At 37.5% G+C, this 65341-nt stretch overlaps 2 non-coding genes across 2 annotated transcripts; one reads left to right on the forward strand and one right to left on the reverse strand.

Annotated features, from left to right (window-relative positions):
- Window positions 1-23687: 23687 nt before the first annotated feature.
- LOC141681250 (small nucleolar RNA R71) lies at window positions 23688-23794 on the reverse strand. Its single transcript, XR_012558691.1, has one exon. It is a non-coding gene; the product is annotated as a small nucleolar RNA R71 (small nucleolar RNA).
- A 12234-nt stretch (window positions 23795-36028) lies between these two features.
- On the forward strand, window positions 36029-36135 carry LOC141682309 (small nucleolar RNA R71). Its single transcript, XR_012559711.1, has one exon. It is a non-coding gene; the product is annotated as a small nucleolar RNA R71 (small nucleolar RNA).
- The last annotated feature ends 29206 nt before the right edge of the window (window positions 36136-65341 follow it).

Genomic DNA, 65341 nt, shown 5'->3' on the forward strand with positions numbered 1-65341 from the left:
GATCATTTTCCGCTTCCATTCATCGATCAAATACTTGATAGGTTGGCTGGTCATGAGTATAATTTCCTTATGGATGGGTACTCAGGTTATAATCAGATTTGTATCGCCCCATAAGATCAGGAGAAGACCACTTTTACTTGTCCTTTTGGCACTTTCGCTTTCCGCCGAGTTTCTTTCGGGATTTATTGGAGAAGGATGTTCCTTTCTAATTTGATGAAGAATGTTTAACTGCTTTCATGATTTTGAAAAAGAAGTTTACTACAACACCTGTTATTACTGCACCCAATTGGGGTGAGCCTTTTGAGATGATGTGTGATGCTAGCGACTTTGCAGTTGGAGTTGTTCTCGGTCTAGAAAGGAGAATATTTTTCATGTGGTTTACTACGCTAGTAAAACCCTTAATGATGCTCAACTGAATTATAATACTACGGAGAAGGAGCTTTTCGCAGTAGTTGACGGGTTCGAGAAATTCAGATCTTACTTGCTTGGGACAAAAGTGACGGTTTACACTGATCATGTAGCTATTAAATATTTGGTCTCGAAGAAAGATTCAAAACCTCGATTGATTCGATGGATTCTCTTGCTTCAGGAATTCGTGTTGGAAATCAAAGACAGGAAAGATACGGTGAACCGTGAGGCGGTGATCGCCGTTCTTGCTATGACTTAATTTTAGAATTTTCACATCAAGCTAAAGACGGAAAACAAGTGCTTCTTGGGAGGAAACCTAAGCGTTTCTGTAGTATTGTTGCTTATAAAAAAGAAGAAGAATTTTTTTGCAGTAGCTCAACGCGCCCGCGCCTGTCTAACAGAAGCTCAGCGCGCCCGCACCCTCTTCCTGCGCCCGCGCCTACCCGCTCTTCAGAAAAAAACAGAAAAAAATAAAACAATTTCTACACAGGCTCTAGGTAGTAATTTTCGAGCCACTGGTGTCGAGGTTGATTGGCCAGTTTTTAGAGCTAATATAGTGTATCCGCCGCCTGATTCTCCATCTGAAGAGGGTGATCCTGCCGACAATTAGGTATGTTCTTGCTATCCTTATTATTGCCTTCAATGGGGTCATTGAATATTTTAAGTTTGGGGGTGGTAATTTAAGGATTAGTAGTAAAGTTGTGTTCATATAGGATTTATATTGCATGTGTAGTGGTAGTTCATTCATAATCTTGCATTGCTATTCATATAGACCATAATTGTTTGCATAATTTTTTATGTTTATTATGTAAATCCATTTAGTTGCATTTGCATAGCATATAGCATGATCCCGTAGGATGAGCTATTTCTGGTTGGTAGGTCGATGTTGATTTGAGTGTAGTGATGATGAATAGAGGGATGATTAAGTTCTTATGAATTGACTTGCATGTCTAGAAGCAAAACCTATTCACAAGTCTCATCGGTTGCTTTTGGGCTAGATCAGGCCATACTGGTTTGGTTGTTGAAATTTAATCACTTGTTTACATTTGAATATTTGCTATTCCCGTGATGACGAAGGAGCACTAAAATATAAATTGGGGAAAACCATGGATTTCATTGCTAGTTGTTAATAAAAGTTATGCGTCAAAAGGCTAGTAGCCGCTCATATTTATGAGTAGTCTAAGGATAAATGAGATGGAGCGAAACGCACTCATTCCAGAAAAGAAAAAAAGAAGAAAAAAAAGAGAAAAAAAATAAGAGAAAATAAAAAAAAAGAATTTTTTTTGTGTTAGTATCTGATTATGCAGAATTAACCACAGGTGAGCTCTTTAATACTCGAGCAATTAAGTTCTAGGGGACTTTGTGCCTAGTGACCTAAGGCTTGTTCAGTATGGGATCCGCTAACCTAACGCTCGCTACATGGGTATTATTGCATAAGTCTTTCGGGACCTCATCCATTGCACGGTCAAATAAGCATTTGTGTTGATGTGTTCAGTGTTGTAGCATGAATCCTTGTCTAACTCCAGTGACGATGGAGGTGTTTTGGAGTCATGATGTGTTTAGCCTTCATTCCACTTATAAGCTTGTGATTGTTTTGGCGAAAAATAGGATATGGTTTTGATCTAGTGTTGGGAGTATATCTGATAAGCAAAGCAAACACTCACGCTTCTGTTCTTGTAAGTTAGTACATGGGATTTAGTCGAGCTCTGTTTAGAGTTATTGCATTCTTAGAGATATTGGATTATTGATTTGATTATGGTTATTCCGAGGGGATCTTTGCATTGTCATTAAGTTACATTCATACATTTAGTTGCATTCATTCATGTATTGTCAAGTCTGTTTATGTTTGAGGACAAACATCGATTTAAGTTTGAGAGTGTGATAAGTGGATTTTATATCCATTTAGAACACTTCATATCGGCTTGAGTTGATGACTTGATCTCAAGTTTGTGGTGTTTTTGATGCATTTTTGTTGAGTCTTTACAGAGCTATAACTAGAGGCAGGAATGGACTTTTCTATGCTTCTATGATGGAATAAGATCAAGAAATGAAGGGAAAAAGCTTGCCATAGGAGCATAGCAAGAAACAAAGAAAACTGATTATTTTTGGCAGAAGGTAAGCACGGCCGCCCTCTACCTTGGCGCGCCCGCGCTACTTGAACAGAAGGCTAGCGCGCCCGCACTGTGTCTTGGTGCGCCCGCTCTAGGTCGTGCAGAAAAAAATCTTGTTTTGATTATGATTTGAAGTTTCGTGCGGTCAATGTAATCTGGAAGTATAAATACCAGAAGATATCAATCAGAAGGCAAAAAACGGAAGGGAGAACAACAAGTGGAGAGCACAAGATGACTAAGAAGAAGAAGATCCAGTTCTACATCTTATTTGTGTATTCTTCTAATTAGGCGATACTTTGGATGCTCTTTTCGAATTTATTTTCTAAACCTTAATACTTTAATATTCTCTTGTAGTATTCAAAACCTTTTTACTATCATATTTTCATCGGAACCCATGATGACGAGCTATTTGATTATGATCTAACCGTTATCATAAGATTCTAATGGATTTATTTATGGAGTTTAAGAGTTGATCGCCTTAAAGTTTTCAGTGTATGATGAATTATTGATTTCCTCATATGGTTGTGCTTAATCTTCTTAAATGCGTAGCTAACATCTAAGTTGTGTTGTTAATCTCTATTGAATGCGAAAGTGGATATAGGGGTTTAGAACTTGCCATGCTAGCATAGGTTTATGGATGTTTTAACATGCATGATTCATAGTGTAATTTTAACCATCTTAAGCTGCCCTATGTGATCTCAATGGATAACTTGCTCTTAAACCGTTATGTTTTCAAATCTTAAAGACATATAGGGTCTAAACATAATTTGTGTCTGCCAGCTTCTATCAAATTTATGGATGCTGAGTTATAGGGTATACGTATATTGAAAGATAGCGTACTATGATGAAAGGCATAAACTCTAAATGATGTATTTAATAAAGTTGGAATCCCATGTTTTATTTCATATAAGTAACTTGATTTTAATCTCTTAGTTAATTCATTCTAGCATAATTACTTTTAGATAATCAAACTCAATTTGATACTTGTCTTAGCAGTGAATAATAATCATACATTGTTGCATAAGTGCACATTCTGAATTTAATCAATCTATATGGGAACGAACTAAACTTAATCTTATACTACTTGTGACCATGAACGCTTGCGTGTTTCTGTGCGAACATGTTGTGAACCCCAAACTTCTGACCCGGGTTTGGAGGGCATCACAAGGTTGGTATCAGATCTACATGTTATAAGTCACCAACGCAAGTCTAGATTGTCGGGAATGGTTAATGAGATTAGGATTAGAAATGAGAAATAGAAAGATAGAACGTCGAGATATTAAGGGCGACCATATGATAGATGTTAGTATGATTCACATTGTGATTCGAGATTCTTATCTTGCTATGTGATTTTCAGATAGCAGAGATGGCATACCCCATCATTCCAGTACCATCTGATAATTCTGATCCTTCAGTCGGAGGACTGTCTTCTGATCCACGTCCTTCTCTTCCACCGGTTTTAGCTATACTACCTCCTGTTGCGGCGGCTGCACCACTGTGAGCTATTCCAACCCCTGGTTTGAGACCACCTATTCGAGGACCCCAACCTGCTGATTCTGACTCTACTGGGCATTCAGTTGCGGGTTCATCTTTCCAGTTTACTCCGTGCCCTGTTTTATATTATCAGTATGAGGCTCTTCTTTTGGAGAGAGAGGCCCTGTTGGCACAGATTCAGGAGCTACAACACATCGTGATGACTATAGATGTTGACAAGATAGCGAGGGAGCTTCAGGAGGAGATTTATGTGACCCGAAGGATACTTGAGGCTAGATTATGTTAGGACGAAAACACGCGCTAATATTCACGCAAGTATATGCGTTCACAAGTAATATAGAATTCTTTCTAGTTCGTTCTCATAGAGACTGGTTTAGGTTAATTTCAATTAATGTACTTATGCAACAATGAAATGTTTATTATTCAATGCTAAGATGATAACAAGTTGAGATTATTTATAACTAAGAATTAACTAACATGCAATTAACTAAGAGAATTGAGGTTAATTTACTTACATGACACAAATATGGGATGCTAACTTCATTACTACTTCATTCAATAGTTTTTGTTCTTAACCTTAGCATGCAATGGTGATGAAACTAATCAGATAACACGAAACTTGTAAACGCCAACTTTTGTTGTACGAATACCCTACTACCAGACATTCACAAAAGAGATAGAAGCTGAATAGACACCAATTATGTTGAGACCCTATATGTCTATAGAATTTGACAACATAACAGTTTAAAGCACAAGTTATCTATCATGATTACATAGGGCAAGTAAGATGGTTAAAATTACCTGTGAATCATGCATAATAATTACATGAACCTATGCTAGCATGGCGAGTTTCTAAACCCCTTTGTTCACTTTCACTTTAATAGAGATTAACACACTATCTTATAAGTTCGCGACACTCATAAGACGAATAAGCACAACCAATACTAGGATATCATACAATCACCACACACTAAGATATCGAAATAAATTAACTAATGAAATCCATAAGTAAATCCGCTAGAACCCCACGATAACGATTAGTTCATAACCAAACTCATCATCACCATGGGTTCCGATGAAAGCATGGTATTATAAACTAAGTCTTCATAAAATTGAATAAAAATCAAAGTATGTAGTCAAGGGTAATAGGTTCAACAAACAAGAAAACTAGCATCCAAGATTACAACTTAAACAAAGAATCACATGATTAAACTGAAAGGAATATGTCCTAAGTCCAATCATGTATTAGGATTTAGGAATAACTTTTATGTAATCTATTTTGATTTCATTGATATTAATAAAAGACTTGTTTTGTTTTTATTACGGGCTCTATCTATTTAAGTGTTTAAATAAGATATACCATAGTTTAGAGTAAAGCTTTTTATGGATTATGATGAGATCATAATAGTGAGACCTAAAAAGATGATAACTCTAAACTTAAATAGTTCATGGTCATAGGATTACTAATTGGTAATTAATAATCCGCAAAGATCGGTACATACTATGCTTGCTTCATTATGAAGGATGTCTGTTCTCATAGACATTTGTGTGGTGACACTATAGCTAGTATGTAGGTGCTTATTATGGAATAAGTTCACTGAACATGACTCGCACAGCTGAACAACTGATGGAGTTCACTCACGTGTCAGCAGTTGTTCACATAGTGATAATTGTACAAGTATCCTTAGACTTGAGGTCATCATAGTCATCTTGTGTACACTGAACTATGCTTTGGTTTAGTTCTTAGTCTCCAGGGACAATTATTAGGGCTCTTCTGGGTATAGGAATTTGTACACGAAGATAGTGTATGATCAATAAAGGATCTACCCCTTCCAGTGAAGGAAGCGAATGTTCAAGGCTGATCCACTTATGCTAGTTCAGGAATCTCTGGCCAGAGTAAATGAAATTAGAAAGGAGTTTCTAATTTGCATAGAACTACACATAGTAAATGGTAAGCAAAGTGATTGAATTAGATAGTCGCGATATGTTGAGAAGCATCACTCACGATGTAGAATAAATGTGATTAATTAATTAATCATATTTAATAAATTAGAGAATTTATATAAATAATGATAAAATAGTTTTATTATTATTTATTTCTACTACCGGCTTAATATTGAACCTACAGGGTCACACCATAAAAAGAGAATGATTTATTGGTGGAGGAATTAATTAATAATGGCTAATAATTATTTATTTATGAAATAAATAATTAATTGGCAAATTTAATAATTGATTAAATGAGATTTAATTGATTATAAATTAATTAAGAAAAGTTCTTAATATTATTAATTAAGGATTTAATTTTTGGAAATTAAATCAAGAGAGAGAATTATTTCTAAAGTGTTTAGAAAAAGGATTAATAATTAAAAGGTGTTTTAATTATTAATGAGAATAATAAATGGGATAATAATAATAATATTTATGGGAAAATTTCAGCTGAAAATTTTGCCTATAAATACACTATTATAGACCCTAATTTTATTCGAACCCACATCAAACCCGAAAACCCAAAAAGTTTGGAAAACCCAATTCTCTCCACCTCCTTCCTCCTCCTTAACATCGTTTTCTTGATGGATACCGGTGGAGTGCTTCACACTTGAGGAGCAACTGCTAAGGATCTCTGATCGTTGTCTCCGAATTATTTTAAAAGGTTAGATTCGATCCCTCGAATTTTTATTCACGATTTATATGCTTTTATTTGGATTTTGTATGTGTAAAAGTGTTTTGCCATGACCCTGCTGCGTTAAAAATCCAACAATGGTATCAGAGCATAGGTTGTATGCATATAGATCTGTGGTAAAAATTTCAGAATTTTATGTGCTTGTATGAATTAATTATGATTTTTACAAGTTATATTATGGATTAATTTTGTCTGATGAGAAATCGTTTCTCATAATAATTTTGAATGTTGATCTGGGTTCTACAAGTGTTGTAGATCGTCTGGGTATTTTTTTCATAATTTTATGATGTATAGATTTTTTATTATGAATTTTTGAAGTTGTTGCAATTAAAATTCGTAATTAAATAATCATATATATATATATATAAATTGTAAGTTTGTATATGTATATGGCTGCAAATATATCTGTATAGTCTGCTTTGTTTGTGTTGAATGCACCGGTAAAGTACATAAACAGTCAGGTACGGCTGTTGCACGGAGTTCGAGAAAGAAAGAAAACGGCGGCTGCTGAAAAACAAAAAAAAAGAAAAAGAAAATAGGGGTGTAACGCATTCCGGGAATGCGTTACACACCTGTGGCGCATTCACGGAATGCGTTACACCCTTTAATGGCTTAAAAGGAATGTAACGCATCACCGGAATGCGTTACAGGGCTTGTAACGCGTTCCTGTAATGCTTTACAGCCTGTCTGTTGATTTTAAAATTGATTTTCTGGGAGTTTCGTAACTCCGTTTTAGGCGTGCAATATACCGTTGGATTCGTTTTTTCGAGACGGATCTAATGGAGTGATCAATTTTAGTTTATATAAAAGTTTTGAACTGTTTATATTTCCATGAAGTGTTTTAAAGCTATTTTTGATCGTTTGAATTGATTTTAAATGCTTCATGTGATACATAGAGATGTATAATGCTTAGAATAATGTGCTAGATGATATAACATGCCTACCTTGATGTTTATTCATGTTGATATATGTGATATATGCTTAGTTTATCATGCGATGATAGATTTAGGTGAACTTAAATAAACATAAGGCGTTTGTTAGACAACCTAGTATAGTGAAATTATTTCATAACTTTAAGAACAATATTATGAATACAATCATGAGATTCTTGTGTTTGTGAAACACGTAATTGAATATGAATTTTCGATATGAGAGAAAGGATGATTCTGTCAACAACAGATTTCTATCTGTAAGAAAGGGTTATTAAGTGACGCCTCTTGACAATGCTCCACCCGATCTGGGAATCGTCTGATTATTGATTATTGATTTGAAATATTTAATTTAAAAGGAAGAATCTCTTTATAATATGATTATGATTGTAACGTAATATAATCCCTCTAAAATTAAATAATATCAAGTAGTAATTGGCCAATGATACAACGGGCTTGTGTCGGTCATAGCCTTCTAACATGGTAGAAAGTAGTTCTTATTTTTGAATCATTGTCGGTTCGTGCTACAGCCGAGGGCTTTGATTTCGAAATAAGAAATACTTGTCTATTACATAGAGATGTGTACATTGAATAAAAATCTAAAGGTCGGTACGTGCTACAGCCGTGGGCCTTTGGGGACTGATTCAACTGTACGGAATGTTGGGTTAGACTTGACTTAGAATATTGAGTTTGTCGTGCTACAGCCGAGACTCAATCCTTCAAGAGGCTAAAGTTTGATTAGGGAATAACATGAGATATAATTGACAAGAGTTGTCTGCCTATTGAACATTACATGGCGGTTCGTGCTACAGCCGGGGTCGTGTAATGGAATGTAGGATCCCTATTCCCACTAACATTATGAATGCTTAATTTTTCACGTAGGGGGTTGAATAAATTAGGAAAACTAGTGGGAGCCACTTATGAATGAAGACCCGATTCATATAGTATTTTGAAATGAAATCGAATATTTGCTAAGTGTTGTTATGTGTTTATCATTTACAGATTTACTTTGTACGTTATGTCTTATGCACTATCACTCAGGAGCATACTAGATGCTCACAAATTGACTGGTCCTAATTATGCTGACTGGCTTCGAAACTTGAGAATTGTTCTCAGGATTGAGAAGCTGGAATACGTGATTGACTCACCTAAGCCTACTGAACCTGCTAGTGATGCACATAATGATGAACATGTTGTATATCGTAAGTGGATAGATGATGCAAATGTTGCTCAATGCATCATGCTAGCTTCTATGAACATTGAGCTACAGAAGCAACATGAGCATATGGATGCTCACACTATCCTCATGCATCTACAAGAGTTGTATGATGTGGCAGGGAGGACAGCTCGATATGAGATATCGAAGGAGCTGTTCGGTTGTAGGATGTCTGAGGGATCATCTGTGAATGACCATGTACTTAAGATGATCAATTTGATTGAACGTCTTGGACAACTTGGTTTTGCCATGGATGGGGAGCTGAGCCAAGACTTGGTCTTGAAATCGCTTCCGAGTTCGTTCTAGCAGTTTGTTGTGAACTTTCACATGAATAAGTTGGATGTCAGCCTGCCTGAACTCCACAACATGTTGAAGACTGCGGAATCGAATTTCCCCCCTAAGAAGAGTTCTGTTCTTCTAATTGGTGAAGGTTCCAATCCTAAGAAAAGGAAGAGGAACTCTTCCAAGAAGAAGAAAGTAGGTGAGAAAACGCCGGTTCCACCAAAAGCTGAAGACCCCAAGAGCAAAGTTGTTTGCTTTCACTGTAAAAGGGTGGGGCACTGGAAGAGGAACTGCAAGGTTTACCTTGCAGAATTGAAGAAGAAGAAGGGTAGTGAGACTACCGCTTCTGATTCAGGTATGTTCATGATAGAAGTGAATATGTCATTTCTACTTGGGTATTAGATACCGCCTGTGGTTCTCATATCTACAATTTGTTGCAGGGACCAAGGAGAAGTATGACTCTTGAGGAAGAGGAGGTGATTCTACTGATGGAAATGGAGCAAGAGTTGCTGCTGAAGATGTAGAATCATTTCATTTACATAGGCCTACGGGCAAGACTATTGTTTGAAATAATTATTATTTTGTTCCCTCTATTATGAGGAATATTATTCCCATGTTAGACTTGGGTGGATTTTTCATTTATTATTGAGAATAATGAATGTTCTATTCTTAGAGATAATATTCTTTATGGACGTGGTACTTTAAATAATGGTTTGTATGTATGTGACATAATTTATTTTAGATTGAACAAACTAATAAAAGAAAAAGGATGATGAAAATCTCACTTTATATTGGCACTGCAGTCTCCATTTAGTGGACATGGAGAGAGGGCTGCAGATTTGCTAGGAATGGTACACACAGTTGTATGTGGACCAATGTCTACGCAAGCCATGGGTGGATTTTCATACTTCATTACTTTCATAGATGATAGATCTAGATTCAGATATGTGTTTGATGAAACACAAGTCTGAAGCCTTTGAAAAGTTCAAAGAGTATAAGTATGAAGTGGAGAAATAACCAAACATAGTATTATAACTCTTCGATCAGATCGAGGTGGTGAATACTTTAATGGAGTGTTTCTAGATTATCTCAAAGTAAATGGTATAGTCTCCCAGTGGACTCCTCCAGATTAGTATCTGAAAGGAGAAATCGAACTTTGTTAGACATAGTTCGGTCCATGATGAGCTATGCAAATCTTCCAGTATTCCTATGGGGTTATGCATTGGAAACCTCAGCATATTTACTGAATATGGTGCCTTCCAAAATCTGTTCCTCAAACTCCGTATGAGATATGGAAAGAAAGGAAACCGAGTCTTAAACACGTTAAGGTTTGGGGATGTCCAGCTTATGTCAAGAAAGTTGACCCAGATAAGCTGGAATATCGATCCGTAAAATGTAGTTTTGTGGGATATCCTAAAGAGACTATAGGGTATTACTTTTACACCGATCATCGGGTGTTTGTCTCCAGACATGCTACCTTCTTGGAAAAGGAGTTTATCCTTGAAGGAAACAGTGGGAACAAAATTGGACTTGATGAAGTTCAAGAAGCACAAACTACTACGGATCAAGTGGAAACACCTGTTCTGACTGAACAACCTTTTGTGGAACAGCCCATTCATAGATCAGGGAGAGTGTCTCGCCAACCTGAGAGGTATTATGGCCTTGTCATTGAGAATTACAATGAGTTGTCGATCATTGATGATGACGACCCTGTGACCTATAATGAGGCTATGAGTAGTGTTGACTCAGAGAAATGACATAGTGCCATGAAATCCGGAATGGAATCTATGTATACGGTATACAAAAGATAGATTATAGCAGATGGCCAGGTGGAGACCTTTAAGGCTAGGCTTTTGGCAAAAGGATTCAAACAAAGGCAATGGATTGACTTTGATGAAACTTTTTACCTATAGCCCTGTTAAAATCAGTTCGGATTTTGCTTGCGATTGCTGCTTACTACGACTATGAGATCTGGAAAATAGCCAGATGGTTTTCTTTCGAAGAGAAATGAAAACCTAGTGTGTAAGCTGCTGCGAACCATATGTGGTTTAAAGCAAGCTTCTCGAAAGATGGAACATTCATTTTGATGAGATAATCAAAGAGTTTGATTTTATCAAAAACGAAGATGAACCATGCGTCTACAAAAGGGTTAGTGGGAGCGCGGTAACATTTCTTGTATTGTATTGAATTAGAGTTGACACACATAACAACATAGAAGACCCACTCACAAAGCTACTTTATGAAAGTCACTTTGATCATCATAATGACAGGATGGGTATTAGATACCAGAGTGATTGGCTTTAGTACAAGTGGGAGATTGAAAGGAATATGTCCTAAGTCCAATCATGTATTAGGATTTAGGAATAACTTTTATGTAATCTGTTTTGATTTCATTGATATTAATAAAAGACTTGTTTTGTTTTTATTACGGGCTCTATCTATTTAAGTGTTTAAATAAGATATACCATAGTTTAGAGTAAAGCTTTTTATGGATTATGATGAGATCATAATAGTGAGACCTAAAAAGATGATAACTCTAAACTTAAATAGTTCCTGGTTATAGGATTACTAATTAGTAATTAATAATCCGCAAAGATCGGTACATACTATGCTTGCTTCATTATGAAGGATGTCTATTCTCATAGACATTTGTGTGGTGACACTATAGCTAGTATGTAGGTGCTTATTATGGAATAAGTTCACTGAACATGACTCGCACAGCTGAACAACTGATGGAGTTCACTCACGTGTCAGCAGTTGTTTACATAATGATAGTTGTACAAGTATCCTTAGACTTGAGGTCATCATAGTCATCTTGTGTACACTGAACTATGCTTTGGTTTAGTTCTTAGTCTCTAGGGACAATTATTAGGGCTCTTCTGGGTATAGGAATTTGTACGCGAAGATAGTGTATGATCAATAAAGGATCTACCCCTTCCAGTGAAGGAAGCGAATGTTCAAGGCTGATCCACTTATGCTAGTTCAGGAATCTCTGGCCAGAGTAAATGAAATTAGAAAGGAGTTTCTAATTTGCATAGAACTACGCATAGTAAATGGTAAGCAAAGTGATTGAATTAGATAGGCTTGACACGAGATCCATGCCTTGTATTTAATCGGGACATTGTAGGGTAGAAGAAGTTTATTGTACGGTAACTATTCACTGACAGGTTCTTGGTATTCTAAGTAGTGAATTCATATTATCCAGATAGTCGCGATATGTTGAGAAGCATCACTCACGATGTAGAATAAATGTGATTAATTAATTAATCATATTTAATAAATTAGAGAATTTATATAAATAATGATAAAATAGTTTTATTATTATTTATTTCTATTACCGGCTTAATATTGAACCTACAGGGTCACACCATAAAAAGAGAATGATTTATTGGTGGAGGAATTAATTAATAATGGCTAATAATTATTTATTTATGAAATAAATAATTAATTGGCAAATTTAATAATTGATTAAATGAGATTTAATTGATTATAAATTAATTAAGAAAAGTTCTTAATATTATTAATTAAGGATTTAATTTTTGGAAATTAAATCAAGAGAGAGAATTATTTCTAAAGTGTTTAGAAAAAGGATTAATAATTAAAAGGTGTTTTAATTATTAATGAGAATAATAAATGGGATAATAATAATAATATTTATGGAAAAATTTCAGCTGAAAATTTTGCCTATAAATACACTATTATAGACCCTAATTTTATTCGAACCCACATCAAACCCGAAAACCCAAAAAGTTTGGAAAACCCAATTCTCTCCACCTCCTTAACATCGTTTTCTTGGTGGATACCGGTGGAGTGCTTCACACTTGAGGAGCAACTGCTAAGGATCTCTGATCGTTGTCTCCGAATTATTTTAAAAGGTTAGATTCGATCCCTCGAATTTTTATTCACGATTTATATGCTTTTATTTGGATTTTGTATGTGTAAAAGTGTTTTGCCATGACCCCGCTGCGTTAAAAATCCAACATAAACTAGATCCTCTTCGCCTTCATTGTATTTGTGCTCCGAGGTCTTCTCACCATCTTCTCCTTAGTCTCTGTTATAAAAAACGTCTTTAGATAGTCTTTATATAGCATCCCAATCAGAATAGAAGTCCAGAAATCCATCTTCTAATCAATTCAGGATTCTAGGAATTCGACCCGGCGTGGCCGCATGCTATCCCAGCGCGGGCCTGCTGCATCTCTGACAAACCGGCACAGGCGTGCGCTATCACAGCGTGGGCGCGCTGACCTTCTGGAAAAACTATTGAATTCTGTTTTATTTGCTGGTTTTTGATGGCGATTAATAGATGAACATCCGAGGCACCTTCCCAACACCAATTTAGCACCAAAATAATGCTAAATCTCCTCATTCCTTTATCTATGACTGAAATACAAAACACTACAAAACACAAACAACTCGAGTATAAAACCCCAATTTGAAGCTTTACGAATCGTTATTAGTGGATATAAATGCCACTTAACACACCCCCAAACTTGAACCGATGCTTGTCCTCAAGCATAAACAGACTCAAAGAACAAGAAATAAAAAAATGCATGAATGCAAACTACATGAATGTAACGATCCCCTCAGAATAACTAAACCCACCAACGAGCAACATCTCAACAAATGCAATTATTCGCAAAAGATCAATCAAATCCCACAATTCAACTTACAAGCCGGAAACATGCGTGTGTGTAAATGCTTAACATATACACTATCGCAACTAGATTAATAATCATGAGTCACTACTCATCAAGACAATCACAAGGTTATAAATAGAATATACGCTAAACTCAAAATAACTGACAACACTTCAATTTTATTGGAGCTATACAAGGATTCATGATTTTATTGATAACACATATAGCAACACAAATATGCTTATTTGATCGTACAATGAGTGGGGTCCGCAAAAGACTTATACAATAATACCCATGTAGCGAGCGTTAGGTTAGCGGTTCCCAGACTATAAAAGCCTTAGGTTACTATGCACAAAGTCCCCTAACAACTTAATAACTCGAGTATTAAAGAGCCCACTCATGATCAATTATGCATCACACATATTTTTTTTTCTCTTTTTTCTCTTTTTTTTTAATTATTTTTTTCAATTTCTGAATGAGTGTGTTTCGCTCCATCTCATTCAAACCTAGACTACTCATAAATTATGAGCCGGCTACTAGCCATTTGACACCTAGCCACAACTAGCATTGAAATCCAATGTTTTCTCCAATTTTCAAAAATCCATGTAATTTTTCCACTAAGAGAATATCCTAAATTCAAACATAAACAAGTGATTAAACCTCAACAAACAAACAAACCATGATCATGATCTAGCACGCAAGCAACCAATTAGACTTAGTGAAATTTTCTTGCTTCTAGCATGCAAATCAACTCATTAAGACTTAACTTCCCTCTATACGACATCACTACACTCACATCAATATCACAAATTAATCGGAAAAGCAAACTTAAGGGATCATGATAAAATACACAAACTATATGCAACATATTAATATGCAAAATAAAAAAAAACTACATGACAAATATGCAACTATATGAACTAAAATATCATGAATATGCAACTATATGGACACACACAAACATATTCCTTAACTACCACTCCCAAACTTAAAATTTTCACTGTCCTCAATGAAGGTAATAGTAAGGAATCAGGCATACCTACTCGGAATCAGGATCATCACCCTCCGAGGATGGAGTGTCAGGAGGCGGGTACATAACATCCTCACCAAAAATTGGCCACTGAATTTCAACTCCTGTGGCTATAAAAGCTGTTCCCAACGCCTGGGTAAGGTCCTGTGTAAACTTGCTATGAATGTCATGCATCACATCCATCCGCTTCATCAAGCGCCTATACTGCGCTGAACCCAAACCATCACTGTCCTCTGCTTCCTGCTGCTGCTGCTGTGAAGAACTAGGCTCACCCCTTTAATGTCTCCATGCAGCTCTACTAGCCTAAACTGAACCACCAGCATATGTCTGATCAGCTGGACGGCCACCCGGCAAGTGATCATAAGAGTAACCAAGCCCCTTCTCATCAGGCTTACCTCCTTCTCACTCCTGCATTACTGCTATCGTCGAACTGTCAATAGGGGCACTAGGTAGCTGAAGCTGCTCGTGTGCGGGCCAATAAACTCCAACTGCCACACACAACTTCATCACAATCGACGCATACGAAATAGACCCCGTCGTGCTCCCACAGAGAAACCTCAAAATACCCTGATAAATCACAGACCCGAGATCCACATAGTCTCCCTATAGAATTCCCCAAAATAACTTGGCATGATCCACAGTAACATTGTGCACATGTGAAGAAGGCATGATGTTCGCACAGATAAAAGAATTCCATGCACGAGCGAACTCGTTCATGTAAGAGGTAGGGAAAGTGGCATACTCGTTCGTGCCCCTCTTGAACTTCCAGTGAGTCTCCAGAACACACAATGTAGCAACAATCAAGTCCAAGTTAAAATCCTCCCCGGTCTTCGTCACCCAATCATCCTGATCCGAATGTCTCTCGGGCTGGTTAATCACCCTCCTAATAGCCTCCACAGTATAATCCACAGTCAAACCCCGAACTACCGAGTACCCGTTCTTATCTGCCTTTGCATTCGCGCAAAACTCGTGAATAACACTCATGGCTACAACAATGGGTGCCTCACAAAAAGAAACCCAACCCATCTCCAGAATCATCTCCAAGAGCTTACCATCCCTTCCTAATGGCAGAAAATCCCTCTCATTCTCTATGGACTTCGATAGCGTCCGTGTATACTCCACTTCAGCCTCCGGAGTAGCAAAACTAGGCCTCAAACCCCCAAAACTTGAAGAATCAACGGTGTTATTGCTAACTTGAGTTCTTTGTCTCTTGGGTGCCATTTAATTTGAATAAGTTTAAGAAAAGAGATGTGTGTTAAGAGACATTTCGAGTTTTAAGAATTTTCAGCGCGACAATGAGGGCAAATATGATTTACAGATACTCTATCTTGATTAGCTAAGATAATGGATAGAGGTTCATGCATCAATTGAGTTTCACAATTCAACTTATCAATAAAATACTTCGAAATAAATGATCTGGTGGCACCCGAATCAATCAGTACTTTAGCATTAACGGCATTCACAGAAACTGTACCTGACACCACCTCTGAACTTTAAATCATATCCTTCACGTTCATGTTGAAAGTTCTCGCTTGAGCTGGATAAGTCAAAGCTGGATGATTTGAAAATGATGCTATCTGAGGTTGATTGGAAGACATTGGGAATGATGAGGTTGGCACAGGAGCTGCTTGATTCACAGGGTAGGGTACAGTGGTCATTTGCAGCAATTGATTGTTACCCACTCCTTCACACTCTCGTGACACATGTCCTGCTTTCCCACACTTATAACACGTGATGTTGGCCTTCTGATTCTTATATTCATGAGCATAATTGCCTTTTATATGACACTTGAAACAAACTACATTCGCCTTATTGCAGATTCCCCTATATCGCCTATTACAAATCTTACATTCCGGAAATAATCCTTATGGGGGTTTCTGTCCACTAGTTAACTGAGATCTTGTTTCTTATAATTTATTCCCAAATTCTCTCTTCTTGAAGTTCCCAGGTCCACTCTGAGGTTTAAACCTTTGATTAGTTCTCTGATTTTGGCCCTTGTAGCTTGAGCGTTCTACTCCCGTTTCAAATCTTCTTTTCTTGTTGCCTTTCTCCTTTTGATTTTTCTCACTCTCTCCTTCGATTACCATCGCTTTCTGAACCACTTCAACATAAGTAGTCAACTCAAAAGCTGCCACACGACTCCTTAACCAAGGCTTCAATCCCTGTTGGAACCTTTTTGCCCTTTTCTCTTCAGAATCAACATACTCTCCCATAAACCTAGAAAGTTCTGTAAACTTCTTCTCATATTCTCCAACTGTCATATTGTCTTGCTTCAACTCAAAGAATTTCATCTCCATTTATGTTTGCATATATCGAGGAAAATACTTATCCAAGAACATTCTTCTAAACCTCTCCCAAGTAATGACTTCAGGAGCTTCTAAAGCCTTCGCTGTCTCCCACCAATAGTTCGATTCACCTTTAAGAAAGTAAGTGGAATACTCCACCTTCTGATTATCTCCAACATTTGTTAAGGCAAAAGCCTTTTCTATCTCCTTGAGCCAAGCATGAGCTTCTACTGGGTCTTGAGTTCCTCTAAATTCTGGGGGTTTTACAGATTGGAATGTTTTGAAAGTAGTGACGTTTGCTGGGGGTGGTTGAGGTGGTTGCATTTGTTGAAGAAGTTATTGTTGTTAGGCTATAGTAGCAGTTTGCTGGCGTACAAATTCCATAAGTTGTGCTATATCGGGGTTTTGGTTTTCTCCTTCATTTTCTTGGTTATTTTTAGGTCTTCCTCGGGCTCTTCTAGGTGCCATTTTCTGAAATAAGAGTTATACAGTTTGAGTGATACAAAAACTAGGGTATTATTTGCATTCATCATGTTATATAGTTTTTCAATACAACAATAAAGGTAATGCATGGTGATAAGTAAGAAATTTAAAAGAGAAAATATAGGAATTAAGGAAAGTGCATAACTGAATTTAACATGGTTCAAGTCGAAAGGTACGAATCACAAGGTACAAATACGAATACAGATCCGAATTAAAACAGTACGAGAGTCTAGAAACGGAAACAACTAACATGGTAAATAAAAGGAACAACCTAATCCAAGCAACTAAAGGTCAAGTCCCCTAGAACTCGTCCTAAGCCTCCTCCTCAGACTCCTCCTTGGGTTCCTCCTCAAACTCCTCCTCACAGGTCCTCGCGATATCAGGGGTAGTGTCCTCACGTAGCATCTTGACCACGCTCCCAAACTCATCCACTATCATCTGCATAGTAATCTGACTGGTCTGATCGCGATGCACGGGCATCTCCTCCAATCTTGATGTGGCCACCTGGATCAGTGACTCGAGCCTCGAAATGGTACTCGCCTTAGGTCTGTTACCCATCACTTGCTTACTTGCATAGAGCTCTTCAAGACGTTCCATCAGCCTGACATACTTTCCTTGGAGAAAGTCATGATGCATCCTTAAGTCAGCTATAGACAGAGAAAGCAATTGTGTCGCTCGGCAGAATCGAAGATGATGAGTGCGCATGTTGCTGTCAAGTAATATATATATCTACAAAGGTTAGATGCGGTTTACTCGAATATTGCACATTAGTACTCCCGATATTATACTATATACTCATACTCCCTATAGTCCTAATTGGGCTGTCCAGGGACTTTAATCCTGGCTCTGATACCAACTCTGTCACACCCCAATCCGATAACACACACACACTAAATAAATGCGAACCATAAATTATATTACAACTTATAAGTCCAAAAGATGATAATAATACGCTTATAAACCCAACCAAAAATATTAACAATCCTGATATCTTTACAAGTTCAGAGTTTGGAACAACCCTTCTTACTAATACCACAATTACATACTGACGGATATTGCCTATATATATATTCTACCTGCGCCCTCAAATGGTCTTCACCCTACCTACCGGTTGTCTTATAGGCGGTCTACTTGGTACGGACCATGATTGCTAGCTGTAGAAAAGAATTAAATACAAGAAAATGAGATAAAACGCTCAACAAGTACTAACAGTTCTACTATACAAAGCATTATCTCAAAATCACGGGTTCATAAATCAAGGGGTTATAGATGCTTGTAAAAATGACAATAAAAAACATGAAGTTATAATATAAGGACATGATAGAATCATAGCAATCGAAACATGGCATATGGAATCATGGAATTGTGGTAACATGTTATAATATAAAAGCATGGTAGAATCATAACGACCGAAACATGGCATATGGTATCATGGCATCGGACAATCATGTTATAAATATCAAATCATCAAAATCATTTTAGGACGCTACGGATTACAGCCGGTGATGAGCCGCAAAGTAATCCCGAACCGCGCTGGGTTCTCAAATATAATGGGATCCCTAGGCTATATGTGAGCTTATCAATAAGTGTGAAAAGGACTTGCGTCTAGTCCAATCCACTAAGTCAAGAAAACATTTATTTTATTTATAATGTTTTGTAACATGGATGCCGGGAAGTATTTGGTATCACTTTAATGGAATTGTAACAAGAGAATTCAAGTTCACTAATGAGGTTCGATTTAGGGAATTTGGTAGAGACTTTAGTATTCACGGTCTAATGGATAAGGATTTTTTTGAAGGTAAGGTACTAACAAAATTAAGAGTTATTAACAGAAGTATTCGAATTAAGAAATGACATAGTGATTATTACAACTTATGCACTCAGGAAAAACATATAGACTTGCAATAATTATAATCATAAGGAGGTAGTAACTTGCCTTCCAACAGTTCTAAGATTATTCAATCTTGACGGCATGAATCTTCCCCTTCGCTTCGAAACCTACACATTATATTAACCTCATTACTATTCACCCTTAAACACCTTATAAGCCTATAAAATCCTAGAATAACTTTTACTCTTATCATAACTACTACTACACAAGAACTTATAATTACAAGAATACACATAACTTAATCATATGTAATTTAAGTAATCCACATAGTCACATTATCACATAATGGCATGACATATGCTACTAGTTATTTATACTATAATATCACCTAAATACCTAAACACATAAGCAAGTAACACATAAGAACTATTATTGACCTTAACTTAAACCTAAAGATGATGTGCAACACTCGGACTCTTCATCTCTAAGTCCCAAATACAACGTATACCACTAAAGTTTTCCTAAGACCACTCGAAGGGTGCTCTCGGGTGCCTTGGTGGAAATGGGATGTCTCCACCTTGGGCCTTCACTTCAAACCACTTCCTACAGGTTGTTAAGACTCTAAAATAAATTCTAAAGTTGGTGAGACTCAAAGGCCTCACTCCTATAGGCTTACAAAAATCAATACTCACACTAAGGTTCCTGCTAGCAGCAGTTTGCACTACCAGCGCTCTTTGGCAGAAATCTTGACTTTTACATGGGGCCTTCTAACAAAACCAATTCCCATGGATTATTAAGATATAAACCTAACTCTAAGACTTGGTTTCATGCCAAGGCCTCACCTAGGATTCTCTAGGCATCTGCTCAAAGTTGACACTTGTCCATCCTCCCTCGAATTCACTCTGCCCTGTTTTCACTCACATAAAACTCACTTTTCTCACTCAATTCTTAATTATAATGGTTTTTTAAACTTCCTAAGGATACATTATACTTATTTAAGCCAAGGCCCCATGAAGGCCTAGCTCATGGCATGGTTATAATCGACCAAAGTTCAAGCTTACGCAGTCCTGCCCTGTTCTGAGTTACTTTCAAAAATGTGTGTGTGCACCTACCTAATTGTTAGTTTTTCAACGAATTAAAGCCACTGGACTCAAGTACAACTCAAGTACTTACTCCAGTAAACTCGGGCCTAGCAAGGCCTTACCAAAACTCACCTAAAACAACCTATACTTATGGTGAAAAATTCTGCTACATAGTGCCTAGTGTACCTCCTTCCACCTTAACTCCCATTTCAAAACCAAAACCAACAATCAAGCCAAAAAATCTAACCTACATTGTACAAAACCCTATTGAATATCATTTTATGAAAAAAATGCGAGCATAAACCTAGCCATATAAGCCATTTACCGAGGCAAAAACAGAGAGCATAGCAAAGCAGATTTTACATATGTGATTTTTAAGCCAAATTTCGAACTAAAAATACATGGTATCAACTTGATGGCTACTAGATTTTATCATGACTTATCAAGGCACATAGCATACTATCATTTTAGAGCATAAAACGTGGCATGCATTGCACAAAAACTCAAATTTAAGTCACACAGCACATTTATCCGAAATACTACTTATTCTACAACATGCAAGTATAAACTTCAACTTTTAACGTAAAAATCATGGCATGCAAGAATAGAAACTTTTTAAAAATACATTTTTAAAAGATCATAAGTTCTTTGAAAGCCACATGCAAAGTCTCTTTCATTTTGAAAACAAACAAAACTATCACACAAACAACAAAATCCATTCGACTCCTTGGGAGTCATTGCCGAATGCTTGAGGCCAAGATCATGGCTTGAAAATAGAAGCAAAATACTTCATCAAGACCATGTCTTGCTCAAGTTTTATGAGCCACATTAGGTTCAACTCTATATTCATAAGAATCAAAGTTAAACCCTTGGTTTTAGCCACATGCAACTAAGAAACTAACCTCAAATGATGATATAGAACCAAATGTAGTTGACCCTTGCTTAGAGGACTTGAAAGGTGTAAGAAAATGGAGAAAATGAGGAAGAAAAATGAGAGGGGTGGGGGAGGGTTTAGGCACGGCCGAGAGGGGGTAGGAAGAAGAGAGAGTGGAGTAATGTGTTGGTGAAGAAAATGAGGTGAAATGAGTGTTTAGTCTAGCTTTTGTCTCATTCAAATGGTAGTAGATTTTGCTTTTTACCATTCTTTCCTTCACCCACTAATAGCAAGATTTTGCATGCAAGGTTTTATAGGTCATTTAGTTGGTCAAATGGAGTTAGTGGAGGGTGAAAGGTCGGTCTTACCCTTGATCTCTATTTGGGTGGAATTTGCATGCAAGGGCACACTTGTAATTCAATAACTATTAAAAGTATAATTAAAAAGAATGTGTTTTAGTAATAAAAATATAAATCTATAAATCACAAAATTAATACCATAAATACTAAGATATTTTAGAAGTTTAATAAAATTGTTTTCAAAAATTTCGGAAAAAAGAATTTATATTAAAAATAGTTTTTCTAATATTATCATACTAATAAATCATGAAAAATAAAATTAACACATTAAAAATCACACAAGCAATTGCAAATAATTTGACTCTACTTCACATTATTAGAATATAATTAATCCGTCTATTCGTAACTTATTCAAATATCACTAAATCGCGAGAATCTCAATTATTACTTAATCGCGTAGTCGCAACTATTCAAATATTATCAAATTCTACTTATTTAATCGCGTAACGAACATCTTACTCGCATACAAAAGCTATACGCTTAAAAATATTCCAGCAACATTCGCAATGCCACACGACAAAATTATACACAATATATAATGAATCCGCATAGTCAACCTTATAACACAAAATATTTATGAATAAATACATCGCACTTATAAAATAGCTCAAATATTTACTGGTTGTCATATACTCCGGATTTTGTACTTTGTTTATTATTTGTTTATAAAGACTACGTTTATTATACCATGCTTTCATCAGAACCCACGTTAATGATGAGTCCGATTATGGGCTAATCATTATCGTGGGGTTCTAGCGGATTTATTTATGGATTTCTTTAGTTGATTTATTTCGAGGCCTTAATGTGTGGTGATTGTATGATAACCTAGTATTGGTTGTGCTTATTTGTCTTATGAGCGTCGTGAACTTATATGATAGCGTGTTAATTCTTAATGAAGCGACAGTAAATTTAAGGGTTTAGAACGTGCCATGCTAGGATAGGTTCATATATTATTGTTATACATGATTCGTAGGTAATTTTAACCATCTTACTCGCCCTGTGTAATCATGATAGATAACTTATGTATTAAACCGTTATGTTGTCAAATTTTATAAACATATAGGGTCTCAATATAATTGGTGTCTATTCAGCTTCTATCTCTTTTGTGGATGTCTGGTAGTATGGTATTCGTACAACGAAAGTTGACGTTTATCAATTTCGTGTTATCTGATTAGTGTCATCACTATTACATGCTAATGTTAAGAATGAAAAGGCTATTGAATGATGTACTTAATGAAGTTAGAATCCCATATTTGTGTTATATATTATTCAACTCACTTTACTCTCTTTAGTTAATGTTCTCTAGTATAATTTTCAATAGTTAATCATAGTATAATCAAACCCAAGTTGTTATTCGTCTTAGCATTGAATAATAGCCATATCATTGTTGCATAAGTGCATAAATCACAAAGTTAATCTAAGACTATCCCTGTGGGAATGAACTAGAAATAATTCTATATTACTTGCGAACGCGTATACTTGCGTGAATTTTAGCGCGTGTTTAGTGACTAACAACAACAAGCTTGGGTTACCTCCCAAGAAGTGCTTGGTTTACATCGCTAGCTTGACGTCAAGGAACCAGCTTTAGTAGTGATGGGAGATCAAGTAGAAAATCCCAAGGCTCTGATGGACTATTCTCAGCCTAAGATCAATGATATTCAGTCGAGCTTCATCAGACCAGCCATCCCGGCTAACACTTTTGAGATCAAGTCGAGCACGATTCAGATGATACATAATTCAGTTCAATTTGGGGGTTCTCCTGCAGAAGACCCCAATATGCACATCAAGGATTTCATCGAGATCTACGACACTTTCAAGTTCAATGGGGTGACTGAAGATGCTATCAAGCTGTGAGTCTTCCCATTCTCTTTGAGAGATAAAGCAAAGTGCTGGTTACATTCTCTACCACCAGGGTCTATCACCACATGGGAGGATCTTGCTCAAAAGTTTCTCACTAAATTCTTTCCTATGGTGAAGACTGTTGCAATCAGGAATGCTCTTACTCAGTTGGCTCAGTAAACTGGAGAATATCTGTGTGAGGCTTGGGATCGATATAATGAGATGCTAAGGAAGTGCCCACACCATGACATGCCTGATTAGATGATTATAAACTGTTTCTACAATAGTTTAGGCGATTAGTCTAGACCTATGCTCGATGCAATATCTGGTGGAGCTTTATGGGCCAAAAGCTATAATGAAGCTTATGAGTTGATTGAGCTAATGGAAGCTAATGAATACCAGAATCCTACACAAAAAATATTGCAAGGCAAGGTATCAGGAATTCTGGAAGTGGATACAACTACTGCTATAGAAGCTCAACATCAAGCTTTGACTATGAAAGTGGACTCTTTGGCTAATTATGAAGTTAATCAAATCACTAGTGTTTGTGAGCTTTGTGCGGGGCACATAAAACTGAGCAGTGTGCTATTTCTAGCAAATCAGATCAATTTATGAGTAACTTTCAGAGATCACAACAACAAGCTCCAGCCACTTATCATCCAAATAACCGCAATTGTCCTAACTTCAGCTGGAGTAACAATCAGAATGCGGTGCAACAATCTTATCAGCCATACACAGCAAAGCAGTATAACCCTCCTGGTTTTCAGCAACCGCAATATGCCCCGAGGCAACAAATTCAACTTCAGCAGTTTCCGCAAGCTAATGAAAAATCTGAATTGGGGAGTTGAGGCTCATGTGCAAGGGCCAAGCTGTGTCTATCAAGACCTTGGATAATTAGATTGGGAAAATTGCTAATGCATTACTAAATCGTCAACCTGACACGCTTCCGAGCGATACTGAAGTGCCAGGAATGAAGGAAGCTAAGGAGCATGTTAAGGAAATTATATTGAGGTCTGGTAAGGTTGCAAATCCTGTAAAAGCTAAGACTCTAGAATCTGAAGTTGAGGATGAAGAAGAAGTGGAATCAAGGAAGATTACTGTTGAGCACACTCCTTCTAAGGGTAATACAGGGGAGAAACAGATCTATCCTCCACCTCCTTTTCCTAAGAGGCTGCAGAAGAAAATGCCGGATAAGCAGTTTGAGAAGTTTCTGGAGGTGTTCAAGAAACTTCACATTAACATACCTTTCACTGAAGCTCTTGAAAAAATGTCTAGTTACGCAAGGTTCATGCAAGGTATTCTCTCTAGGAAGGTGAAGCTTGATGACTTAGAGATCGTTGCTCTCACGGAGGAATGCAGTGCTGTGCTGCAACAGAAATTGCCTCCGAAGCTTAAAGATCCTGGAAGTTTCACTATTCCATGCACCATTGGAAAGGTGTCATTTGACAAGTGTCTATGTGACTTGGGAGCTAGTACCAATTTGGTGCCTTTGTCAATCTTCAAGAAGTTGGACTTGCCTGATCCAAAGCCTACTTATATGACTTTATAGTTGGCCGACCGTTCTATTACATATCCGTGAGGTAATGTGGAGAATGTCTTGGTCAAGGTGGATAAACTCCTCTTCCATGCTGATTTTGTTATTCTTGATTTCGAGGAGGATAAGAAAATTCTCATAATCTTGGAAAGACCTTTCTTGTCTACTGGCCGAACCTTGATAGATGTGCAGAAAGGTTAGCTCACCATGTGAGTGATGGATCACAATGTAACTTTTAATGTGTTCAATGCCATGAAGTTCCCTACGGAAAATGAGGAGTGCTTAAAAGTGGAGTTGGTTGATTCTGTGGTTACTTCAGAACTTGATCAATTGCTAAGGTCTGATGCCTTAGAGAATGCCTTGCTGGGGAATTCCGATAGTGAAGATGATGAAGGGGATGAGCAATTGCAATTTCTGAATGCTTCTCCCTGGAAGAGGAAGATTGATATGCCTTTTGAATCTCTGGGAATGGAGGAGTTGAACAAAGCTCCTAAGCTCTTATGCATAAAATTCTGCTAGAGGAAGGTAGCAAGCCTACTGTTTAGCAACAAAGAAGGCTAAATCCAATCATGAAAGAGGTCGTGAAGAAGGAAATCCTTAAGTGGCTGGATGCATGGATCATCTATCCCATTTCTGACAGTTCTTGGGTGAGTCCGGTTTAGTGTGTACCAAAGAAGGGAGGTATCATAGTCATTGCTAATGAGAAGAATGAGCTCATTCCTACTCGAATAGTCATGGGGTGGAAAGTTTGCATGGATTATAGAAAGCTAAACAAGGCAACAAGGAAAGATCACTTCCCTCTGTCGTTTATTGATCAGATGCTTGACAGATTGATTGGGCATGAGTACTACTGTCTTCTGGATGGTTATTCTAGCTATAATCAAATTTGCATTACTCTAGAAGATCAAGAGAAGACTACATTCACGTGTCCTTTTGGTACTTTCACCTTTCAGAAGGGTTTCTTTTGGGTTATGTGGAGCACTGACCATATTTCAGAGATGCATGATGACTATCTTCTCTGATATGATTGGTCAAAATGTGGAGGTGTTCATGGACAATTTCTCTGTGTTTGGTGATTCATTTGATGAGTGCTTGTAGAATCTAGGCGATGTTCTCAAGAGGTGTGTTGAGATAAATTTGGTTCTCAATTGGGAAAAATGTCATTTTATGGTGCGACAGGGCATTATTCTTGGGCACAAGGTCTCTAGCAAGGGTCTTGAGGTGAACAAAGCCAAAGTGGGGGTCATCGAGAATCTTCCTCCACCAATTTCTGTTAAGGGAGTTCGCAGTTTTCTTGGTCATGCGGGCTTCTACAGTCGGTTCATCAAGGTTTTCTAAAAAAATTCTAAACCTTTGTGCAATAAACTGGAGAAGGACGTCCCATTTAAGTTTGATGATGAGTGCATGGCTGCTTTTGAGTTCTTAAAGAAGAGTTTAATCACAGCACCTGTCATAACTGTACCTGATTGGAGTGAACCTTTCCAGATGTTGTGTGATGCCAGTGACTATGCAGTCGGAGCAGTTTTTGGGCAGAGAAAGAACAACATAATTTCATGTGGTCTACTATGCTAGTAAGACCCTAAATGGTGCTCAAGTGAATTATACTACTATGGAGAAAGAACTTTTGGCTATTGCCTATGGTTTTGAGAAATTTCGATCTTATCTGCTTGGGACGAAGGTGACAGTTTTCACTGATCACGCTACAATTCGATATCTCGTCTCGAAGAAGGACTCGAAGCCTAGATTGATCAGATGGGTTCTTTTTCTTTGTTAGTCTCTAAACACGCGCTAATATTACACGCATGTATACGAGTTCACAAGTAGTATAAGATATAAATTAAATTCGATCCCACAGAGATTGTATTGGTTAACTATATAAATTATGCACCTAACAATGTATGGTTATTATTCAACGCTAAGATTATAACAAATTGAGATTGTTTATAACTAAGAATTATGCTAACAATTATAACTACAAGAATAAAATACACAGGATTAATATATATGACAAACATGGGATTCTAACTTCATTAAGTACTTCATTCAATAGTTTTATTATTCTCAACCTTAGCATGCAATGGTGATGACACTAATCAGATAACACGAAACTGATAAACGCCAACTTTTGTTGCACGAGTACATCCACAAAAGAGATAGAAGCTAAATAGACACCAATTATATTGAGACCCTATATGTCTATAGAATTTGACAACATAACGGTTTAAGCATAAGTTATCTATCTTGATTACATAGGGCAAGTAAGATGGGTAAAATTACCTACTAATCATGCATAACAATACATGAACCTATGCTAGCATGGCAAGTTCTAAATTCTTAAATTCACTTTTGCTTCATTAAGAATTAACACGCTATCTTATAAGTTCGTGACGCTCATAAGACGAATAAGCACAATCATAAATATGTTATCATACAATCACCACACACTAAGGTATTAAATAAATCAACTAAAGAAATCCATAAATAACTCCGCTAGAACCCCACGATAACGATTAGCCCATAATCGAACTCATCACCAACATGGGTTCCAATGAAAACATGATATAGCAAAAGTAGTCTTTATACAAATAAATAAACCAAAGTATACACAAGAATGTAGGTTCAACAAAACAAGAAACAAGCATCCAAATTATAACTCAAAACAAAGATTCACGAGAATAAACTAGATCGTCTTCGCCTTTGTTGAATTGTGCCAAAAGGTCTCTTGCCGTCTTCTCCTTCGTTGATGTCTTGATTACATTATAAAAACGACCTAAAGTTATATATATATAGCAGTCCACGCATTCCCAGGAGTCCAGAAAAATTATAAAAGAATCAGGATTTTTAATTCCCGACCCAGCGCGGTCGCGCGCTTCACCAGCGCAGGCGCGCTGACAATCTGCTCCCTGGTGCGGCCGCGCGCAACATCAGCGCGGGCGCTCCAACCTTCTGCTAAAAAAACTTTATTTTCTTTTCTTTATTCCTTGCAAATTCGAGGCAATCTTTCAAGCTTTTATTCCAACACATCCTAAACACCATATTAGCATCAAAACAATGCTAATTCATCTGATTCAAGAAGTAAAGCCTGAAATGCAAAAACACTAGAAAACACGTTAAAACAGAAATAACTTGAGTACAAATACACCAACTCAAAGCTTATTAGAGCATAAATAAGTGTCATAAATGCCACTTAACATACCCCCAAACTTGAATCGATGCTTGTCCTCAAGCATAAACGGACTCAAAGAACAAGAAATAAAATTGCATGAATACAACTAATATGAATGCAATGATCCCCAAAGAATAACTAAACCAATAAACTAGCAACACCTTAGAAAATGCAATTATTCACATAAAGATCCAATAAATATCACAAATCAATCTACACACCAGAGACGTGCATGTGTGAAAATGATTACAGATATACTATTGCCACTAGATCGATAACCATAAGTCACTACTTATCAAAACAATCGCAAGTTTATAAACAGAATAAAAGCTAGACTCAAAATAACTTATAACACTTCAATTCTTATATTGGAGTTAATCGTGGATTCATGATTTTATTCAAACAAAACAAAAAACATATGCTTATTTGATCGTGCAATGAGTGAGGTCCACAAAAGACTTATACAGTAGCACCCATGTAGCGAGCGTTAGGTTAGCGGATCCCAGACTATAAAGCCTTAGATCACTAGGCATAAAGTCCCCTAAGAAATTAATAACTCGAGTACTAAAGAGCCCACTCGTGAGCAATTATACATAACACACTTTTTTTTCTCTCTTTTTTTTCTTTTTTCAACAATTTCTGAATGAGTGCGTTTCGCTCCATCTCATTCAACCCTAGACTACTCATATAAAATATGAGCCGGCTACTAGCCATTTCACACCTAGCCACACAACCAGCAATGAAATCCAACTTCCTCCAATTTTTAAATATCCATGTCTTTTATTATTAAGAGAATATCCTAAATTCTAAATATAAACAAGCGATTAAACCTTGACAAACCAACAAATCATGATTATGATCTAGCACTCTAGCAACCTATAAGACTTAGTGAAATAAAAGTGTCTCTAGCATGCAAATTAATCCAATAAGACTCAACATCACTAAATACGACATCACTACACTAGCATCAATATCACCAATTAATCGAAAAAATTATCTAAGGGAATCATAATATAATGCAAATGCATGAAACTACATGAACAAATTATCATAAAATTACCAAAAATAATAATAAAAAAACTACATGGAAAACTATATGCGACTACATGAATTAAACTATGATGAACATGCAAACTATATGAGACTGATACGAACATATTCCTTCAACTACTACCCCCAAACTTAAAATATTCACTATCCTCAGTGAAGGTAATAGTAAGGAATCAGACATACCTACTCAGAATCAGAATCATCACCCTCAATGGGTAGAGTATCAGGTGTGTCTGGAGGTGGATACACGGAATCCTCACCAAAGACTGGCCACTGGATGTCAACTCCCGTAGCTCTAAATGCAGTCCCAAGGGCCTGGGTGAGATCGCGTGCAAACTGACTGTGAATGTCGTGCATCGCATCCATCCTCCTCGCAAGATGCTTATACTGCGTCAAACTCAAACCAGCTCCTTTATCTGCTCCTGCTGCCTCATCCTACTGCTGCTGCTGTGATGGACCAGCCTCCTCTCCCAACTCAGCTCTCCAAGCTGCCTTGCTAGCCTGCTGCGTACCACCGGCATATGACTGAGGGGCTGGACGTCCTCCTGGTAGATGATTATAAGAATAACCAAGCCCCTTAGGATCGGGCTTGCCGCCATACCACTCAACCATGCTCTGCAACATAGAACTGTCAATAAGAGCACTGGGAAGCTGTAGCTACTCATGTGCTGGCCAATGAACACCAACTGCCACGCACAACTTCATCACAATGGACGCATATGGAATAGTACCTGTAGTACTCCCCCTCAAAAATATCAAGATCCCCTGATAGATCACCATCCCCAAATCAATATAATCGCCCTGCAGAATACCCCAAAGCAGACGAGCACGCTCCACAGTAATCTCATGCACATGCGAAGATGGCATGATGTTAGAAAAAATAAACGAGTTCCATGCCCGTGCAAACTTGTTCATGCATGAAGCAGGGAACATGGAGTAATTAGTAGTGCCCCTCTTGAACTTCCAATGAGTCTCAGGCACACAGAGAGTAGCAACGATCAGATCCAAGTTAAAGTCCTCCAGAGTCTTATCGTTCCAAGTACCCTGACCCACCTTCCTCGCAGGCTGCTCAATCACCCTCCTGATAGCCTCTGTACTATACTCAACCATCAGCCCTCTCACCACCGTAAAGCCATTCTTCTCCACCTTGGAGTTGGCATAAAACTCGCGCACAACACTCATGGGCACAACAGCGGGAGCCTCACAAAAAGGTACCCCGCCCATCTCCAAAATCATCTCCAACAGCTTACCATCCTTCCCGGATGGCAGAAATCCTCTCTCCTTAGCAATAGGCTTTGAGAGAAGCCTCGTATACTCCTCCTCAGCCTCAGGAATGGCAAACCTAGGCCTCACACCACCAGCAGATGACGAATCAGTGATGCTGCTTCCAACTTGAGTTCTCTATCTTTTGGGTGCCATCGGATTTAAAAAGACTGAATAAAAGCTTAAGTGTTTGGAGAGAATAAATGTTTGAGAGTTTGAGAATTGGTGGAGAGAAGTTGTGTATAAGTGTATGTATTTATAGGTGGAGGGGTGTGAATTTGATAAGGAATAGAAGTGGGATTGATTATGGGAATCGTGGCAATAATGGAATTGATTAGGAGAGGGAATTATGGGGTATGGAAGAGTAAAAATCGGGTTTGAACTGATTTTGGAATTAAAATCCCGATTTTACCTTATAAGTTGTCGCCTTAATTTTTTTCTGAACAGGGACCCGGCGCGGGCGCGTGCTGAGACAGCGCGGGCACACTCTACTACTGAAAAACGGCGCGGCCGCGCGCTAGAACAGCGCGGCCGCACGCTAGAACAGCGCGAGCGCGCCCAGCTTCTGTAAAAATGGCGCGGCCGCGCGCTAGAACAGTGGGGGCGCGCCCAGCTTCTTTACTTGGCCCTGAATTTTTTTCTTTTTCTGATTTTTTTGTGTTTTTCTCCTTTCTTCTTGCTTCCTCTACCTACTAATATATAACATACTTTGGTTGCCTCCCAAAAAGCGCTTCTTTTACGTCGCTAGCTCGGCATAGAACTTTGAGATCAAGTTGACAATAAAACGGCACTAACCACCTCACGGTTTGCCATATCACCATAATAATGCTTCAACCGTTGACCATTTACCTTGAATGCTTGGCCCAAATCATTCTCAAAAATTTCCACCGATCCATGTGGAAACACAGTTTTGATTATGAAAGGACCTGACAATCTTGACTTCAACTTTCCTGGAAAAAGATGGAGACACGAATTAAATAAAAGCACTTGTTGCCCCGACACAAATTTCTTGAGCACTAGACCCCGATCGTGCCACCTCTTGACTTTCTCCTTGTACATTTTGTTGTTCTCATAAGCTTGAAGTCGAAATTCGTCGATTTCATTCAACTGAAGCATCCTTTTCTTACCAGCTGCATCCAAGTTCAGATTCAATTTCTTTAAAGCCCAATATGCTTTATGCTCGAGCTCCACCGACAAATGACACCCCTTACCATAAACCAACTGAAACGGCGACATTCCCAATGGAGTCTTATATGCTGTTCTATCAGCCCAAACAGCTTCATCAAGCTTCAAAGACCAATCCTTCCTTGATGGACACACTACTTTCTCTAAAATGCGTTGATCTCTCTGTTGGATACCTCAGGTTGACCATTTGTCTGAGGATGATAAGCCGTGGAAATGCGATGATTCACATTGTATCTTTTCATCATAGTAGTGAACTTGCGATTGTAAAAATGCGATCCCTCATCGCTGATTATGACTCTTGGAGTTCCAAACCTTGTGAATATCTGCTTGCGAAGAAAATTAAGCACCACTTTCGCATCGTTCATTGGTAATGCCTTAACTTCAACCCATTTCGACACATAATCAACCTCCAACAAGATATACTGATTATTGCAAGATGAGACAAATGGCCCCATGAAGTCGATTCCCCAAACATCGAAGACCTCAACCTCGAGAAGCACATTAAGAGGCATCTCATCCCTCTTGGACATATTACCCACACGTTGACATCGATCACATTTCAAAACAAACTGATGAGCATCTTTAAACAATGTCGGCCAAAAGAAACCTGCTTGAAGAACATGAGCTGCTGTCTTTTCTCCACCATAATGTCCTCCATAAGCCGTTGAGTGGAAATCTCGCAAGATCCCCCCCGTTTCGTTCTAAGGAATACATCTCCTGATGATTTGGTCAGCTCCTTGGCGAAAAAGAAACGGCTCATCCCACATATACCACTTCACTTTATGTAGAAACTTCTTCCTTTGAGCATAAGATAAGTCGGGAGGCATGATGTTACTCTCAAGGTAGTTCACAATGTCTGCAAACCACGGTTCTTCTTCTTGCACTCCAAACAACTGCTCGTCAGGAAAAGACTCATTTATCAAGGTCCTATCTAATGAAGTAGCGTTAGGATTCTCTAATCGCGAGAGATGATCAGCAACTTGATTTTTAGTTCCTTTTCTATCCTTGATCTCTAGTTCAAATTCTTGGAGCAAAAGAACCCATCAAATCAATCTAGGTTTCGAGACCTTCTTCGAGATAAGATATCGAATTACATCGTGATCAATGAAAACTGTCACCTTAGTCCCAAGTAGATAAGATTGAAATTTCTCAAAACCATAGACAATAGCCAAAAGTTCTTTCTAAGTAGTAGTATAATTCAGTTGGGCACCATTCAAGGTTTTACTAGCATAGTAGACCATATGAAAAATGTTGTTCTTCCTCTACCCAAGAACTGCTCCAACTGTATAATCACTTGTATCACACATCCTCTCAAAAGGTTCATTCCAATCGGGTGCAGTTATGACCGGTGCCGTAATTAGACTCTTCTTCAATATTTCAAATGCTGCAAGGCACTCGTCATCAAACTTGAAAGGGACATCTTTCTCTAGTAAACTGCACAATGGCTTTGAAATTTTCGAGAAGTCTTTGATGAAACGCCTATAGAAACCCGCGTGACCAAGAAAACTGCGAATTTCCTTGACAAAAATGGGAGGTGGAAGATTCTCAATGACCCCCACCTTGGCCTTATCCACTTCAAGACCCTTATGCCCGGGAATTATGCCTTGACGCACCATGAAGTGACATTTCTCCCAATTGAGAACCAAATTGGTCTCAACACACCTCTTGATGACATGTCCAAGATTTTGCAAGCATTCATCAAAAGAATCGCCAAAGACTGAGAAGTCGTCCATGAACACTTCCACATTCTGGCCAATCATGTCAGAAAAATGGCCTTCATACAACGCTGAAATGTGGCTGATGCACCACACAGACCGAAAGAAACTCGTATAAAGGCGAATGTACCGAATGGACAAGTGAAGGTAGTTTTCTCTTGATCTTCTGGAGTGATACAAATCTGATTATAACCTCAATAACCATTCAGAAGACAATAGTACTCATGACCAGCGAACTGTCAAGCATCTGATCAATGAAGGGTAAGGGAAAGTGATTCTTCCTAGTGGCCTTGTTTAGCTTCCTGTAGTCCATACAAACTCTCCACCCCGTGACTATTCTTGTAGGAATAATCTCATTCTTCTCATTTGCTACCACAGTGATACCACCTTTCTTTGGTACATATTGGACCGGGCTTACCCATGAACTGTTAGAGATAGGATAAATAATCCCTGCATCTAGCCACTTTAGAATTTCCTTCTTCACTACTTCATTCATGATTGGATTCAGTCTTCTTTACCGCTCAACTGTAGGCTTACTACCTTCTTCTAGCAGAATTTTATGCATGCAGTAAGAAGGGTTGATTCCCTTGATATCTGCTATATTCCATCCAATTGCCGATTTGAACTCCCTCAGAATTCTCAAAATCTTTTCCTCATCACTACCTGAAAGGTCAGATGCAATAATAACAGGCAGAGTAGATGCATTACCTAAAAAAACATACCTCAAATGTTCAGGTAAAGGCTTAAGCTTAAGAGTAGGAGCTTCCTCAATAGAAGGCTTGAGGCGTTTAGGAGCTTTGTTCAATTCCTCCATTCCAAAAGATTCAAAAGGAATATCAATCTTCCTTTTCCAGGGAGAAACATTCAAATATTTCAATTGCTCATCTCCTTCGTCATCTTCACTATCTGAATTTCCCAACAAGGCTTTTTCTAAGGCATCAGACCTTAGCAATTGGTCAAGTTTCGATGTGACCACCGATGACCAACTCGACTTTTAAGCACTCCTCATTATCAGTAGGGAATTTCATATCATTGAACACATTGATAGTCACATCCTGATCCAACACTCGCATTGTAAGCTCACCCTTCTGCACATCAATCAAGGTTCGGCCAGTTGCCAAAAAGGGCCTTCCCAAGATTATGGGAATCTTCTTATCCTCCGCGAAATCAAGAATGACAAAATCAGCAGGGAAGATGAGTTTATCCACCTTGACCAAGAAATACTTCACAATACCTCTCGGATACGTAATAGAACGGTCGGCCAACTGCGAGGTCATATAAGTTGGTTTGGGATCAGGTAAGTCCAATTGCTTAAAGATTGACAAAGGCATCAGATTGATGCTAGCTCTCATGTCACATAAACATTTTCCAAAAGACACTTTCCCAATAGTACATGGAATAGTAAAGCTTCCTGGATCTTTAAGCTTTAGAGGCAACTTCTGCTATAGCACAGCACTGCATTCCTCTGTGAGAGCGACAGTCTCTAAGTCATCTAGCTTAACTTTCTGAGAGAGAATACCTTTCATAAAATTTGCATAACTAGGCATTTGCTCAAGAGCCTCAACGAAAGGTATGTTGATGTGAAGTTTCTTGAACACCTCCAGAAACTTCTCGAATTGCTTGTCCAGCTTTTTTTCCGCAGCCTCTTAGGAAAAGGCGGTGGAGGATAGATTTATTTCTCCCCTGTATTACCCTCAGGTAGAGTGTTCTCAACAGTAGTCTTCCTTTGTTCCACTTCTATATCCTGTTGCTCTACTTCTTTCTCAACTCCAGCTTTTTCAGCCAACTCTCGAGTCTGTTCGGGATTAGCTACCTTCCCAGAGCTCAAAGTGATTGCCTTTACCTGCTCTTTAGCTTCCTTCTTCCCTGGAACTTCAGTGTCACTAGGTAGTGTACCAGGTTGATGATTTAGCAAGGCATTGGCAATTTGCCCAATTTGATTTTCCAAGGTCTTGATGGAAATAGCTTGGCTCTTGCACATAAGCTTCAACTCCTCTAATTCAGATTTTTCATTAGCTTGCTGTAGCTGAAGTTGTTTTGGTGCATACTGCGGTTGCTGAAAACCAGGGGGGTTGTACTGCTTAGCTGAATACTGATGATAAGGCTGTTGAACCGCATTCTGAGCATTGCTCCAACTGAAATTAGGATGATTGCGGTTGTTTAGATGATAGGTGGCTGGCACAGGTTGCTGCAATCGCTGGAAGTTGCTCACGAACAGAGCTGATTCATTAGAAATTGCACACTGATCAGTCTCATGGGCACCAACACAAAGCTCACATACAATAGTGATTTGATTAACTCCATAATTAGCCAAAGTGTCTACCTTCATTATTAAAGCGTTAAGTTGGGCAGCGATAGCAGTTGCTATATCCAACTCCAGAATTCCTGCAATTTCCCCTGAGTCAATCTTTGGGAAGGATTCTGGTACTCATTAGCAGCCATCAATTCAATAAGTTCATAAGCTTCATCATAGCTCTTAGCCCACAAGGCTCCTCCTGATGCTGCATCAAGCATGGGCCTAGAAGTAGGACCCAATCCATTGTAGAAACAGTTGATAATCATCCAATCAGTCATGCCATGGTGTGGGCACTTCCTTAGCATCTCCTTATATCGATCCAAAGCCTCATACAGAGATTCTCCAATTTGCTGCGTAAATTGGGTAAAAGCATTCCTGATTGCTGCTGTCTTCGCCATGGGGAAGAATTTAGTGAAATTTTTTTGAGCAAGATCTTCCCAAGTTTCGATAGACCCTGCCAGTAGAGAGTGTAACCAGCACTTAGCTTTATCCCTCAGAGAGAATAGAAAGATTCATAGCTTGATAACATCTTCAGTCACACCATTGAACTTAAAAGTATCACAGATCTCGATGAAATCCCTGATGTGCATGTTGGGGTCTTCGGTAGGAGAACCCCCAAACTGAACTGAGTTATGTATCATCTGGATCGTGCTTGACTTGATCTCGAAAGTATTAGCCGCGATGGCTGGTCGAATGATGCTGGACTGAATGTCATTAATCTTAGGCTTAGAATAGTCCATTAAAGCCTTCAGATTTCCTCCTTGATCACCCATAGCTACTACAATTGGCTCTTCAACTTTCTCTTCTTCTTCTTCTACCTTCTTTTCTTCCTCCGAAACTTCCCTGCGAATTACCACAAGTTCTTCCTCGGCTTTATCCAGTGTTCTCTTACGAGTATGCGAACGCGTATGCATACACCCTCGCTAGATAACCTGAAACAAGACAAGGAACAAATAAGTAACAATGTCCGAGTCAATGAAATTTAACGACCACTGATTGAAAGCAAATAAACTAGTAATTAACACTGCAGTCCCCGATAGCGGCGCCAAAAACTTGTTAGTCGCTAAACACGCGCTAATATTACACGCAAGTATACGAGTTCGTAAGTAGTAAAAGATATAAATCAAATTCGATCCCACAGAGACTGTATTGGTTAACTATGTAAATTATGCACCTAAGCAACAATGTATGGTTATTATTCAATGCTAAGACTATAAAAAATTGAGATTGTTTATAACTAAGAATTACTCTAACAAATATAACTACGAGAATAAAATAGAGTGGATTAATATATATGACACATATGGGATTCTAACTTCATTAAGTACTTCATTCAATAGTTTTATTATTCTCAACCTTAGCATGTAATGGTGATGACACTAATCAGATAACACGAAACTGATAAATGCCAACTTTTGTTGCACGAGTACCATTCTACTAGACATCCACAAAAGAGATAGAAGCTAAATAGGCACCAATTATATTGAGACCCTATATGTCTATAGAATTTGACAACATAACGGTTTAAGCATAAGTTATCTATCTTGATTACATAGGGCAAGTAAGATGGGTAAAATTACCTACTAATCATGCATAACAATACATAAACCTATGCTAGCATGGCAAGTTCTAAATTCTTAAATTCACTTTCGCTTTATTAAGAATTAACACGCTATCTTATAATTTTGCGACGCTCATAAGATGAATAAGCACAACTATAACTAGGTTATCATACAATCACCACACACTAAGGCATTAAATAAATCAACTAAAGAAATCCATAAATAACTCCGCTAGAACCCCATGATAACGATTAGCCCATAATCGAACTCATCGCCAACATGGGTTCCAATGAAAACATGATATAGCAAACGTAGTCTTTATTCGAATAAATAAACCAAAGTACACACAAGAATACAGGTTCAACAAAACAAGAAACAAGCATCCAAATTACAACTCAACACAAAGATTCACGAGAATAAACTAGATCGTCTTCGCCTTTGTTGAATTGTGCCAAAAGGTCTCTTGACGTCTTCTCCTTCCTTGATGTCTTGATTACATTATAAAAATGACCTAAAGTTATATATATATAGAAGTCCACGCATTCCCAGGAGTCTATAAATCGAATTATAAAAGAATCAGGATTTTTAATTCTTGACCCAGCGCGGGCGCGCTGAAAATCTGCTCCTTGGCGCGGGCACGCGCAACATCAGCGCGGGCGCGCCGACCTTCTGCCAAAAAAACTTTATTTTCTTTTCTTTATTCCTTGCAGCTTCGAGCCAATCTTTCAAGATTTTATTCCAACACATCCTAAACACCATATTAGTATCAAAACAATGCTAATTCACCTAATTCAAGAAGTAAAGCCTGAAATGCAAAAATACTAGAAAACACGTTAAAACATAAATAACTTGAGTATATATACACCAACTCAAAGCTTATTAGAGCATAAATAAGTGTCATAAATGCCACTTAACATGTTTCAAGAATTTGAGTTAGAGATCAAGGACAGAAAAGGGACTGAAAATCAAGTCGCTGATCATCTCTTGCGTTTAGAGGATACAATTTCTACTTCACAAGATAAGTCATTAACTAATGAGTCTTTTCCCGATGAGCAGCTATTTGGAGTGCAAGATGAAGAACCGTGGTTTGCAGACATTGTGAACTACCTTATGAGTAATATCATGCCTCCCGACTTGACATACGCTCAAAGGAAGAAGTTTTTGCATGAAGTGAAGTGGTATATGTGGGATGAGCCATTTTTTCCGATAAGGAGCTGACCAAATCATCAGGAGATGTATTCCTTACAACGAAACGGGGGTGCAGATCTTGCGAGATTTCCACTCAACGGCTTATGGAGGACACTATGGTGGAGAAAAGACATCAGCTCGTATTCTTCAAGCAGGTTTCTTTTGGCCGACTTTGTTTAAAGATGCTCATCAATTCGTTTTGAAATGTGATCGATGTCAACGTGTGGGTAATATGTCCAAGAGGGATGATATGCCTCTTAATGTGCTTCTTGAGATTGAAGTCTTCAATGTTTGGGGAATTGACTTTATGGGGCCATTTATCTCATCTTGTAAGAATCAATATATCTTGTTGGCGGTTGATTATGTGTCGAAATGGGTTGAAGTAAAGGCATTTCCAATAAATGATGCGAAAGTAGTGCTAAATTTTCTTCACAAGCAGATATTTAGAAGATTTGGAACTCCAAGAGTCATAATCAGTGATGAGGGGTCGCATTTTTGTAATCGTAAGTTCACTGTTATGATGCAAAGGTATAATGTGAATCATCGCATTGCTACGACTTATCATCCTCAGTCGAATGGTCAAGCTAAGGTATCTAACAGAGAGATCAAGCGTATCTTAGAGAAGGTTGTGTGTCCATCGAGAAAAGATTGGTCTTTGAAGCTTGATGAAGCTGTTTGGGCGTATAGAACAACATACAAGACTCCATTGGGAATGTCGCCATTTCAGTTGGTTTATAATAAGGGGTGTCATTTTCCGGTGGAGCTAGAGCATAAAGCATATTGGGCTTTGAAGAAGTTGAATCTGGACTTGGATGCAGCTGGAAAGAAGAGGATGCTTCAATTGAATGAACTCGATGAGTTTCGACTTCAAGCATATGAAAACAACAAAATATATAAGGAGAAAGTCAAGAGGTGGCATGATAAGGGTCTAGTGCTCAAATCATTTGTGCCGGGGTAACAAGTTCTTCTGTTCAAATCTCGTCTCCATCTTTTTCCTGGAAATTTGAAGTCAAGGTAGTCAGGGCCGTTTGTTGTCAAAACTGTATTTCCACATGGAGTGATGGAGATTTTTTAGAATGATCCGGGCCAAGCATTCAAGGTAAATGGTCAGAGTTTGAAGCATTATTATGGTGACACAACAAACCGCGAGGTGGTTAGTGCCATTTTGTTATCCGTTTGATCTCGAGTTCTACGTCAAGCTAACGACGTAAAGCAATCGCTTCTTGGAAGGCAACCCAAGTTTGTTGTACATTAGTAGGTAGAGAAAGCAAGAAGAAAAGAGGAAAACACAAAAAAATCATAAAATGAAAAAAAATTGGGGGCCAGGTACAGTAGCACGATGCACCCGTACTGAGGAAGTGGGGCGGCTGCGCTAGAATTCCAGAGACACGGCACGCCCGCGCTGCCTAGCGGGGCGGCCGCGCTGAAACAACAGAAACACGGCGCACCCATGCTGAAATAGCGCGCGGCAGCGCTGGTCCCCGAATTTTGAAAAAAATAACAGATGGGAATTAAAGAGACAATCAGGGACTTTGATTGAAAATCAACCCAAATTTTACTCTTCCACATCCCAAATTTTCCTCTCCAAATCAATCCCATTATTCCCACTATTCCCATAATCAATTCCCACTTCTATTCCATATCTAATTCTCTTGTCACCTCCTATATTTATATACACTTATACACAAACTTCTCCACCACTTCTCAAAGTCTCAAACACAATTCTCTCTAAAACACTTATCTTTTATTTTGTCTTATTCAATCCCAATGGCACCCAAGAGATAAAGAACTCAAGTAAGTAGCAAGACCACCGATTCTTCGATTGTGGGTGGTGTGAGGCCGAGGTTTTCTACTCCCAAGGCTGAAGCGGAGTATACGAGGCTTCTCTCAAAGCCTATAGCAAAGGAGAGAGGTTTTATGCCATCGGGAAATGATGGTAAGTTGTTGTAGATGGGCTGGGTTGCTTTTTGCGAGGCACCCACTGCTGTGCCCATGAGTGTTGTTCAAGAGTTCTATGCTAATACAAAGGCAGATAAGAATGGTTTCACTGTGGTTAGGGGGATGACGGTGGAGTACAGTGCTGATGCAATAAGGAGGGTGATTCAGCAGCCCGCGAGGAGGCCCGGGCAGGACACTTGGAACGATAAGACGCCGGAGGACTTTGATCAGGATCTGATCGTTGCTACTTTGTGCATGTCTGATACTCATTGAATTTTAAGAGGGGCACGACTGATTATGCCATGTTCTCTGCATCGAGCATGAACATGTTTGCTCGTGCATGGAATGCGTTTATCTATGCTAATATCATGCCATCTTCTCATGTGCATGATGTGACTGTGGAGCGTGCGCGACTGTTGTGGGGGATTCTTCAGGGTGACTACGTGGACCTTGGGATGGTGATCTACCAGGGTATTCTAAGATTCTTGAGAGGGAAAACTACGGGTTCTATACCCTATGCGTCCACTGTGATGAAGCTGTGTGGCAGTTGGTGTTCATTGGCCAGCATACGAGCAGCTCCAAATTTCGAGTGCTCCGATTGACAGCACCACTTTAGCTATGATGCAAGAGTGGGATGAAGGCAAGCCTGATTTTAAGGGGCTTGGATATGCTTTTGACCATCAACCTGGTGGGGGGCCAGCTGCTGGGGCAACTCAGTCGAGCAGGGCTGCATGGAGATCTCAGTTAGGCGGGGAGGCTGGTCCATCGCAGCAGGAGCAGGAGGAAGCAGGAGCGAATGTTGGAGTTGGTTTGAGCACGACGCAATATAGGCGTCTAGTGAGGAGGATGGATGTGATGCATGACATCCATAGTCAGTTTGCACGTGATCTCACCCAGGGACTAGAGACTGCATTCAGAGCCACAGGTGTTGACATCCAGTGGCCAGTATTTGGTGAGGACTCGGTGTATCCACCTCCAGACACGCTTGACACTCCACCCGTTGGGGGTGAGGATCCTGATTTCGAGTAGGTATGCCTAATTCCTTACTTTTACCTTCACTGAGGATAGTGAAAATTTTAAGTTTGAGGATAGTAGTTGAAGGAATATGTTTTGTGTGAGTCGCATGTAGTTTGCATATTCATGATAGTTTAGAGCATATAGTTGCATATTTTGCCATATATATATTTTTAATTATTTTTGTAGTTTTTATGATAGTTTGTTCATATAGTTCATGCATTTGCATAATAACATGATCCCTTAGATGATTTTTCCGATTGACTTGTGATTTTGATGCTAGTGTAGTGATGTCATATTTAGTGATATTAAGTCTTGTCGAATTATTTGCATGCTAGAGACAATTGTATTTCATTAAGTTTTATAGGTTTCTAGAGTGCTAGATTATGATCATGGTTTGTTTATTTGTTGAGGTTTAATCGCTTGTTTATATTTAGAATTTAGGATATTCTCTTAATGATAAAATAGCATAGATTTTTAAAAATTGGAGAAATTGGATTTCATTGCTAGTTGTTGTGGCTAGGTGTGAAATGGCTAGTAGCCGGCTTATATTTATATGAATAGTCTAGGGTTGAACGAGATGGAGCGAAACATACTCGTTCAGAAATTTGTGAAAAAAGAAAAAAAGAAAAGAAAAAAAGAAAAAGAAAAGAAAAAATAATAAGTGTTATGTATAAGATCACGAGTGGGCTCTTTAGTACTCGAGTTATTAAGTTCTTAGGGGACTTTGTGCCTAGTGACCTAAGGCTTTTATAGTCTGGGATCCGCTAACCTAACGCTCGTTACATGGGTAATATTGTATAAGTCTTTTATGGACCTCACTCATTGCATGATCAAATAAGCATACTTGTGTTGTTTTGTTGTGAATAAAAACATGAATCCATATAAAACTCCATTATAAGAATTGAAGTGTTATAAGTTATTTTGAGTCTAGCTTTTATTTTATTTATAACCTTGCGGTTGCTTTGATGAGTAGTGAGTCATGATATTGATCTAGTTGCGATAGTATATCTGTAAGAATTTGCACACACGCACGTCTCTGGTTTGTAGGTTAATTTGTAAGGTTTGATTGATCTTTATGCGAATAACTGCATTTGTATAGATGTGGCAAGTTGATTGGTTCAATTATTCTATTAGGGATCGTTCCATTCATTTAGTTGCATTCATGCATTTTTATTTCTTGTTCTTTGAGTCTGTTTATGCTTGAGCATAAACATCGATTCAAGTTTGGGGGTATGTTGAGTGGCATTTATGACACTTTATAATGCTCTATTAAGCTTTGAATTGGTGCATTTGTACTCAAGTTGTTGGTGTTTTAATGTGTTTTCTAGTGTTTTTGTATTTCAGGCATTAATCCAGAATTCAGGTGAATTAGCATTGTTTTTGTGCTAATATGGTGTTAGGATGGTGTCCATGGAATAAATCTTGGGAAACTAACTCATTGCAACAAGAATTGAAGAAAAACAGAATTTTCTCCAGGAGCATGGCGCGCCCGTGCTTATGAAGCGTGCGGCCGCGTTGGGTCGGGATGTTAAAATTCCGATTCTACTTGGCTTCTAATTGGAGGACTTCTACTCTGCATGGACTGCTATATATACATAAATAAAAGATGTTTTTCAAGAGAGACGTAACGGAGCTTAAGGAGAAGACGACAAGAAGACCTATAGCACAATTCAATGAAGGCGAAGAAGATCTAGTTTATTCTTGTGAATCTTTGTTCTAAGTTGTAATCCTGGATGCTCGTTTCTTGTTTTATTGAACTTAATACTCTGGATTTCGTACTTTGTTTATTATTTGTTTATAAAGACTACGTTTATTATACCATGTTTTCATCGGAACCCACGTTAATGATGAGTCCGATTATGGGCTAATCGTTATCGTGGGATTCTAGCGGATTTATTTATGGATTTCTTTAGTTGATTTGTTTCGATGCCTTAGTGTGTGGTGATTGTATGATAACCTAGTATTGGTTGTGCTTATTCGTCTTATAAGCGTCACGAACTTATTAAGATAGCGTGTTAATTCTTAATGAAGCGACAGTGAATTTAAGAGTTTAGAACTTGCCGTGTTAGCATAGGTTCATGTGTTATTGTTATACATGATTTGTAGGTAATTTTAACGATCTTACTTACATGCTAATGTTAAGAACGAAAAGGCTATTGAATGAAGTACTTAATGCAATTAGAATCCCATATTTGTGTTATATATTATTCAACTCACTTTACTCTCTTTAGTTAATGTTCTCTAGTATAATTCTCAATAGTTAATCGTAGTATAATCAAAGCCAAGTTGTTATTCATCTTAGCATTGAATAATAGCCATATCATTGTTACATAAGTGCATAAATCATAAAGTTAATCTAAGCCTGTCCTTGTGGGAACAAACTAGAAATAATTCTATATTACTTGCGAACGCGTATACTTGCGTGAATTTTAGTGCGTGTTTAACAACTAACAACAACAAGCTTGAGTTGCCTCCCAAGAAGTGCTTGGTTTACACCGCTAGCTTGACGTAGAATTCCGAGATCAAGTGGACAACAAAACGGTACTAACCACCTCACGGTTTGCCGTATCTCTATAGTAATGCTTCAAACGCTGTCCATTCACCTTGAATGCTTGGCCTGGATCATTCTCAAAAATCTCCACCGCTCCATGTGGAAACACAGTTTTGACAACTAACGGCCCTGACCATCTTGACTTCAATTTTCCAGGAAAAAGACGGAGACGAGAGTTGCACAAAAGAACTTGTTGACCTGGCACAAATGATTTGAGCACTAGACCCCTATTGTGCCACCTCTTGACTTTCTCCTTATACATTTTGTTGTTCTCATACGCTTGATGTCGAAACTCATTGAGTTCATTCAATTGAAGCATCATTTTCTTACCAGCTACATCCATATCAAGGTTCAATTTCTTCAAAGCCCAATATGCTTTGTGCTCTAACTCCACAGGCAAATGACATCATTTACCATAAACCAATTGAAACGGTGACATGCCTAACAGAGTCTTGTATGCTGTCCGATATGCCCAAACAGCTTCATCCAGCTTCAAAGACCATTCCTTCCTCGATGGACATGCAACTTTCTCTAGAATACGCTTGATCTCTCTGTTAGATACCTCAACTTGACCATTAGTCTTAGGATGGTAGGATGTAGCAATGCGATGATTCATATTATATCTCTGCATCATAACAGTGAACTCGTGATTGCAGAAATATGATCCTTCGTCACTGATTATGATTCTCGGAGTCCCAAATCTCGTGAATATCTGCTTGTGAAGAAAGTCGGCAAAGCCTTGACTTCAACTTATTTCGAAACATAATCAACTGCCAACAAGATATACTGATTATTGCAAGATGAGATAAATGGCCCCATGAAGTCAATTCCCCAAACATCGAAGACCTCAACCTCGAGAAGTGTAACACCCTCCAAACTCGGGTCAGAAGTTTGGGGCCCACAACACACACACACACACCATATTTAAACCTGCTTATGAATATCATAATATATATATATATAAAATGACCCTACTTACCATAATCTACGGATCGATGTATTTTAAAGTATGTCCACAAGCCACAATCTTATTTATTACACAACGTACCAAAACCCAGTTTATTTATCTTACAACTGAAGTTTAAAATTTATTACAAACTATCAACACAACCAATCCAAACATCCTCTGCTAGTCTATTCCATTTCAACCTGGATACCTAGCTCGCACACTGGTCTGGGGATCCTCGCTACCACCAGTTTCCTTTTTCACTGGAAAAGAATATAAACAGCTTTGCAAGAGTGAGCTAACTAGCTCAGCAAGTCACAAAGACAGTAACTGAGATTAACCATAATCAATTGAAATATTATAAGGAATTAAGTTTACTGATAAATAATGATTAGAATTGGATATTCATTTTTATTTTAAAAACCAAGGTTAGGTTGCTGATCAGTCACGCACTAACCCCGAGCAAGGCTCCCAACTTTGCTCTAAATACTGGATCCAAGGCACGCATTGGCCTATTATGACCACGAATCTGGCCCATATTTTTTTAAAAAAAATCCAATTCTAGAATCACAATGTGATAAGCAATGTAACTCAATAGTTGAATCATAAACAACATTTACTTTGAAATACATGATGATCTGTAATTCCATGAAATAACCAGGAAATCATGAAGGTTGGGTTTCAATCAAGGAAAGAAACAGAAAGCAGAAGACCCAAGGGTTCAAGAGTTACAAGAATTGGTCTTCCGTTACACAAGATATAAGGGTTGGTATGATAGGCAATTTCATATCAGGAATCAGTATGTTGTAGGTATGTATTTGTGGAGTAGTATTGTATATGTGTGGTTTGTATATGTGAATTCATCAATCAATGATTTATACAGAAATAGGCTTATGGCTCGAGATCAATAAGAATCAAGGTTTGGGTTATGTACTTCAAAGTACTTGCAATATAGAATAATAACCGTTTATAGTAATTGCAACATAATGAAGAGCATTCTTAAAATACTTGCAATATAATCAGGAGGAGAAGGAACACTTGCCTTATCAATTCGCTTTCACTTTACTAGTACTTGTCAAGTGATTCCCACTCAATGACTACCTGCTTTCCTTTTCTACGTCTCGCTTCCTCTGTTAAACATCACATGTACTTATCAATACTATATCTCATCACATTCTACATGCTACAAGCTTCTATCTACTCTTCGTTTTACCCAAATCCGACGTACAGATTGAAAGTTATGAATAAAACTGTCAAACAATGCACATACAGTCATATTACACAGCAATTGGATCATGTATAACACATAGCACATAATATATTTAATCCAAATAATTTTTCAAAGAAGATTCAGGGTTAAAATGATTTTCCAAGTATTTAATATGAATTTTTGAACATTTCTCGGAATTTAAACGGGACTCCGAATCATTTTGTGATTAAATAATAGGGTTCGAACACCCGAATATGACTTTAAAATAATTTTATAACAATTATCGAGCCTTGAAAATAATTTAAAATAATACTTTAAAGCTCGAAACTATTTTTTGGAATTTTTAAATCAATTTTAAATAATTAAATCTAATTATTAAATCAATTAAAATTAATTAATAATTAATTAAATTAATTAATCAATTAATTTTAAATTAATTAATTAATTAAAATAATTAAAAATTAATTAAAATTAATTAATAAAATAATTTCAATTTATTTTACATAAATAAATATTTAAAACAATTTTCTGAATTTAAAAGGAAATTTTCAAAATTAATTATGAATTTTTGTAAATAAAAATAGAATTTTAAATGATTTTTAAATAAAATAAACCAGAAACAATTTTCAGAAGTTGAAATTGGATCCCAGAAAATCAAAACCGGGTCACGGACGGGCCAGGAACCGGGTCGCGAAGAACAGGCCTGACCCCCCGCCCCCTTCCCCATAACACGGCCACCGGAATAAAATCCGGCGAGCCAAAATCGTTGTCTTTCGCAAGTTGTTGGCCATCCTTCTCGATGCCAATCGATTCCCCAACCCTGCAGCAGCTCAGATATGCTTTCATTTTAATCTCACCGTCCCTGGAACGCCGCATTTCCGACGAACTCGCCATTAACGCCGGCGAGTTCGAAGGTTTTCCGGCGTTCACGATTCAGGCATCCAAAAACACAGATAATTACATGAATCATGTGTTAGGTCACACACACTTTAGAGGGGGTGAATACAGTGTATAATACAATCAAATCGAACTTTAATATCTTAAGTAACAGAAAACAAACTTTATTGAAACAATAAACTCTGTTACAGTATGGAACTGTTACCTCTTAGTGATGAACAAATATCACGAGAGCTGCTAGGGTTACAATGAATAATCTTCTCGAATATGATAACACTTATAGTGTAAACCCTATGTCTATGTTTATATACTACACAGTTACAAGATAATCGCTAATTGATATGGAATATAATTCTGCTTCCTAAAATATATCAATCAGATATCTTTTCTTCCAAGTATTCCATTCTTCACGGAACTCCTTCTTCATGCATATCTCTTCTTATGTTTATCTTGATCTTCTTTCCTTTAATCAACTACTGTCCTTATCTGATCGTCCTTCAGCACTTAAGTTCTGATATCTAACTTCTGATGATTATCTCCTGATAATATAAGTACTGATATCCTTAAGTCCTGACTTCCAGTATAAGTACTGATCAACGGTTAAGTACTGATTTGTCCTGTTAAGTAAGATCTGAAATCTAAACATAAATTATATTAGCCATGACATTATCAAATATATCTAACAATCTCCCCCAACTTGTAAATTAGCATAATATACAAGTTTAACAGATATTTGATGATGTCAAAAACATTAAGTATAAATGCATGAGAATTAGACTAGATAACTACAACTTACAGTCCTTAAAGCTTTACCAATATTCAACTTCTGATAACAACTTCAGTCTGTACAAATATCAGAATTTAAGCAGTTGTAGATCTTCAACTTGGCTTCATCATCTGATCTCTCTGATATCAGGAGTTGTTCTGAGATAGTTCTTCAACAAACATTTCTCAGCATATCTGAGTTCATCAATCATTCTCCTTTTGGCATCTTTAAGCTCTGCAGTATCTTCACCAATTTGAAAGATTGCAGCTCTGAGATCATTGATCTTTGCTTTTCTTATATCCTGATCCAGTCTGATCAAATAAGCTTTATCAGACTCAAGATTGAATTCAACAGCCCTGTACCCCAGAAAGGTAGTTATAATCTTAGCAGTGTTGGGCTTCATTTCAACTATATCACCATTGTGATCTCTGTACTTTGGAACGTATGTGCTGTCAGACTTAACAGAATAAAGCCTTTTCTGTCTCTGAATCTGTTCTTTCAAATAGTTTGCAGCAGTTCCTGTTATTCTGTCATCCACTTGAAGTAAGTATAGTACATGCTCCAATTCTTCAAAATACTTCAATGGAATGACATTTTGTCTTATATGATAAACCCTACCATCTGTCATGAAATACAACAAGATGTATTCTTTCAAGTAGGTATGGTAAACCATCTGTACAGATTCCAGTGGATTCAATCTCTCAGGAGTTGCTCCAATACCCGGTTCACTCAAGGAAGTTGGATCATTGGTAGTGTTATGTATTCTTCTTTCATCAGCACTTCCCAATCCAGTTTTATCTCTTGCTTCCTTTCCAGTAACTACTCTAACTTCAAAACCACTTGCAGTAGTCTTCAAAGGTTGAGTCTGTTTTGCTTAGTGAATCCTGGTAGGAGTGTCTTTGGTCTATCTTCTGATATCAAGTTAACTTGAGCTATGTCAGAGGTTACTTGCTTCTTCTGAATATCAGATTTTACAATTTCTTGACTCTGAACAACTTGAGCCATGTCAGAGGTTATTTTAAGAATTTTTCTTGAACTCAGAGCAAGATTATCCTTTTCATCAGTAATTTCTTCATCCTCTGGAGGCACATAAACCTTGATAGGTTCACCAACCTTTTCTTTACCCTTGGATCTTGGATCTATCTGCGGTTGTGATCTAGCAAATGTTGCTTCAGTATATGTCCTTTCTTTAATCACAATGCCTTTGAGTTTTAGAAGTGGCTTTTTACCAGAAGCTTCAGATTTAGATGTGACTTTCTCTGATTTAAGTCTGGCTTCTTCTTCCATTAAACTTTCCAAGTCCATTCCTGGATTTTCCTGAAGAAATAACTGTCTTGACATTTCCTCATCAAGATCTAAAAGTTCATCAGAACTTATTCTTTTACCAGCAGTAGAACTTATTCTTTTCCCAGTATCAGAACTTGTCCTGTGACTTGTGATTTCAGCTTTTCTTGATGTGAATCTTCTACCTTGACTATGACCTCTACCCATTCCAGGGTTTCCTTGATCATCTTTTTCATCATCCTTTCCTGTCAGTGTCTTGTCAGTCTTGCATTTGGACTTAATTACTTTCTCCCCCTTTTTGGCATCAGCAGGTAGTAGAAGAGAGATAAGTAATTCCACTGAGGATTGGATTTCAGTCAGTTGTGATTGCTGAGAAGCTTGATTTTTCAGAATGTCATCAATCTGAGCTTGTTGATGATCTTGAGTCTTCTCAATATAAGCAATCTTGTCAAAGGTAGGTTGGAAGAACTTTTTCTTATCAATTTTCCAAACTTGTTCCTGTTTGATAAATTCTTCCTGAATCTTGTGTAGCTCTGCATGAGTAGTTGAGTGAAGACCTTGTAGATGTTTAGTACTCAATGCAGTGACTCTAAGCTGGGTTTTGAAATCATCAGAATTTAACATTTCATCAGCTTTAGTCAAGTGCTCAGCAAGATGCTTTTCAGTTGGAACACATGAAACTGAGTTCCATTCCTTAGTCCACTCCTGTCCTGCAGGAGTTTCACTCCAAGGTACTGGTGCTTCTCTGGTAACAAACTTCTTAACCAGTTCAGACTTTAGAATAGTCTGTTGAGGAGCATGTCCTGAAGGACCTGCTGCATCAGCATCTGCAGTTGGAGCAGCATCACCAGTATCTCCAGCATTTGCAGCATCAGAACTTAAAGAATCAGTATCTTCTGATAAGACAACAGTGTGAGTAGCAATGGAGGTTTCAACATCCTCTAATTACTGATCTGGTTCTAAGTTCTGATCAACAGCCAAATCCTGATGCTCACCTAAAGTCTGATCATCAGCATCATGATGCAAAGAAGGTGTTGTTGATAACTCTGGAGTTTGAACAGCATCAGTAACAGGTGTTGTTGAAGGATTAGTTACAGGTGGAGCTTCTAAGAGAATTACTTCAGGCACACCCAAGTTTTGAACATCAATATCAGCACTTGTGCTCGGATCAACAGGAGACACATATGGTGTGTTAGCCTTTTCAGAAACAGCTTCCTGAGATGGAGTTGATGGAGAAGAAGTGACTGGAGCAAATTCCTTGTCCTGTGAGATCAGAGATTCCTGATCCCCTTCCTTAGCTACTTCTTTTTCATCATCTGAAACTGGCCTGTGTGCCCTCTGTTTCTTGTATCTCTTTGTTGATTTGGATTCCTTTGGAGTGTCAGGAACTGTCATTCTTCTAAGCCTCTTGAGAAGCCTAGCTCCCCCAATTACAGAATCCCTCTGAGAATTTTCTTTCTCAGCTTCACTTACAACAGGTTCTGAAGAAGGAACCTGTTCCTCAGTATCAGATTCATCTCTCAAGGCAATCCTCCTTCTCTTTTGAGGTGTTTGAGGAACAGTCTTTGTCCTCTTTGGCTTGGAGGGATGAAGGCTTCACAGTAGGTGCTGAGTGCTGACAGTCTTTGAGTAGGATTTGAAAGCAAGGTGTTTAGTAAGTGGTCTCCCACACTATGTAGGGGTTCTGATATGGATATTCTGAGATTTTATTAGTACTCATATGGTATATAAGTGTATGCAAAGATCGTCAGAATCCAATTCCGAACACTTTGATTTTTCCCGGAAATCCAATAGATACGGAAAGAATTGAGTATAAGGTAACAGGATAAAAAGGATTTAAATTAAAGGATTATAATAGAGGATCATAAAAAGGAATATAATGTATTGAGAAAGGTTAAGGGAACCTAAGTAATAAGATCCCGGGTATGATCCCTCAAACGATAAACGAAAACGAAAGTTAAGCGAACCATAACAGATCAGCGGTCATTAGGCAATCAATTAGGAAGTTAATCAAAGAGATTAGAGGGGATGATGTCATCCAACCAATGGGAAGAGGACAAAGAGGGAAGGATGACACCACATGATGACATAAGCATGACATAGGAGGGAAGGAGGTGTGGTTGGCTATTAACCACACAATTTGCAAGGTTAATAAAGTAATTAACCAAAATCTAAACAAAAACAACCAACCAAAAGCAAAACACAAAAATCATTTCATCTTCTTCAAGCCTTTGCTCTCGGCTTTTCTTGTTTTCAAAGAGAAGAATTTCAAAAATCCAAGATCCAAGCTTCCTAAATTGGTGAGTTAATTCCCTAATCATCCTTATGCATAGTTAGGGTTATATCATAAGTTTAAGCCATCAATTCTTTCTCAATCTTCTTCATTAAATCAATGAAGAAGACAATGAATAGTGTTTTCAAGTTTTTAACTTGAAATTTTTCTTGTTTTCCTTTAAGATCCAAGCATTCCTAAGACTTCTCAAGCTTCTTAAGGCTTCCTAGCTCCTCCCACCACTTCAAGGAAGGTATATCATCTCCAAACCCTAGATTCCTATGTTTAATAAGATGATTTTGATTATTATGGTGATATTGTAGCTTAATGTTTGTGGTTTAGAGTTTGGGTTGAAGTGGTATTGAAATGGATTGGTAAATCTTGTTGTTTTGGTTAAAAGAATGTAGTATAGTTAAATTCAAGCTTAGGCATAAGTATGAATGTTAAAATTGAGTTGATTTGGGGCTGTTATGATGTGATGAGGATGGACTTTGGTTGTATGAAGGGTTGAGGTTGAATTGTGATGGTTTTTGAATGGGTTAAAATTGGGAAATCGCGTAAACATAGCCGTCGTAACGTCCGATTTTCTTTAGACTGTTTTTGTGCATAACATTAGGACCCGAGAACCCCCTGCTAGATTATTACCATTGCCATTTTTAGATAGCTCATGTTACGAGCTTCGTTTTGATATGTAGTTCGTTCGATTCCGATGCACGGTTTAGGAGAAACGACCGTTTCAAGTAACGGCGTTTCGCGAACGAAACTTTTCCCCTCGCCTTACTTTGAAACATAGGTTAAAAACCAAAAAGGGTTAATTAATGTATGAAACATTTATGGTAAGTGTGTTAGGCAGTTGGTAAGACACTCGCGAAGGAATCGCCTTAAAACTCGTAAAGGATAAATTATTAAAAATGGTGGAGCCGAGGGTACCCGAGTGACTTAAGAGAATCAATAAGCGCAAAAGAAGCGTTAGAGTCTAAGTTAGTTAAAGTATAGATTTACAAGTGACTTTGGTTTAATTCCAACTTACTTGTTGATTATAGGTTACCAGACTCGTCCCGAGCCTTTTATCACCCCAAGTCGCTCAGGCAAGTTTTCTATCCGTTATACTGTTGTTGTGATGTATATGTATATGCATTATCTTGCGATAGATGCATGTTGGTTAATTAGCAAATGTTGCGATATACTGAAGCATGCTGATATGGTATATATATATGCATGCCTGTTTCGTATTCTTGCCATATAGATCTGTTGGTTCAGTTGATAATACCTATGCTAGAGGATAGCAGTATTTTGCATATACCCTTATTATAAGGACCCAAAGGTGAAAACATTTTCTAAAACCGGGAGTCGAGGATCCCGAGTAGATTTATATATATATATATATATTATATATATATATATATATATGGTTATAGTTTTCAAAACTATTAATCGAATAAGGTTTATTCGATAGCTTTATTTTATTATTGAATATTATTTCGAATATTCATCCGAGGACTTATGACTCCTTTATTTTATTATTGAATATTATTTCGAATATTCATTCGAGGGCTTATGACTCAGTAGTATTAATGATTATTAATTGAATATTCATTTGAGGATGTATGACTCCGTTATTTTATTTAATGAATATTTATAATATTCATTCGAGGTATTATGACTCCGCTTATTATTTAATAATTCTTTATTCTATTAAAGAATGATGTTTCGATAATCAAACTTACTTTTGATATTCAAATAAAGATATTACTTTCGTATAAGTATATCTTTGGTTATTTAATACTCATTTCAAGTATAAGTCTTACAACTTCTACTTCAATTATTTGTATAAAGATTATTCTTTATGGGAATATTATTAAATAATAATATTCAGACATTTTCTAAATATATTGGGACTGATTTACTTCATTAAATCAGCATTACTCCAAACATTCTTAAAAATGTTTTCGAGTCTTCAAAATGAATTTAAAAGGTAGAGCGGATCCCAAAACTTGTTTTCAAATTCAAGATCTTCCATTTTAAGGGGACTTGAATACTCGCTCAAAAAAATCTAAGGGATCCGGCTCTGTGGTGTATTTATATTCGCAACAAGGTTGCAGTTTTGGTAAATGAATTGATTACTTACCCAACGTTCGGGAAGTAAGTCCATCTATTGAGTCGGCATAAGCAACATGGGCTCAGTGGGCGTCCATGATAGTGTAAGTGGCTGTGGGAGTCCATCAAATGCATAAGTGGCTGAGTGGCAGTCCAGCATAAGGTCCTATTGCGACCAGGGTGATGACTAGTGGGGAATTCGTCCATCTACTAGTAGAAAAGGTTACTTATTGGTATCTTTGCCTGATCAGCAAGATATCAGGTTTATGCCAAAATTCTTTCCTTCCCAAATTTATTGGATATTGCAATTTTGTTCATACTTTACATGACAGAGGTTTTCAGGAAACGTATGTATATATAGGTGTATATATATATCGGGACTTAATGGAGTATATCATAACTTCATTTCCTTCAAAATATTTCAAAGATTGAATCTATTCAAGTCTTATCTTGTAGTCTCATCAGTGTGATGAACTTTGAAACTAATTAAACTTGAACGGTGGTAGTTCAAGTAGTATTTGGAAAAGATATAAGTATATTGGAGTATCTTATAACTTCATCTTTTAAACTTATATCTAGTAAATGATTATCTTATGCATGACAAAGATTTCAGAAAAATATTGAGACAAGGTTAGATATATGAGATCACCTTGCAACGGTATTTTTATACAGTTATACACTGGAACTCTGTATGTATTATGCATGGAAGAGGACTTCCAATATTTTGAAAAGTATATGTATATATATATATACTGAATATTTTGCGACTTCATCGCATTAAGATATCAAACTTGGTTCATTTCTTTTGACCAAGACTTTCATGAGTATTATGAGTAGGCTCATATATTGTTAATCATTATACATATTATTTTGGTGGGCTTGCTGCTCACCCTTGCTTTCTTTTCATCACAACATCAGATAGATAAGATGAACAGGACCAAGCTCTCAATTCGCAAGCGGATAGGAAACGTTCCGCAGCTTTCTGGAAGCGTTGAGGCCGCTGTAGCTGAGGTAGAAATTACCAATAGGCTAAGTTTTCAACTAATAATGTACCAGACTTATGTATATTATGAATTATAATAATGGCAAAGAAATGTAAATTTATCCAGAAAACCTTTTAAGGTGTATTGACATATAATTGTGGAATAAAACGACTTGTGATTATTTTGGATATTCATCTCTGAGACTATAACTTGTGGTGTGTGTGTTATTGTGGGGTCACAGTACAGAGTAGTTGATTGTGTATTAAGATTGGGTGTTATTAAGGGAAATGGAACTCGTGACAACCCGGATTCCCGACCCCGGATTTGGGGGTGTTATACTGAGGATGAGGGTTGAACAGTCTGTGAAGGAGAGATAGGATTTGAGATAGTCCTGAGGGTAGGTTGAGTAGAATGAGTGGTAGGTGCTGAGGATGATGGTTTTTGGGGTTTGTTGTTGGTTGGACATCAGAGTAAACAGATCTATAAGTATCAGGATCAGCATTTACTAGGATCTGTTTTACAGACTGAGGAATCTGTAATGGTCTAACCACTGATTTCTTAGTGTCAGCATTTACCAGGTCATTAAAGTAGCGTTTTGCAACTTAAAAGGTGGGGTTGAGGAACTAATTGAGGTTCATCAGTACAAAAAGTATAATAAGTTGACAGAATCTAGCAAAATAGACAACATTCCTATCCTCTGTCATCCTATCCCCAATAAAACCAATTATACCAGTTGCAAAATCAAAATGAGTTTGATGATAATAGCATACCCGATGTGCTGACTCAGAATTGGGATAGCATCAAAATTCGAACATTTGTTCCCAAAAGCTTTGGTGATGCAGTCGAAGAAGAAGCTCCATTCTCTTCTGATATGAGCCCGTTTCAACTGCCCAAGTTTTGCCAAACTCTTTTCATATCCCAAATTAGCCATTAACTCCTGAAGAGCTGATTCCTCTGGAATTGAAAAAGTACAATCTTCTGGGAGATGTAGAGCTTGCGTATTGTACCAGGAGTGACTGCATAAGATGAATCACCCACTTCGAAAACAATACTGGGAGTGCCATGTTTACCACCATCATCAAAGTGCCCAGTCCGCCAAAACGTCAGAACTTGTTGGCTCGAAAAGACTGAAGGCTGGGTTAATGCATACCCAATCTCACTGTGTGCAAGAAGATCTTGCACAAAATGCAATTCAGATGGAGCTTCAGCATGATCAAGAATTGCAGCATAGTTGTTTGGAACAAACTTAGCTCCATCAATGATTAAATCCTTAGGTGCCATGTGAAAAATTGAGAAAAAGTGCCTGTTAGGTGTTTGATAAAATGTCTGTATGAAAAAACAACGTGAGAAGATGAGAGAAAGTGAGAGTAAAGCAAGTAGAGAGAAAAAAAATATGAAGGAAATAAAGATTAAAGAAATCCTCTCTCTGTCGTACTATACTCTGAAAAAAATGTTACCGTTGGACACCTGTCAGACATGCAGTAATAACGGATAGTTACTGGCTCGAGAAAAACAGTAATTATTACTTACCCACTCGCCTGTTTTCAAGGAAAAAACCGTTCCACTTACCCAGATATGCCATTAATTAAGGTGAAACAGTTTTAATTCAATTGATAGCCGGTTTCCCACTTATGGAATTATTTTTCACTGCCACATTAATATTCTGAAAATAAGTCAAGTGAAAATGACCAAGATAAAATCATATGAATAAGTACTGATAAAGGAAAGTCAGAAATTAAATTTAAACAGAATTATATGGTCATCAGAATATCAATCCAGGATTTATCAATGCATACAAATATCTTAGAGACAAAATCTTGAAACAAAAAACAAATTTCATTAATATATCAAGTGAATACATCATGAAATTGAGATTATATCAGAATTTATACAAGATTTCCCTAAGCTGCTAAACCTAACATCAACAGCCTTAGTCCTAGCTAAGAAGCCTGACAAAGCTGATGATGAAGAAAAACAGGAAGAAGACAAGATTAAATCATTTCTTCTTCCTACTCTCGACAAACATAATGGCGAGTCGGATGATTCGCTCTTGCTAGTGGAGAGCTTCCAGCCTTTCCTCCTCCAATCGCTCCAGATGGCGATGGTAATCCATATAGAAGAACAGGAGGTGTGTCAGTACCTCCTGTGGGACAGAGTCCTATATCTCCTTAGGAATGGCCATGACGTGCCATTCCTGTTGCCAGTCGGCACAACTTAGCTCTATATTGAAGTTTTGGTAGTTCAAAAACATGTTGTATTTGACCATTGCGTTTTTGAAAGAAAAAGTATGAAGGTAAGTTTGTGAGAAAGAATTTAATGGGAAGGCTGATGTGAAGTGGCTTGCTTATAGGCCAAGAGAATGCCAGGAGACGTAAAGTATTTAATGCTGACAGGTCGAATTAATTTTACCTCGTCTCCCCAGACTTTGAAAAAGAAAAACATTCATTGGAAGGAGAAAAAAAATGGTTGAATGCGCACAAGAAACAAGTAAAAGTGGTCTGTTCAAGTACGAATACCATTAACCCTAACCATAGTGACTATTAATCTTCCACTTCAACATATTCTAGTTTGAACCGAGACTGTTATTAAATTTTATCCACAGAGAAGCCAAGTAAAGAATTAGACTGTAATATCAGAACTTAGACTTATATCAGAACTTAACAGTCATCAGAACATAATTTCTTAACTCGAAAAAGGAATGCCTATCTAAGTAAATCCTCATACAAGTTCTGAGTTATACTCTTCAGAACTTAATCGTCAGAATATGCAACCAGAACTTGTCCTCAGAGTTAGTGCAAAATGACACAATGACTGTTTATCTAAAACAACATAGACCACCACAGTAATTTTCATCATTCAGATAGAGTGATTTGTGTGTGCATTAAGCTAAATTCCAGACAAGGAGTAAAGTCTGATTCACTTCAGTCTATCTTAGAAATAAGGCATAACTAAAATTTTGCTAAAGAGCTGTCATTATCCTGAATACCTACTGATGAATGAGTTCATGCTTGAGTCCACCTCAGCTGTTTTGTGCTAATTTTATGCATCTTTTTAAATTCTATTTTACAGTGGCTTCTCAGTGTAAGTGAGTCACGACTGCTTATCAGAATTTATGCTATTATCAGAGTATTTCTCCAGTAATCATAGAGTGTGAAAGTCACCAAGAAAATATTTTGCTTTTCTAATGCATATTTACTTAATACCAGCAATGCACTTGGGTCATCCCTTCCACATTTTACTCTAGATCTCAAAGGAGTACCTGATTTATTCTTTGATCCTTTTTGCTTTTTTCTTTTGATAAGTGAGGTTTATCAGCACTTAGTACATTCAGCAGTTTTACTAGTATCAGAACTTAACATATGAGTAGCATTATTTTAATTTGTGACTTAGTAATAGATAAACAAAGTAAACTCAACTAAGCTCAATTATCAGAATTTGCTTGTGACATAAGATTTCCACAGAAATAATTACTTCTTATATGGGATCCTCTGTTTATTGAAGACTACTAGGTCAGTATATAGCACAGTTATCCTCATAGGATTGAATAGTTACTTAAACAGACATATCACTTATCAGAGTTTAGAAACATATATCAGACAACAATCAGTACTTGAACGCATATTTCAATTAAACACAGAATACACAAAGAGATTACATTCTGTAAATACTGATCATAAAGTCTAATGAAACAGAACAAAACTAGACAGATTTAGAAAAAGAACCTGAAACCATTTCAAGTTCATTTACCAATCTTGTAAAAGTGGCTCACACAGTGGTTTTGTGAAGATATCTGCTAGTTGTTGATCTGTTGGAACAAAGTGCAATTCCATGTACGTTCATCCACATGTTCCCTATGAAGTGGTACCTGATGCTGATGTGCTTTGTCTAGAGTGTTGAACTGGATTACCTGTCATAGCAATAGCACTTTGATTATACAGTAAATAGGGATTTTGAAATAAGTATACCCATAATCCAGTAACTGATTCTTCATCCAAAGAATCTGTGCACCAATAGCTTCTGCAGCAATATACTCTGCTTCTGCAGTTGATGTGGAAATTGACTTTTATTTCTTGCTGAACCAAGAAACCAATCTGCCTCCAAGAAATTGGCGCTTCCACTTGTGCTTTTCCTGTCAATTTTGCAACCCTGCAAAATCTACATCTGAGTAACCTATTAGTTTAAAATCTGATTCTCTAGGATACCACAATCCCAGATCAGCTGTTCCTTTAAGATACTTAAAGATTCTTTTCACAGCTGTTAGAGTGAGGTCTCTTTGGATCTGCTTGAAATTCTTGCACAAGACAGGTAGCATACATGATATCAGGTCTACTAGCAGTGTAGATAGAGTAGAGAGACAATCATACCTCTGTAATCAGTAATATCTACTGATTTACCAGTATCCTTATCCAGTTTTGTTGCAGTGGCCATGAGAGTGGATGCACTTGAGCAATCTTGCATTCCAAATTTCTTTAGCAAGTTTCTGGTGTACTTAGTTTGACAAATAAAAGTGCCTTCTTCATTCTGCTTGACTTGAAGGCCAGAAAATAGCTAAGTTCCCCCATCATACTCATCTGATATCTTGACTGCATCAGTTTGGCAACTTCTTATAAAGTCTGTCATTTGTAGACCTAAAAATGATATCATCAACATAAATCTGGACAAGAAGTAAGTCCTTTCCATGGTTGAGGTAAAACAGTGTTTTATCTATTGTTCCTCTGTCGAATCCACTTTCCAGAAGCAACTGAGCTAAAGTCTCATACCATGCTCTAGGAGCTTGCTTAAGTCCATAAGTGCTTTATCAAGCCTGTAGACATAATCTGGATATTTGGAATCTACAAAGCCTGGAGGTTGTTCAACATAAACTTCCTCCTCCAATTCTCCATTGAGAAAAGCACTTTTCACATCCATTTGAAAGACAGTAAACTTTTTGTGAGCAACATAAGCAAAAAAATATCTTATGGCTTCTAACCTAGCAACTGGTGCAAATGTTTCATCATAGTCAATTCCCTCCTGTTGAGAATATCCTTTTGCAACCAGCCTTGCCTTATCCTTGTAATTATGCCATCACTGTCAGTTTTGTTTCTGAATACCCACTTTGTACCAACAACAGATCTATCTTTGGTCTTGGCACTAGGGTCCAGACTTTGTTTCTTTCAAACTCATTTAACTCTTCCTGCATTGCTTGCACCCAATCAGCATCTTGAAGAGCTTCTTCCACTTTCTTCTTCCACTTTCTTTGGCTCAGTCTGAGAGAGAAAATAATTGTAAAGACATTCATTTGAAGTACCTGTTCTAGTTCTGACACCTGCATCAGGATTTCCAATTATCAAATCAAGGTGTATGTGACTTTGTCCACTTCCTTGCAGATGGAAGGTTTTCTCTAGAACTGGATGCTCCTCCATGCTGTCTTCATATTCATTTTCTGATGCTCCCCTGAAACTATGCTCTCTGAGTTGGATTCTTCAGAATTTAGATTTTCAGCACTATCAGAACTTGGCTTATCAGAACTTGACGAATCAGAACTTGAAGAGCCAGATGTATGTTCTGATGTTTCTTGAGATGTGGTAGGATCTTGAGTATGCTCCCCTGCATTGGTGCATCTTCCTTTGACGTTGTCACCATAGTTTCAATAACATCAGAGTTTAATCCATCAGAGTTTACAGAATCAGGACTTAGACTGTCAGGATTTTTAGTATCAGAATTTGAGTCTTCATTTTCAAATCTCAGCTGATCATGATCAATGAAATCTTCAAGACCAGTAATCTTCTTGTCATCAAAAGAGACATTGATAGATTCTATGACCACTTTTGTTCTCAAATTATAGACTCTGAAGGCTTTTGTGGAAAGTGGATATCCAACAAAGATTCCTTCATCAGCTTTTAGATCAAACTTGGATAGCTGTTCAGGATGAGTCTTGAGAACAAAACACTTGCATCCAAATACATGAAGTACTTCAGATTTGGCTTCTTTTTCTTCACCATCTCATATGGTGTTTTTCCATGCTTGTTAATAAGTGTTGCATTTTGAGTAAAACAAGCAGTCTGCACAGCTTCAGCCCAGAAATAGGTTGGAAGCTTTGCTTCTTCAAGCATTATACGTGCAGCTTCAATGAGAGTTCTATTCTTCCTTTCAACAACTCCATTTTGCTGTGGAGTTCCAGGAGGCAGAAAATTCCTGCTTTATTCCATGGTTTTGCAGAACTCTTCCATCATCAAATTCTTGAATTCAGTGCCATTATCACTCCTTAAGATTTTCACAGAATCTTTGAGCAATTTATCCAGATGTTGACATGATCAATCAAGATAGATGCAGTTTCACTTTTTCGTGTGCAAGAAATACACCCATGTGTATATGGTGAACTCATCCACTATGACCAACGCATACTTCTTCTTTGTAATAGACCTGACATTCACTGGACCAAATAGATCAACATGTAATAGATGATAAGGCTCAAGAATTGATGATTCAGTTTTGCTCTTGAATGAAGATTTTCTTCGTTTGGCCTTCTGACATGAATCACAAAGACCATCAGGAGCAAATACTGACTTTGGCAATCCTCTCACAAGATCTTTCTTGACCAGTTCATTTATATTGTTGAAATTTAAATGAGAGAGTTTCTTGTGCCAATTCCAGCTTTCTTCAATTGATGCTCTACTCATCAGACAGATTACAGAACCATCAGTACTTGTTGAAAGCTTAGCTTCATAAATGTTACACGTCTGTATCCTTTCAGAACAACTTTGCCTTTAGATTTACTCACAATTTCACAGTGTTCTTCAAAGAAATCAACATGATAACCTCTGTCACAGATTTGACTTATACTCAGCAGATTGTGTTTAAGTCCTGAGACCAGAGCTACTTCTTTAATTATGACATTCCCAATATTGATATTGCCATATCCCAATGTTTTTCCAATGTTGCCATCTCCATAGGAAACACTTGGGCCAGCTTTTCTCCACAAAGTCTGATAGCAGGGCCTTATTTCCAGTCATCTGTCCTGAACATCCACTGTCCAGAACTAGAATATTTTTCTTGTGCCCTGCAATCACAAAGACCACTAATTATTAGTTTTAAGGACCCAGACTTGCTTGGATCCTTTGGCCTTATTAAGTTTGTTAACATTTGCAGCGGATTTAGCATCAGAGTTTATGTTAACATTTTTCTTATCAGAACTTACACTATCAGACTTTGAATCAGAATTTACACTAGAAGGAACAATGGAAACTTTCTTCAAAGAAGGTTTTATTTGATAATAATCATAGTACAAACTATGATATTCCTTACAAGTATAAATGGAATGCCATAAACTACCACAATGAAAACAAGGATTTTGTGGTTTGTATCTAACAGACTGACTCTTAACTCCTGATTTTGAAGGTAAGGAGTTAATATTCTTATTCTTCCTGCAAAAAGAAGCCAGATGGTTAGAACTTCCACAGTTATGACATGTTTTCCTAGGAGCATCAGGAACAGGTTTATAATCATTGCTTTTATTCACACCTTCCTTTCCATTCCTATTTTTCCTAGGTGATTTTACCTTGTTTGCATTCTTAACATCTTTCAGCTTATGCTTAAGCTGCTTCTTTGTCATTAAGCCTATGTTACTTCAGCTGTCTTTTCCTGTTTTAGTTTGTCAGAAGTTAATTCCTCTTTAACTTCTGATTTCTCATTTTCAGACTTTACAGTTACAAACTTAACAGGTTTTAACTTTGGCTTTTGCTTAACAACAGGCTTAATTTCTTCAGTTCCTTTATCATTCTTATCTCTCCATAACCTAAGCCCTCTTTCCAGTTTCCACTACTTAGCAAATTTTGAGTTGTTTTGCCAGAGTTAGTCCAAGTCCTGATAATCTCTCTTTCCTTTTCTAACTCAGTTTTTAGAGATTCATTCATTTTTAGCACTTCATCCCTAACATAAAAGCATCATCTCTATCCTTCTGAGTTTGATGGAACATGACTAACTCTTTTTCTAAGAAATCATTTCTTTTCTTAAAAGCAAGATTTTCAGAAGTTAATCTTTCACATGTTAAAGTTTGATCTCTATAACTAACAAACATGGTTTTAAGATATCTTCTCAACTCATTAATATCATCAGTATGAAAAGCATAAGTAGTCTGAGGTACCTTTGTTTCAGCAGCTTCAGAACTGCTCTCAGCACTTTCTTTATCAGCATTTGCCATCAATGCATAGTTTCCTCACTTTCAGAGTCTGAGGTGTCTGTCCAGCTTTTCTGCTTTGTGACAAGAGCCTTGCCTTTGTCACCCTTTACCTTCTTGCAATCAGGAGATATGTGGCCTTTCTCACCACAGTTATAGCATTTAACATTGGTATAATCTCCTCTGTCAGACTTTCCTCCTCTGCCTTCAGATCTTCTGAAATTCTTCTTATCAGAACTTATGCCTTTCCTGGAAAACTTCTTTCCCTTCCTGAACTTCCTGTATGCAATCTTTGTGATTCCTTTCACCATAAGAGCACACAGCTTCATCATCTCCTCATCAGCATCAGTCTCAGGCAAGCTTTCAGAATCTGAGTCATCATCACTTTCAGAACTTGATGACTCAGTTCAGACTTTATGAAAGAGCTTTACCCTTGTCTTTCCTTGAGGAAGCTGCTTTGGGGGATTCTTCTTCAGCCTTAAGAGCAACTGTCCTTGACTTTCCTCCTTTCCTCTTGCTTCTTTGTTCCATCTCAAGTTCATGAGTCTTGAGCATTCCATAGATTTCATCAAGAGTTGTTTCATCAAGATTGTAGTTGTCTCTTATTGTTGCCTTCAAATCCCAGCATTCAGGAAGAGCTAACAGGAATTTAAGGTTTGAATCTTCAAGATCATACTCTTTATCAACCAATGACAAATCATTCAAAAGTTTGACAAATCTATCATATAAATCATTCAATGACTCATTAGTCTTTGAGTCAAAGTGTTCATACTCTTGAGTGAGTATTGTCTTCCTGTTCTTTTAATTGTGTCAGTTCCCTGACACCTTGTTTCCAGAGCATCCCATATCTCCTTAGCAGTCTTGCAGTTGATTACCCTGTTTGACATTACATTATCAATGGCACTATGCAGTAAGTGTCGTACCTTAGCATCCTTAGCAATTGATGCTATATCTTCAGCAGTATAATCACTCTTTCCTTTGGTACGGTCTTTGCTGCTTCACCTGCAACTGCAACAGCGAGCTTGGTTGGTTTGTGAGGCCCTTCCTTGATTCTATCAAGGTATTCTGGATCTGTTGCTTCCAGGAACATGGTCATCCTTACCTTCCATATGGGATATTCAGATGGTCTCAGTATGGGAACTCTGATGGTCTCATACCGACTTGAATTTGTGTCTTTGGAGGTTCTTCAGTTTTGGTAGGCTTAGTTGGAGTTTCTGTGTCAGACATGATTGTGTTTGGATCTTTAACTGTATGTGTGTTAACAGATAGGCTCTGATACCACTTGTTAGGTCACACACACTGTAGAGGGGGTGAATACAGTGTATAATACAATCAAATCGAACTTTAAATCTTAAGTAACAGAAAACAAACTTTATTGAAAAATAAACTCTGTTACAGTATGGAACTGTTACCTCTCAGTGATGAACAAATATCACGAGAGCTGTGATAAGTGGCATTTTATACCACTTAGAACGTCTTAAAATGGCTTAAATTGGTGTCTTGAAATCAAGTATTTTGTGTATTTGATGCATTTTTCTAGTGTTTATGCATTTCAGGGTATTAGTTGCATTTCGGGGAGGAATCATCAAGAATAAGCCTTGGAATGTGTTCACCATTGCGAGAGGAAAGGAATGGGCAGATACGGCGAAGAAATGGAGCAAACCTGGATTTTTTCCAGTAGAGCCTGCGCGCCCGCGCAGCAATGCTGAGCGGCCGCGCAGCAACCTGCGCGCCCGCGCAGCTATGCTGAGCGGCCGCGCAGGGTCGGGAAAAGATAAATTATTTTAGACTTCTACTTCTGTTTGGCTTCACAACTTCTATGTAATCTGAGTTTTATGGGACTATTATATAGGTAGATTTGAGACGTTTTCACGGAGAGTATTAAGGGGATTAGTTTTAGATTGTGTTTATGCAGAAGCGAAGGAGTAAGGAAGAAGACCGATTTAGCACACCACAACGAAGAGGAAGCATATTTTCTTGTGATTCTTGTTTCGTTGTAACGTTGGATGCTAGTTTTCTTGCTTTGACTTATTTACTCTTGTGACGTACTCTTTTTAAATAATTAGTTTAGTTATTATTTCTTGTGTTTGTTTATCATGATCATATGAACCCATGATGGCGATAAGTTCTATTATGGGCTAATCGTGATCATGGGGTTGCAACGGATTTATTTATGGAATTCTTTAGGTTAATTGTTTTAATACTTTAGTGTGTGATGATTGCTTGATATCTAGTATTGGTTGTGCGTATTCGTCTTATGTGCGTCGCGAACATATAAGATAGGGTGTTAATCTCTTGTGAAGCGACGGTGGATCTTGAGATTTAGAACTTGCCATGCTAGCATAGGTTCGTACTTGTGCATGATTAGTGGGTAACTCTAACAATTTTATTTGCCCTATGTAATCAAAAGGAATAACTTGTGCTTAAAATCGTTGGTGTCAATTTCTGTAGAATATAGGAACTCAACATAATTGATGATATTCACTTCTATCTTAATTGTGGGATGCTTGGTGGAATGGTATTAGTACAATGAAATTTGGCTTTTATCAGTTTCGTTGTATTCGATTAATATCATCACCGCACATGCTAAGGTAATAACAATGGCTATAGAAGGAAGTACTAATGAAGTGGTGATCTCATGAGTGTTTTATTATTGATAAATTGAAGTGTTTAGTTAGTGTTAATTAAGTAGTTAATTTAGTTAAATTTAATCACAATTTTAA

The sequence above is a fragment of the Apium graveolens genome, chromosome 8, assembly GCF_009905375.1.
Source record: "Apium graveolens cultivar Ventura chromosome 8, ASM990537v1, whole genome shotgun sequence".
NCBI lineage: Eukaryota > Viridiplantae > Streptophyta > Magnoliopsida > Apiales > Apiaceae > Apium > Apium graveolens.